At 36.5% G+C, this 50761-nt stretch overlaps 2 protein-coding genes across 3 annotated transcripts; one reads left to right on the top strand and one right to left on the bottom strand.

Moving 5' to 3' along the window:
- Positions 1 to 5161: 5161 nt before the first annotated feature.
- ptgs2b (prostaglandin-endoperoxide synthase 2b) lies at positions 5162 to 11032 on the bottom strand. Its single transcript, XM_007245417.4, has 10 exons — positions 10902 to 11032; positions 10479 to 10595; positions 10252 to 10395; positions 10001 to 10144; positions 9563 to 9744; positions 9223 to 9306; positions 8403 to 8649; positions 7453 to 7739; positions 7118 to 7265; positions 5162 to 6131 (listed from the first exon to the last, which is right to left on the bottom strand). The coding sequence occupies exons 1-10, from the start codon at positions 10960 to 10962 to the stop codon at positions 5719 to 5721; spliced, it is 1827 nt and encodes a 608-aa protein (XP_007245479.2). The 5' UTR covers positions 10963 to 11032; the 3' UTR covers positions 5162 to 5718.
- Positions 11033 to 13063: 2031 nt separating this feature from the next.
- Positions 13064 to 45963, top strand: pla2g4ab (phospholipase A2, group IVAb (cytosolic, calcium-dependent)). Of its 2 annotated transcripts, XM_007245416.4 has the most exons (19): positions 13064 to 13519; positions 14939 to 15022; positions 26962 to 27103; positions 28881 to 28962; positions 30200 to 30348; positions 30508 to 30621; positions 30774 to 30811; positions 31865 to 32009; positions 34800 to 34936; positions 35135 to 35357; positions 35599 to 35713; positions 37776 to 37913; positions 38625 to 38714; positions 39715 to 39777; positions 39918 to 40139; positions 40374 to 40558; positions 41174 to 41363; positions 42646 to 42803; positions 44423 to 45963. In XM_007245416.4, exons 3-19 carry the CDS (start codon positions 27071 to 27073, stop codon positions 44558 to 44560), a joined length of 2220 nt encoding a protein of 739 aa, XP_007245478.3. In that variant the 5' UTR covers positions 13064 to 13519; positions 14939 to 15022; positions 26962 to 27070; the 3' UTR covers positions 44561 to 45963. The 2 variants fall into 2 exon arrangements, with proteins under 2 accessions (XP_007245478.3, XP_015460303.3); XM_015604817.3 differs by lacking the exon at positions 14939 to 15022.
- Positions 45964 to 50761: the final 4798 nt, after the last annotated feature.

Below are 50761 nucleotides of genomic sequence, written 5' to 3' on the forward strand. Positions count from 1 at the left end.
GTAATGCACCATTGTCAGAATGTTTCCATAATAACATAAATAAACTTTAACTAGTTCAAAATGTTGCATCCAGGGTCTTCACTAAATTTAGACAGTATAAACATGTTCACAAGGGTCTTCGCTATTTTAATGTTGCAGGTGCAATCCTTTTGAAAATAGACTGTTTGCTCAGTGTAGGATAGCAATGAGCATCACAATGAGCCATAGAGAAACAGGAATTCTGCTCCATTTCATTTGTTGAGCATGCACCCTCCAGCATATTATATTTAAGTTTTTTGCTATAATGTAACAAATTAAAAATGGCTAACTCTAATTAATAGAGTCTCCCAAATATTTTTTTTTATTTTGTTTCAAGTAAAGAGAATAAACACAGTCTATTTACAGTAAATCTCTACTTGAATCTTCGACTTAAAATAGATTCATTGCACAAAATGTATATTATAATATAATATGTTTAATGGGCACAAAATTAGATTTTGTAATAATGTTTAAATTCTGCTCATTGTTTATTTGAAACAGCATACTGTTACTGCATAATGTACCAACACAGTGGCTTGAAAAAAATGTGAGCCCCATTTAAAGTCATTAAACAATGAGTGTTTAAAAAACTGATCACAGGGAAACAGAGTTACTGTAATATTGAGGTGAATTCTGTGGACAGTCTTACATATGAACACATTTGATCACCATGGTATGAAATTCATAATGGCATCACAGAAAGTGGAGTTTGTAGGGTGGATGGCGACACAAACAGAACCAGGTAGCATTTTATGCAAGAATGATTTCACAAGAAATTATGTTTAAATTCATACTTTACTTTACTACTCAACATAGTTTTCAGTAAGCAACAAATCTGAAAAGTAAGTAAAATCTTCATGTTTTGTGTACCAAACTACAAAGCCACATGACCACTACACAGTTTACCTGTCACCAGATGTGCAGTATGTGATGCAATTTATCATACAGAACATCTGTCTGCCTGGGATAAGCCATGGCTCTCCCACAGTTCATTCTGTGTTCTCTTTACATTACATTAGTTTCTGCAACAGGTTAGAACATATTTGCTGCTTGACTCAACCTAAAGAAATGTTTACACACAATGGCGCCATATAAGCTTATAGCTTATGGAAAAATCAATAAGTAATAACTCATTAAATGTATAAATATAAATACATGTGTGGTCTGTGTGTGGCTTAGCACTGTTTTCATTCCCATAAATAAATGTTAAATTAGTGTATATTTATTGCTATACAGTGTTTTTATGATTTGTGTTCATGCACATATATTAAAACAGATAGAAGGCAAAAATACTATACTGTATGTGTATATTAATCATACTGTCATTACAAACCTTAAAACAAGTATGTTTTTTAATTTGTTTCTCTTGCACAAAATCTCTATTTTTACTTTTTGACATGTGTGAATCTGACAAAAAAAATTGAGTGTAAATCAAAATTTCCACTTCCACTGAAAGTAAAAAGGGAATGTAGTTCTCCTGTATATTTTTGAGGATATGTTTCTATGCTTGACAGTAGTGATATGCACTATAAATTGCTTTGTTCAAAAAAAGTTTCTGGAACACACCTTTTTTAATAGTAGGCTTATATTTCTGCACCACACAAGTTGTAACAAACCTCTTTTTGTCTACATTCTCATTTTCATGTAAATTCACACAGGCAGACTCCATATTTAACTGTATGCATGGTGAAGAAGAAAAAGATGATCTTACTTCAGATTTGGCAGGAGACACTTGCTTGCAAAGGGAATAATACTGGCTAAGACAGACAGACATACAGCTGTTTGGCTTGACTCCCACTTATATAACATTCTTTGTGGATAACTGGAGGACCAAAACTATGGAGGACCAAAACTGCCAAAATAAAAAATAAATAAATAAAAGTAATATGGTGATTAAAACAATAAAAAATAATTATAATTAATATAAAAATAAATCTATACATAAAAATAAATATCTTAATAATTTGTTATTAATGGGTTTCTTTATTAACATAACAATTTTTCAATGTATTCATTTGTTTATTTATTTACATAGCTATTTATTTCTGCATTCATTTATTTACTGATTTATTTATTTCAGTTTTTCCTTGTCCTTATATGATAATGAAGGGGCGTGTTTTTCACGTACAGGCTTAGCAATCAAGCCCGGAGAGAGAGAAGCTGATATGAGTAAAACGTCCAGGAGCTGAAATGTCTGGGCGAAGTTGGGTATCGGACCTGCTCAGAGAGGCAGCTGCTCGCCTCGAAGAAATGTATGTATTATGATCTAAGTGATCTTTTTTTATTGAATAATCTTCCATGTTACCAAAGTAACGGCCAAGATCTAGGGTATCTGACATCGATCAACCAATAGTAATGCTAAGACACAGTGACATCATTACTGGACAGCCCCTTCATTATCATATAAGGACAAGAAAAAAACAGAAATAAATAAATCAGGAAATAAATAAATGCAGAAATAAATAAACCGGGAAATGAATGTAGAAATAAATAGTTATGTGAATGAATAAACAAATCAATTAAAAGAAAAATTAAAAAATGAACAAATCTATAAATAAAAATGTATTAGGAAATGTATTGTTATGTATGTGTATTTATTTTATATTAATTACAATTATCTTTTACTGATTTAATCACCATATTACTTTTATTGGGTGTTTTACATACGCTTTTATTTATTTATTTATTAATTATTTTAAAAGTTGGCAGGTTTGGTGCTCCATAAAACAGGAGATACAGTATGAGGAATAAACACCACACAGCTATAAGTCTATCTGAGAAGCAGAACAGAGTGCTAACTGTGAGAACTTTTACCTGTGAGTAGCTCATACACCAAAACAGCCCAAGTGGAAGGATGAACTGATAAATCTCTCTCTCTCTCATTCACACACACTCTGATCTTATATATGTAAGGTACAGTATAGTTAGTTCTGCATTGATATGGTAAAAGTTGTATCTGTATCTAGTGCTGGGTGTCCATTTCCTACATTTATTTCTGAGTTGATCATTTTGGTTTAAATGAGTGTAACCTGTAGAGTTTAATGGGTTTCTGAGTATATTTATATGTTTCTTAGATTGAGCTCTCTGATGTAGGTTTTAAGCAGCAGTATTACGTTTATTTTGCACTTAAAGCTGCTAGCTTGTGGACTGTTTCAGTTTTTGTGGACAGTTGAAATATTCAGTAACTGAATATTGTTTTGTATGATTTTTTTGGTGTTGAGCGTTATTACATAACACTAGGGTTGCAACGGTATGAGATTTTCACGGCATGATAACCGTCTCAGAAAATACCGCGGTATCACGGTTATCACGGTATCACAGTTTGTTACATATATTATTAAACTGACCCTTAAAGAAATTACAACAAAGGTTTTTTGTTCAATTAACTATTTATTGTAGAAACCTGGAACAATTATAAAGATAATGTCTCCTTAAAGAAAAATAAGCTGTACACCATCAGGTGAAGGAAACCGGGTTTTTCCACTACTCTTAAGGGCATTAAGAGTGTATGTAAAAAAAAAAAAAAAAAAAAAAAAAAAAAAAAATATATATATATATATATATATATATATATATATATATATATATACACACACATACACACACACACACACACACACACACATTACACACATTACATGTCCTCTAAGAAGTAAATATCTGTATTTAAAATATTCAGTACAATTATTTAAGTTTAAATTATTTAAATATTATTTAAACTATTTAATAAACTGAGCCTGGGTCAGTGTCTGATCAACAACTGTTGTAAACGTCCGTTTTACTGCCAAGTTGGTATATAACCAGATACTGCAGAAAGAGGGGATTTATTTCTGACATGATCCTCACAATAGAGATTTCTATTTTAATGCTTTCACACCGAGTCTGGTTTTAACATATGAAAAACAGGCACGTCAGAATTTAAAAATGAACGCATGTAAATGAATGGCGTCTTTCACATCCAGTCCGGCGAGCACCTTTACACGGACACGTGAATCCATCGTAGCACGCACTTCACGCCTGTACCTGCGTGCTCAAATTTCTCAGCGCTCTCAGCGCTTTTGCGGGCGCTTACCGCATGGGTTGTGCTCGACTACAAAGAGGTTTTATTTAGGTTCAGATTAAAATTATAAACTAAACACATACTTTGCGCTGCACGGCGGGGTGGTGTTCTCGGAGATGGGAGAACAGGTTTGACGTATGTCCACCTTTAGCTGTGACTTTACAGCCACATTGATTACAAATCGGATAACCATCCTCGGGTGCGTTCGGCGGGTCTCTGAAATAGTCCCACACTGCTGATTTTAGTTTAGCCTTTTTTTAGGCGGACGGAGATTTGTTTAGTCTGATGCACTTTCTGCTGTTCTCGCCGCTGTGTGCTGAGCAGCTGAAGCGGAGCAGAGTTGCGCATGCGCGGGTGAGTTTCTCCGCTGGCTTGCGTTTTACCGGTAATAAGCAAACACACACGGTATGATAACCGTGCATTTTGATACCATGGTATACCGTGAAACCGGTTACCGCTGCAACCCTACATAACACTTTTCTGAATCCTGCATCTCACAAATAAGTATGAAAAAAACTAAAACTGATACTTGAATTAATAAAAACTAGCAAACCCACTCTAAAAACTAATTAAAGCTAACTGAATTGGAGGAGAAAAGGTGAAAATAAAAGAAAATTAAACTATAATTTTTTTTAACAATTATAACCTTGCTCCACACCAGTGTTTATAAGTAAAGGAAGTTGAAGTTGGCAGCTACTGGACATAAACAGGTTTGGGTAAATCTAGACAATCTTACTCAAAGTTCTCACTGTAAATATGCCATATATTTCCTTAGCCTGTGCCTTTTTAGAGTCAGCATTCTGCCCATTATATAAGACAGATGAGCTGTTTTCCTGCCATATTTATGATAATTTGTTTAGTGTGTCTTCAAAATAGAGCTATGATTGGTCAGTTGGATTTTAACAAATCCGTACAGCACACAAAATCAAACAGGGTCCAATAATGTAATTTCATAGTCTGTCCATTTTTAACTCCAAGTGAGGAAAGCATAAATCGAACTTTCTGTGGCAAATCCTTAGGGCAGTAGTTATTTACAGTTATTAACTAATGTACACTGAAACAAATACACTTGAAAACCTGATATTTGATAGAAATGGTTGTTTATTATAACGTTGCATAGTTACTATTCACTTTTCTTTACCTGACTTAACGTAAAAAAAATACAGTACAGTTACTCATCAAACAAGTTAAATGAATAGAAAGTGGCATTGTGACAGATCTAATTGCATTATACAACGAGTCTGAGATGCTGCAGCTATAAAATATAAATAAGATTGTGAAGGAAAGACAGGTAAACATAGACTGAACAGGCAGATAGAAGCTATTTAATAATAACTTATATACTTAATAGAATCTGACATTTAACACATTGTAAACTCAATCTGTTCAATTCAAGTATGATTTTGAAAAACACCACAAAACACAGTAAAAAGCTTAATTACAGTGCTAAAATCTGAGGTCAAAAATACAAAACTTAATGCACTAAAAATAAATACAGAAACATAGAAATATTTCTACCTTTTATATACAACATTTGTACAAAAATGCTCTTTTAGTTAAAATATAATAAATATAATAAATATAGCAATAATAAATAAATAAATAAATAATAGTATTAGTTCCATCACAGTGGTGGGTAATCAGAGCTCAGAAGTCCTTTCTTTAAGTATTACTGTTGGGTTGACCTCTTTTTGACTTGAATGGGCTGTACTTGCGTTGATGGTGGTTGGTACTGAATCTTTTACATTGGGCACGTAAAAAGATGCAATGGGACACGGCCCCTTGACATTATTGCAGACCAGCTTCTGCAGTGAGGCAGTGTTTATAATATCAAATCCAACTTTGCCACCGAATGTGCTGGGCTTCCAGTACTCAGGGGAGCAAATGGGGTTTCCCATAAGGCCTTTCAGAGAGTATGGGGCACCCATCTCCACCATGGTTTCCCCGAAGATGGCGTTCTGTCTAGGTTTCTCCACTAGCAGACCGGTGTATAGCTCCACGGCGTCCACGTCTCCGTACAGCTCCTCCAGCTCTGCCGCCATCTCCTTCTCACCTGCAGCACAAAACAAGCTTTGTCAGTTCATTCATTCCACAGATACTGATAATCATCTTAAAATAGCCTTAGGGTAATTCCAAAACAGATGAACACTGTAGATACAGTGGAAATCACCTTATTGACACTGTCAAAGGGCCTGTTTAAACATTTATATCATTATTAGCAACATTATTAGCATTAGCAGGTAAATATTTCTTATAATTTCCCATGTCCTAACTCGAATGTGTGTCAGCAAATGCCAATGTACATTTGTCAACCTGGGGTGGAAATAAGTCTGAGGTAATTGCATCAATATGGAGCTTGACTCATCTCCTTTAAATCCACACATTTGAAGATGTAAGCTTTTCAATCTTTGTATAAAGTGTAGCTCAACATGTTAATACCCTGCTATGATAGAAAAGCCCTGTCTTCCTGTAGGCTGCAGGCTTGTCTGTGCGAGACTGTGCAGGACTGGAGGATTTGGGAAGCCTCCACTGTTTATACCGTGTTTGCCAGGCTGCTGTTAGAAACAGCCGCCTACAGAGTTTCAGTACACTGTGAGGCTGGGAGGCCCTGTCCACAATGTGGACCAATCCTTCTAATAGGTTTTAGTTATCTCTCGAGGCAAGGTAAATATTTTCTCTTGTATTTATACACATCTTAAGATGTGTGCAGTGTAATATGACCTAAATGAACATTTACCCTCGATTACTTTTAATGAAGGATAGACTGTTTTTTTCTTTGGCTGCTTAAGTTAATAATTAGGCTTTGTTTTTGATCTCTCCTTCATGTTGCTTTCTTTACTGCAGACTGAATGGAGCAGAGTCATGTGATTGTAGTTTTTAAAGGGGGCAGTACATAAACACACACTGTGAGGAAAATATTAACAGAATTAAAAAATATATATATTATGAAATTAAACTAAAAGCTTGAAAAATCAACAACCTAACCTCTGAAAACAAATGTCAGTTTCAAACTTCAAACAAAGTGAATTTACTTGTTACCTGTCATATCCTCAAAGGAGACATAGGGTTTCAAGTTGAAGCGCTTCCTGTAAGCGTTCAGTGACTGATATCGCATCTGTCTGCTGTTCTCTATAGACTTCATTGCCACCATCAACACTGCAGGAGCAACATTACGACCACCGGCCACCTACAGAACAGATATTTTAAGAATTAGGCTCACATAGGTGTAACAACAAAGCTTTAATGTTAACATTTGCATGTGCACTTGCATAAAACATTACTTTAACTGATCAGTGTAAAATGTTGTAAAATATTAGGGGAAAAATCCATGATAGATTCTAAACAATAACACTACAGATGAAAACAGGGCTCACCCTTCCTGCTATCTGCTTGGTAAACGATTCCACCAGGTTATTGACCCCATAGTTTGTCAAAATGGAGGTGTTGAAGATGAACTGCTTGAAGCTGAAAACCTCGTCCTGGATGTGAAAGTCATCAGGCATGAGTGGGTGCCAGTGGTAGAGAGTGTTAAACTCAGAGGAGATCCGGTTCTGGTACTGAAAACGCTCTTTGAAGAGGAGCTCTGGATCAAATTTGAGCTTGAAGTGGTAGCCGCTCAAGTGCTGCACATAATCTTCAATCACAATCTTAATGGTCTCACCTGCAGGAAGGAAACACAAGATAGCTGAAGGAATGGTTACGTGGAATTGTTTCCTGGTGAAACCTGAGAGAATTGGTTCCATGTACAGGTATGCATGTGTGTGAGTGTGTGTGTGTGTGAATGTTTTCAGCATTAAAATGTGGGAAAAGATGAAAATACGATGATAACAAGCAATGTTTGCAGAAAGGTAAATAAAAGTAAAAAAAAAAAAAAGAACAGTCTGGAGCCGAGTTTAAGTTTAACTTCATGAGTTGAGTTATCCTCCATGAATACTTGCATTAAAACAAGTTCAAACATTACTAAACAGACAATCTTAATAAAAGGCTCATGTCAAGGGCACTTGGCTAATCTTATATACATGTCATAATTATTTACTCTTTTTTATTATTATTATTATTATTAAAATAGCCACAATCTCTGTTCTGGTTGACAATAAATCTATAACACCTTATTTACAAAGTAGCCCAGACCGAAACACTACTTTTGCTCTCAACATGAAGGTCAAAACTTTCACCAGACATGTACCTTTATAATGTTATCTTTTAATAGGAATTACTGGCATTGTTTAAATGTTATGAGAATTTAAAATATGACTTTACTATATGTAAGTGAACATGTATGACATTGAGCCTTTAATGCACAAGTAGGTCTTGTTTCTCTTACCTATGAGGATCAGCCTTGAAGTCTGGAAGAGTCGCTCATCATCCCAGTCCGGATGCTCCTGTTTAAGAATGTCGCAGACGCGGTTGTGTTCCCGAAGCCAAATTGTCGCATACATCATGAGGCCTGGGACCAAGCCGAAGGCTTCATGGCCCACAGCAAAGCGGTGAGACTCAGGCACGTGAGGAGGATAGTGCATGTCCACCTGAACATCACTGACAGTAGGTGGGTATACCTCACCATCCAGAATCTAAAATAGTACAGGAATACTTTTCAATTTCAAATAATAAAATGATAATACCAAAGCTTCAGTACCTTTTTTACATAACTACATGACTGGATAGTTATTCTATCTACTCTAGGTTGGATTGATCAAAACATATATATTAAGGGACCCAAAGTTGAGCATAGTAATATTCAGTCTTTTCTGAAATATCTTGCTCAGGTACAGCTTGACTGTCTCTCTTTTGGCTGGCTTTTGAAATGCATGTAATCCGATTGTTATAGTGTTGTACTCATAACCCATAAAAATCTAAACCTAAATCAATCTAGCTACCCAGGAAGTATACATATGTGATTAAAAATAGAAGGTTATTACTACACTTAAATTGGTTACAGTAATGAAAAAGAGATCATGCTACTGGTTTCCAAATGACTTTTAGTATTAGTCAGAGTTTACTCTGGGCTGCAGTATCTTGCTATAAAAGGAAGAATGATGAACTTAAGATACAGCAGTTGAATCTAACAAAAAAAGGAAGTTCAATTATTCAGTTAGAACATGTATCACATGGTCTTTGAGAGACAATGACTTTAAGTAACCTACCTGAAATTTTAGCTTCCCATCTTTAAAGAGTCGGAGCTTGTGCTGGCGTTCCAGTTCTTCTCCATAAATGTGACTCAGATCAACCTGGTGAAAGCAAAGAAAGACTATTTAAATCCCGTGAAGGAAATGCTTGATCATGCTTTTCATTGTGAAAGTTGAGAGCTTAAGGAAAAGCACTGTTTGTCTCATCAAATACCACTCAGTCAAATCACACAAATTAGCCATCAGATCCTGTTATCCAAATTGACTAGAAATGTATGCAAACACACATCAAGGAACCTACAAGATATTTGATGAGAGGCCCAGAAATTTAAACATCTCTAGAAGCTTTCACACTCACTCCATGGCCCTTTGCTCTGGTGAAGGCTGGACCTTTCTTCATGTCGGTTTTGAAGAACTGGTGTGAAAAGTGCTGGGCGAAAAAGGCAAACATGAGGCTTGTTCGCTGCGGGTCAGGGATGAACTTTCTTCTCAGCAGAAGCTTTTCTGCAACTATCTTTACATCTGGTAGCTCTTTTTTACCTGTGAAATAAAGTGTAAATACAATGAGCTAAATAAACAATCTGGAATCCAAAGCACGCTACTGGCAAGCTTATTTTCCACTATGAAGCACTAAACTTCTTCTGACATGCTCAGGTATGTGGGCTGGCTGGTTGGACATGCAGGATCGTGCTGTACGCAGCCCTGAAGGCTGGTGATGTAATGTACGTGTGACCTTTTTGGTAAGGTCGTAGAAATGCTAAAGAACAGGTTTGTAGAGGAAGTGAACGGGACTCACCTGCGACACCCATCGGCGTTGGACAATCCTGAGGAACAGGGGGTAAGGTCCGTGTGAAGTAGGACAGGTTGGAATAGGCCTCCCAGCTCTTGTAGCCATAGTCGGAATTGAATGTTGGAGGGCTGTCAATCAGATGGGAACGTGCTGATTCAGGAAAGAAGACAAAAGGTTGAGTTAGGTGCTAAGCAGTTTAGACTAACCTTCAGAGTGTAGTTTTTTTAGAAGACATGTTAAATGCTTGCTGTACTTACATGTCAGAACATAACGCATGATGGCATCCCGCATAAATGAAATATTGTTAATGATGTTCCATAGGCCTTTGAAGTGTGTGAGGATGTAGTGCACTGTGTTCGGCAATGGTTTTAGGGACACTTTGATCCAGGTGAGGAGCTCAGCTGTAGGATGAAACACATGTAAAGGACTGCCCTGAGAATATACTAATTTGGTTGATCATTAATATAAAGTAGGTTGCACTTACGTGTTGTGCAGTTTTGCCCATAGTATCCAGTGCGTGTGCAGTCACATTCATAAGCATCAGTGCCAAGTTCTGTACACACACCTCGATTCTGGCATGGCTGGGAGCAACAGGGGTTGGCTGAATTAAAAATGGAAATACAGGTTATTTAGGGTTTCGTGGTAGTTTTTTTCTTTACAATGAATTCAAAATAGGAATACAGGTTTCAGTGTGCCATGTGGGATGTGTTGAGAAACGTTCTACATTAGAATATTAGAACAAAATTGAATACATAGAAAATAAACTCTCATATAACATTTCCCAGCCATCCAGAGCAGCATAGTTAGACAGAGATTCAGTACATCAGTGTAAAGCTACACTGTGAAACATTCAGAAGGACCTCTACTGTCTATATGAAGCTGATAAAGACTGTGTGAAATTACTCACCTCCTTCGCAAGCCAAGCACCCCAGATAGAGACACAGCAGGAGCGACGCGGTTCTGTGCATTCCAGCGTCTCAAGGTGCGCCTTTTCCCGTCGGCTGTAGGGAGTGAATGAACCGGGCACGAACGAGGAGCGCTTTTATACTCTCTCTCTCACTCTCTCTCTCTCTCTCTCTAAGAGTGACGCAGACGCAGTCCTATGAAAGGATTCCCTGATTCTCAGAGCCGCCTGTTCCTCTACACTCTAATACCTGAGCTTCCGAAAAAAAAAAACAGCAGGTAGAGAGTGAGCCGAGATATTCCTCAGGTCCTGAAGCGCCTGTGGAGCTACACTGTCTATTAGTAAAGGGAAATTATGCTAATTAGACAAAACAGCTCATGCCTTAGTCTGAAATACAGTGTGAGAAAAACCGAAACAGCGGAGTAAAATTAGCCCTTTAAAAGGGGAATTAGAGACCGATGTGTACTTAAATGCACTTCCCGTCGAAGCAAACTTGGTATACAGTCCTAAAATAAAGTGTTTTTGTTCAGTTAACATGGTGAGAACTACATTTTTAACGCTAAAAGTGCTTATTTCACAGTGACAAAAATGCTGTATTTTATCTCAAGATTTACCATTTATCACGTTTTAATTTAATCTGATTTTTAAATACCGTTGTTCTTTTTACACGGTTCACAGTTCATGACGAATTGACCAGTGGAAAGGGTCCAAATTTAACCACATTAGAAATAATCTATTTAAAGTGCGTATGAAAGTAAACTAAATGGGCATTTTAATTTAAATTAAATTTTAATGAAACAATATTTTTACATTTACAGAAATACGTGTTATTATATATTTTTTTTATATGGGAACTTTAGAATATTATCACATTACCTTCGATTAAAATGTAGGAGCTTTTTATTTAAATAAAATTAGATTATTGGAGGTATGTATCTTGTTTTTTTCAGACAGGCTTTATATTCTCCAGCGTCTTATTCGTTCCGACAGCAACGAAGTTACGGTTTGATCCAGAGCTAAATAAATAATTTCATATTTGCTCTTCCACACACAATCTTTTACTGGTTCCCTCAAATAAGGCTCCACACAATTCTGAACAAGGGACGGAACTATTTAATAATGATATTATAGTGGCTATTCATTTTTAATTTACCATCCATTCAGTAAAAGTTAAGAATAAGACTTTTAGTACATTATTACACTATATTATACAATGTGTGGTCTACTTCATATCACACTGAAAAATTAAACTCACAGCCGTATACTGTGTTTCTGAGGTCCAGTACTAGGAAACTGATCGACATATGTCTAGAGTAAATGGACTGACAGCCAAAAACCATTATATTTGAGTGCTTTACCTCCTTCTGCGGAACCTACAGCGAGCCGGTAATAACCGCTGTAGTTATTATCGTACATTTACAGAGCATAACTCTTTCAGTGGCAGGGTCCTTGTCCCCTTATTCAGTGATTTGTTGGCTGTTTGTAAAGATTGGGCCTATAGGGCGAAACGTTTACCCAGTAAGATTAATTTGCTGTGGACTTTTCGGTGGCCACACGACAATAAGCTCGGCAAATGTAAATTAAATAAACTGACGAAATAAAACAATACAATATTTAATAAATAATCAGATTTATTTTATTTTGCTTTGAGATTACTGTGATTAATGCTGTCGCGGTAGCAGATTTACACCAGAGGAAAAAAATATTTTGCATCGCAAAAAAGGGGTATTTATTGTTTCCACAAATGTGAATGATGTACAGCAAATGAAAGAAAAAAGAAAAATAATAATTTAAAGAAATGTTTCTGTGGGATGAAAGTTTATTCTAAAGCCCAAAGCCTATGATGCATAGTTTATTGTATATTTATTTTGAGACAATGACATCGTTAAATATAGTGTTTTAATAGCCTGGCTGGCATTTTTGTAAAAAAATAAAAACACAAATGCAGGACGCACCGGACGTGGTGACGCTGTGGGACTGGTGTTTTTCCCAGCCCGTTTTCAGACGCGCGTGTGGCCCGGTAGCCAATCCCGACCTCGGAGGGCGGGGCTTTCCGGAAAACAGGTGTGGAGTTAAGTAACGGGCCGCTGTGTGGAGTTCAGGACGGCGCGTGAGCGCCCCCTAGTGGAAGAAATTATACAGGACCAGTGCTCTTCTCTGCCCGTTCCACTCTCCACATCCTACCCTACTCTCATTCTCTCAGCGCAACTCGTGAGTGAGACTTGGGGCTCTGGCACTCATAAGCGACATTTGCTATAACTTTTTGTAAAAGTTTATATTTTGCATTGTGGAGGAAGGCGAGGCATCGCCAGGTTGTTTTGTTGGACCATTAACTTCTGCTACCCTCCCAGACTGCTTAGACCACGGTTCACACACACACACACACACACACACACACACAAACGCACGCACGCGCGAGTCTGTCACTTCTGGAAAGAAGAAAATCGTTTTTTCCAGACGTCGTCCTCTGGGTTTTTGATTAAGATCAGGGGCGTGTTGTTAACACTAAGGTCCTGCTACCACCTCCTCCCCTTCCTCAAATAATGGTGACTTTAAACCAAGCAGAAATGCGATGTTTCTTGACTTCCCAGACCTGAGTTCGCCTGCAGCCCCATCTCCGGGTGAGTAACCAGACTACTAGTTTCTAGTTGGGGGGAAGCTAGCTGTAACTCTGGTGCTCCGTGGAGGTCTGTAGATCTGTACAAGTCGTTCACGTCGTTTAAAAAGCAGACAGAGCTTCGCTGTTTCTGCTCTTTCTGTTCATTTGGGAGAGGGCACATGGCTGTAACACATGGAAATTAGCTCCATCATCTCACTCTCCCTGCAAAGTTCGTTTTTTGTTGTTGTAAAATGACTATCCTTCGCCTTCCTGAAAGCAGGGCATGATCTGACACATCTGTAACTGAATTGGTGGACTTTTCAAAAGTATTTAAATTATTTATCGCTGTAGTAGAAATTAGTCTTAAAGCATAGCTATACTACAGTAGGCCTGTGAGAAAAATAGCGATTCAGTGTAAGCTGAATGTCCATCCATCCATCTTTTCTTAGCTTATGAAACAGGTGGAGCCTGGAACCAGACGCTGTGCTGTTTTCCCCCACCTGTTTTCGCAGTAGTTCTTGCTGTAATTCAGTGTTTCTCAATTCTGGTCCTGGAGCTTCACTTCCCTGCACACTTTAGTGACTTCCCTGCTTTAACACGCCCACTTTAACTCAGTGTTGGGCTGATAATACATGAGCTGGTTAACTGGACCAGGTGTGTTGGGAGTAGGGAAACACTATAAACAGGCTCTAGCTATGAAGATAACAGGGCAGGAGAGACTGCAGATACTGCCAGCCAATCCCCGCTCAGGGGGCAGGGCTTACCGCAATACGGGTACGTAAAAAATAGCCTCAGTAAAGTTTGGCTCAGTCTCTCCGGCGTTACGTGACCTGAAGCACCGTGCACAGCCTGCTCATGTTCTCGTACAGGAAAAAGCTGGCTTGTTTGAACAGAACCGCTGTGACCGCTCTGAGGTCAGCACAACAAAGTGGTTTACCGGACTCTGAAGTACTTGAATCATTTTTTAAACTGATGGCAAAGTGAAACCACCACAATAAAGAAAGTATTCATTCAGCGGTGATAAGTTCATTCAGCCCTGCAGGTGCTCTTTCAGTAGACAGTGTTCCTACCACCATTATTAGTAGTCGAGTAGTCAGTGTACAACTTGATTAGCAGAATAAATGTACTGTTTTCTGAAAATAACGTAAAAATAACACACTGCCATTAATGTCTAAATAGCTCACAGCACAAGTGAGTACACCTCACAGTGAACTCGTCCAAACACCTCCAAGGAGATGAAATTAAAGGCAATGCATTGGCAGTGTATGGGGCATCCTCAAGCAGAAGGTGGAGGAGTGAAAAGAGATTTAATAGTGATGTGTCTGTCGCAAATAATCCGGCTGTAAGACACGGTGTATTGAAGTTAATGATGGGAGCTGGCTCCTGATTGTAAACTGACATTTTCTTCTTCCCCTCTTTAAACCGCATGTGATTGCTCAAGATGTGTGGTGTCTTTTGTGAGCCTTCACTGAGTGGGAGAAGAGGAGTTACAAACACACACAGCATAGCGAGCTTACAACAAGAGGTAGGGGAGACATACAAAATAACTAAAAGTTTACTTTTTTGTCTAATTTAGAGAGGTCATTGTTTTTGTATTTTATAATTTATTTTTGTGGCACTCCATGTTACGTATATAAGCCATATAAGAAACATTTGATATAATGTATCTTTGTACATTAGTAATTTATTTTACACATAATTTGATCATTAATTAATTTAAACAGCAATAATATCTGAAAAAAAAACCGCTCTTTTTAGTGTCTAGTGTCTAACATCCACCAGCTCTGTGATATAATCATGGAGGAGTGGAAGAGGGTACCAGGAGCATCCTGTGCATCTCCGGCGGTGATAGGGAGTTTCATAACCCAAAATAATTAATGTAGTGCTTGGTAATAATAGTGGTCACACAAAATGTATGTGTTCATTCAATACTGTAGGTGTTTATTCAGCACTGTATGTGTCCATTCAGCAGTGTAGGTGTTTATTTAACAGTATATGTGTACATTCAGCATTTTATGTGTTCATTCAGCACTGTATGCGTTTATTTAGCAGTGTATGTGTACATTCAGCACTATGGGTGTTTATTTAGCAGCGTATGTGTACATTCAGCACTATGGGTGTTTATTTAGCATTTTATGTGTACATTCAGCACTATGGGTGTTTATTTAGCAGCGTATGTGTACATTCAGCACTTTATGTTGTTATTCAACACTGTAGGTATTTATTTAGCAGTATATGTGTGCATTCAGCATTTTATGTTGTTATTCAGCACTGTAGGTGTTCATTCAGCCCAATATGTGTACACTCAGCACTTTATGTTGTCATTCAGCACTGTAGGTATTTATTTAGCAGTATATGTGTGCATTCAGCATTTTATGTTGTTATTCAGCACTGTAGGTGTTCATTCAGCCCAATATGTGTACACTCAGCACTTTATGTTGTCATTTAGCAGTGTATGCGTTTATTTAGCAGTGTATGTGTACATTTAGCACTATAGGTGTTTATTTAGCAGTGTATGCGTTTATTTAGCAGTGTATGTGTACATTCAGCACTATGGGTGTTTATTTAGCAGTGTATGTGTACATTCAGCACTTTAAGTTGTCATTCAGCACTGTAGGTGTTTATTCAGCAGTGTATGTATATATTCAGCACTTTATGTGTTCATTCAGCAGTGCAGGTGTTTATTTAGAAGTGTATGTGTACATTCAGCACTTTATGTGTTCATTCAGCATTTTATGTGTTCATTCAGCAGAGTAGGTGTTCATTCCGCACTTTATGTGTTTATTGAGCAGTGTATGTGTACATTCAGCACGTTATGTGTTCATTCAGCACTGTATGCGTTTATTTAGCAGTGTATGTATATATTCAGCACTTTCTGTGTTCATTCAGCAGTGTAGGTGTTTATTTAGGAGTGTATGTGTACATTCAGCATTTTATGTTGTCATTCAGCACTGTAGGTATTTATTTAGCAGTATATGTGTGCATTCAGCATTTTATGTTGTTATTCAACACTGTAGGTGTTCATTCAGCCCAATATGTGTACACTCAGCACTTTATGTTGTCATTCAGCACTGTAGGTGTTTATTTAGCAGTATATGTGTGCATTCAGCATTTTATGTTGTTATTCAGCACTGTAGGTGTTCATTCAGCCCAATATGTGTACACTCAGCACTTTATGTTGTCATTCAGCACTGTATGCGTTTATTTAGTAGTGTATGTGTACATTCAGCACTATGGGTGTTTATTTAGCAGTGTATGTGTACATTCAGCACTATGGGTGTTTATTTAGCAGTGTATGTGTACATTCAGCACTTTAAGTTGTCATTCAGCACTGTATGTGTTTATTTAGCAGTGTATGTATATATTCAGCACTTTATGTGTTCATTCAGCAGTGCAGGTGTTTATTTAGCATTGTATGTGTACATTCAGCACTTTATGTGTTCATTCAGCAGTGCAGGTGTTTATTTAGAAGTGTATGTGTACATTCAGCACTTTATGTGTTCATTCAGCATTTTATGTGTTCATTCAGCAGAGTAGGTGTTCATTCCGCACTTTATGTGTTTATTCAGCAGTGTAGGTGTTTATTTAGCAGTGTATGTGTACATTCAGCACGTTATGTGTTCATTCAGCACTGTATGCGTTTATTTAGCAGTGTATGTATATATTCAGCACTTTCTGTGTTCATTCAGCAGTGTAGGTGTTTATTTAGGAGTGTATGTGTACATTCAGCATTTTATGTGTTCATTCAGCACTGTAGGTGTTTATTTAGCAGTGTATGTGTACATTCAGCATTTTATGCGTTCATTCAGCACTGTAGGTGTTCATTCAGCAGTGTATGTGCACATTCAGCACTTTATGTGTTCATTCAGCACTGTATGCGTTTATTTAGCAGTGTATGTGTACATTCAGCACTATGGGTGTTTATTTAGCAGCGTATGTGTACATCAGCACTTTATGTTGTCATTCAGCACTGTAGGTATTTATTTAGCAGTATATGTGTGCATTCAGCATTTTATGTTGTTATTCAGCACTGTAGGTGTTCATTCAGCCCAATATGTGTACACTCAGCACTTTATGTTGTCATTCAGCACTGTATGCGTTTATTTAGTAGTGTATGTGTACATTCAGCACTATGGGTGTTTATTTAGCAGCGTATGTGTACATCAGCACTTTATGTTGTCATTCAGCACTGTAGGTATTTATTTAGCAGTATATGTGTGCATTCAGCATTTTATGTTGTTATTCAGCACTGTAGGTGTTCATTCAGCCCAATATGTGTACACTCAGCACTTTATGTTGTCATTCAGCACTGTATGCGTTTATTTAGTAGTGTATGTGTACATTCAGCACTATGGGTGTTTATTTAGCAGTGTATGTGTACATTCAGCACTATGGGTGTTTATTTAGCAGTGTATGTGTACATTCAGCACTTTAAGTTGTCATTCAGCACTGTAGGTGTTTATTTAGCAGTGTATGTATATATTCAGCACTTTATGTGTTCATTCAGCAGTGCAGGTGTTTATTTAGCAGTGTATGTGTACATTCAGCACTTTATGTGTTCATTCAGCAGTGCAGGTGTTTATTTAGAAGTGTATGTGTACATTCAGCACTTTATGTGTTCATTCAGCATTTTATGTGTTCATTCAGCTGAGTAGGTGTTCATTCCGCACTTTATGTGTTTATTCAGCAGTGTAGGTGTTTATTTAGCAGTGTATGTGTACATTCAGCATTTTATGTGTTCATTCAGCACTGTATGCGTTTATTTAGCAGTGTATGTATATATTCAGCACTTTCTATGTTCATTCAGCAGTGTAGGTGTTTATTTAGGAGTGTATGTGTACATTAGGGCTGCCACGATTAGTCGACTAGTCACGATTATGTCGACTATTAAAATAGTCGACGACTAATTTAATAGTCGATTAGTCGTTTTTTTTTTTTTCTTTGTTTTTCTCTCCAAACTGCTGCGACTGCCTTTCTGTCCTGGACGCACATGCACAGTAGTGGAAACCGGGGTAGGTAGTGGACGACATCTCAGGACATATACAGACAGGCTCTGGTTTCATGGCTACCCCGCTACAGAACTCAAAAGTGTGGGATCACCAAGAAAATAAAAGTGAAACGCGTGCAATGCAATATCTGCAATGAAGAACTTGCCTTCCTCGGCAGCACAACCGCGATGCACGAGCACCTGAAAAGGAGGCATGTTGTGGCTGATTAAATGACGAAGAAGCTAAATTGCTATTTAGCTGCTAAAATTAGCGTAAACAGAGCGTTAACTTAGTACTTAACTTACTCATCTTGATAGCTTTAAAACAGAGGTCACTAATAGGCGGACCGCGATCCGGATCCGGACCCAGACGTTGTCACAAGTGCCGTCCCAAACCGATAAACTACAGAGAAGGATTTCATTCTGACAGTGGCTTCTGTTTTCAGTGCTTTTCGGTGCAGTAAACTCACAGATCAGTCATGTGTGGTGTAAAATCACCAAACGCTCTCCTCTGCCAATCAGATCTGTGCAGACCGCTGCCCTGTGTACGGTAATGTACACAATATCTGGACAGAGAGGCATTTTTTATTAATATACTTTTTTTTCATAATAGTTCAAACAACCTCACGGTTGAGATGTTTCATAAATGCCAGTGACTTATCCTTATTTTATACAGTTGTTTACACTTTATGCTAAACAGTAAAATAATTGTCTGTTACAACAAGCTGCATATTTCATTAAAGGTTTAATGAACTATGATTTTAATTGTTTTTATTTTTAGTTAGCATATAGCTGAAATCTAATGTTGGTATAAAAAAAATGTTGTATAATAGCAGCTGCATTCTATTGTGATAAACTGTGTATTATATTCAATTAACGTATGATCCGATTAGTCGACTAATCATAAAAAATAATCGGTGATTAGTCGACTATAAAAATAATCGTTTGTGGCAGCCCTAGTGTACATTCAGCATTTTATGTGTTCATTCAGCACTGTAGGTGTTTATTTAGCACTGTATGTGTACATTTAGCACTGTATGTGTTCATTCAGCAGTGTAGGTGTTTATTTAGTAGTGTATGTGTACATTCAGCATTTTATGTGTTCATTCAGCAGTGTAGGTGTTTATTTAGTAGTGTATGTGTTCATATAGCACTTTATGTGTTCATTCACCAGTGTATGTGTACATTCAGCACTTTATGTGTTCATTCAGCAGTGTAGGTGTTTATTTAGTAGTGTATGTGAACATTCAGCATTTTATGTGTTCATTCAGCAGAGTAGGTGTTCATTCCGCACTTTATGTGTTTATTCAGCAGTGTAGGTGTTTATTTAGCAGTGTATGTGTACATTCAGCACGTTATGTGTTCATTCAGCACTGTATGTGTTTATTTAGCAGTGTATGTATATATTCAGCACTTTCTGTGTTCATTCAGCAGTGTAGGTGTTTAATTAGGAGTGTATGTGTACATTCAGCATTTTATGTGTTCATTCAGCACTGTAGGTGTTTATTCAGCAGTGTATGTATATATTCAGCACTTTCTGTGTTCATTCAGCAGTGTAGGTGTTTATTTAGGAGTGTATGTGTACATTCAGCATTTTATGTGTTCATTCAGCACTGTAGGTGTTCATTCAGCAGTGTATGTGCACATTCAGCATTTTATGTGTTCATTCAGCACTGTTTTGTGTTTATTTAGCAGTGTATGTGTACATTCAGCATTTTATGTGTTCATTCAGCACTGTAGGTGTTCATTCAGCAGTGTATGTGCACATTCAGCACTTTATGTGTTCATTCAGCACTGTATGCGTTTATTTAGCAGTGTATGTGTACATTCAACACTATGGGTGTTTATTTAGCAGCGTATGTGTACATCAGCACTTTATGTTGTCATTCAGCACTGTAGGTATTTATTTAGCAGTATATGTGTGCATTCAGCATTTTATGTTGTTATTCAGCACTGTAGGTGTTCATTCAGCCCAATATGTGTACACTCAGCACTTTATGTTGTCATTCAGCACTCTATGCGTTTATTTAGTAGTGTATGTGTATATTCAGCATTTTATGTGTTCATTCAGCACTGTAGGTGTTTATTTAGCAGTGTATGTGCACATTCAGCACTTTATGTGTTCATTCTGCACTGTATGCGTTTATTTAGCAGTGTATGTGTACATTCAGCACTATGGGTGTTTATTTAGCAGCGTATGTGTACATCAGCACTTTATGTTGTCATTCAGCACTGTAGGTATTTATTTAGCAGTATATGTGTGCATTCAGCATTTTATGTTGTCATTCAGCACTGTAGGTGTTCATTCAGCCCAATATGTGTACACTCAGCACTTTATGTTGTCATTCAGCACTGTAGGTGTTTATTTAGCAGTATATGTGTGCATTCAGCATTTTATGTTGTCATTCAGCACTGTAGGTGTTCATTCAGCCCAATATGTGTACACTCAGCACTTTATGTTGTCATTCAGCACTGTAGGTGTTTATTTAGCAGTATATGTGTGCATTCAGCATTTTATGTTGTCATTCAGCACTGTAGGTGTTCATTCAGCCCAATATGTGTACACTCAGCACTTTATGTTGTCATTCAGCACTGTAGGTGTTTATTTAGCAGTATATGTGTGCATTCAGCATTTTATGTTGTCATTCAGCACTGTAGGTGTTCATTCAGCCCAATATGTGTACACTCAGCACTTTATGTTGTCATTCAGCACTGTATGCGTTTATTTAGCAGTGTATGTGTACATTCAGCACTTTAAGTTGTCATTCAGCACTGTATGTGTTTATTTAGCAGTGTATGTATATATTCAGCACTTTATGTGTTCATTCAGCAGTGCAGGTGTTTATTTAGCATTGTATGTGTACATTCAGCACTTTATGTGTTCATTCAGCAGTGCAGGTGTTTATTTAGAAGTGTATGTGTACATTCAGCACTTTATGTGTTCATTCAGCATTTTATGTGTTCATTCAGCAGAGTAGGTGTTCATTCCGCACTTTATGTGTTTATTCAGCAGTGTAGGTGTTTATTTAGCAGTGTATGTGTACATTCAGCACGTTATGTGTTCATTCAGCAGTGTATGCGTTTATTTAGCAGTGTATGTATATATTCAGCACTTTCTGTGTTCATTCAGCAGTGTAGGTGTTTATTTAGCAGTGTATGTGTACATTCAGCACTATGGGTGTTTATGTAGCAGTGTATGTGTACATTCAGCACTTTAAGTTGTCATTCAGCACTGTAGGTGTTTATTTAGCAGTGTATGTATATATTCAGCACTTTATGTGTTCATTCAGCAGTGCAGGTGTTTATTTAGAAGTGTATGTGTACATTCAGCACTTTATGTGTTCATTCAGCATTTTATGTGTTCATTCAGCAGAGTAGGTGTTCATTCCGCACTTTATGTGTTTATTCAGCAGTGTAGGTGTTTATTTAGCAGTGTATGTGCACATTCAGCACTTTATGTGTTCATTCTGCACTGTATGCATTTATTTAGCAGTGTATGTGTACATTCAGCACTATGGGTGTTTATTTAGCAGCGTATGTGTACATCAGCACTTTATGTTGTCATTCAGCACTGTCATTCCGCATTCAGTGTGTTTATTCAGCAGTGTAGGTGTTTATTTAGCAGTGTATGTGTACATTCAGCACGTTATGTGTTCATTCAGCACTGTATGCGTTTATTTAGCAGTGTATGTATATATTCAGCACTTTCTGTGTTCATTCAGCAGTGTAGGTGTTTAATTAGGAGTGTATGTGTACATTCAGCATTTTATGTGTTCATTCAGCACTGTAGGTGTTTATTTAGCAGTGTATGTGTACATTTAACACTGTATGTGTTCATTCAGCAGTGTAGGTGTTTATTTAGTAGTGTATGTGTACATTCAGCATTTTATGTGTTCATTCAGCAGTGTAGGTGTTTATTTAGTAGTGTATGTGTTCATATAGCACTTTATGTGTTCATTCAGCAGTGTATGTGTACATTCAGCACTTTATGTGTTCATTCAGCAGTGTAGGTGTTAATTTAGTAGTGTATGTGTACATTCAGCATTTTATGTGTTCATTCAACAGTGTATGTGTTCATTCAGCACTGTAGGTGTTCATTCAGCACTATATGTGTACATTCAGCACTTCACGTAGTCATTCAGCACTGTAGGTATTTATTTAGCAGCATATGTGTACATTCTTTATGTTGTCACTCAACACTGTAGGGGTTCATTCAGCCCAATATGTGTACACTCAGCACTTTATGTTGTCATTTAGCACTGTATGCGTTTATTTAGCAGTGTATGTGTACATTTAGCACTATAGGTGTTTATTTAGCAGTGTATGTGTACATTTAGCACTATAGGTGTTTATTTAGCACTGCATGTGTACATTCAGCACTTTATGTGTTCATTCAGCATTTTATGTGTTCATTCAGCAGTGTAGGTGTTCATTCCGCACTTTGTGTTTATTCAGCAGTGTAGGTGTTTATTTAGCAGTGTATGTGTACATTCAGCACTTTATGTGTTCATTCAGCACTGTATGCGTTTATTTAGCAGTGTATGTGTACATTCAGCACTATAGGTGTTTATTTAGCAGTGTATGTGTACATTCAGCACTTTACAGTTTTTCTCAATTGGTTTGGTACATTTTTCAGATCAGAAATTCTCAAAACAGTTCATTCAATCTCCACGTCTCCGTTTCACTTGTGCACATCACAATTGCATTTCTCATTGTTTTTAACCTTTTGAAAATGTCATTCATTTGTCATTCATGCAAATGGACATGTACAATTTTCAGCTGTTTTTTGCATTATCCATTGGTAATGTTGTGCTCAACAAAATGTGTTGTACTGAATATCTATGCAATTGTTTTACCCTCCAAAATATTTAGGCTTTAGGTCATTGCCTAGATCATTACATGCAAAAGTGCTGAACAGGTTGTCATAATCTCTCAGGCATAATTTATACATTTCTATAAAACTTTTTTTGGTAAAGTTGATAAAATCCTGGTCTTACAATGGCTGAAGCTGGTCGCTCGGTGCAGCCAAATATTGAAAGAACAACTTTGTCTTAGATCGTTCAAAAGCATTGTAAGGGAAGATATTCAGTGTAACGTGAATGAAAACGTGGCCCATCAGAGAGATTAACTAAAATTCCTTAAGTTGTTGTCTCAGGTTGTTCTGAATGCTTACTGTAAGTTTCTAATTTTGCATTTTTTTCTTTGTGTTATGTACAGAGTGCTGCCAAACAGTTGTCTGTCTTTCCTGAATTTCTGTAATTTTTTTGTCAACAAATTGCAGTGCAAACAATAAAGTAAACGAATATTACTCAGAATTTTTGTTTACAGTCAAATTTCTTGCTTTCAGTCTCCCACATACAGTCATGATTTACTATGTTTTGTGTTGTTTTTTGTGTATTTTGTGTGTGACACATACAGTTTTAATTGATTTGATTTTAATCAAAAGCTTGTTTCCATCAGAATATACTTACACTGCACACTGTTGACAACATGACTAAGTATTTTGACTGCCTTGTTCATAGGCAATGACACAGACTAAGCATTCTGCTGACACTGACAAGTGCCACTGAAGCAAAAACAAAGAATTCTGAGTGAAGTGCTTTTGCAGGTATTTCATTGAGTTTTGCTGTTTGCACTAACTGTTTTGAGAAACGCAGTTGTTGTGATGCCAATGTAAATCATGATGTGAAAAATGAACCAAATCGACTAAGAAAAACTGTATGTTGTCATTCAGCACTGTATGCGTTTATTTAGTAGTGTATGTGTACATTCAGCACTATGGGTGTTTATTTAGCAGTGTATGTGTACATTCAGCACTATGGGTGTTTATTTAGCAATGTATGTGTACATTCAGCACACTATGTTGTCATTCAGCACTGTAGGTGTTCATTCAAACCTATATGTGAACATTCAGCACTTTATGTTGTCATTCAGCACTGTATGCGTTTATTTAGTAGTGTATGTGTACATTCAGCACTATGGGTGTTTATTTAGCAATGTATGCGTACATTCAGCACACTATGTTGTCATTCAGCACTGTAGGTGTTCATTCAAACCTATATGTGAACATTCAGCACTTTATGTTGTCATTCAGCAGTGCAGGTGTTTATTTAGCAGTGTTTGTGTACATTTAGCACTGTAGGTGTTTATTTAGCAGTGTAGGTGTTCATTCAACAGTGTATGTGATCATTCAGCACTTTATGTATATTCAGCAGTATGGGTGTTTATTCAGCACTGTATGTGTTCATTCAGCACTGTATGTGTTCATTCAGCACTGTATGTGTTCATTCAGCACTGTATGTGTTTATTTAGCACTGTATGTGTTCATTCAGCACTGTATGTGTTTATTCAGCACTGTATGTGTTTATTTAGCACTGTATGTGTTTATTCAGCACTGTATGTGTTCATTCAGCACTGTATGTGCTCATTAAGCACTGTATGTGCTCATTAAGCACTGTATGTGCTCATTCAGCACTGTATGTGCTCATTCAGCACTTTATGTATATTCCACAGTGAATGTGTTCATTCAGCACTGTATGTGTTTATTCAGCACTGTATGTGTTTATTCAGCACTGTATGTGTTTATTCAGCACTGTATGTGTTTATTTAGCACTGTATGTATTCATTCAGCACTGTATGTATTCATTCAGCACTGTATGTGCTCATTCAGCACTGTATGTGTTCATTCAGCACTGTATGTGCTCATTAAGCACTGTATGTGCTCATTCAGCACTGTATGTGCTCATTCAGCACTTTATGTATATTCAGCAGTATGGGTGTTCATTCTGCACTGTATGTGCTCATTCAGCTCTGTATGTATTCATTCAGCACTGTATGTATTCATTCAGCACTGTATGTTTTCATTCAGCACTGTATGTATTCATTCAGCACTGTATGTGCTCATTCAGCACTGTATGTATTCATTCAGCACTGTATGCGCTCATTCAGCACTTTATGTATATTCAGCAGTATGGGTGTTTATTCAGCACTGTATGTGTTTATTCAGCACTGTATGTGTTTATTCAGCACTGTATGTGTTCATTCAGCACTGTATGTATTCATTCAGAACTGTATGTATTCATTCAGCACTGTATATGTTCATTCAGCACTGTATGTATTCATTCAGCACTGTATGTGTTCATTCTGCACTGTATGTGCTCATTCAGCTCTGTATGTATTCATTCAGCACTGTATGTATTCATTCAGCACTGTATGTGTTCATTCAGCACTGTATGTGCTCATTAAGCACTGTATGTGCTCATTCAGCACTGTATGTGCTCATTAAGCACTGTATGTATTCATTCAGCACTGTATGCGCTCATTCAGCACTTTATGTATATTCAGCAGTATGGGTGTTTATTCAGCACTGTATGTGTTTATTCAGCACTGTATGTGTTCATTCAGCACTGTATGTATTCATTCAGAACTGTATGTATTCATTCAGCACTGTATATGTTCATTCAGCACTGTATGTATTCATTCAGCACTGTATGTGTTCATTCTGCACTGTATGTGCTCATTCAGCTCTGTATGTGTTTATTTAGCACTGTATGTATTCATTCAGCACTGTATGTGTTCATTCAGCACTGTATGTATTCATTCAGCGCTGTATGTGTTCATTCAGCACTGTATGTGCTCATTCAGCACTTTATGTATATTCAACAGTGAATGTGTTCGTTCAGCACTGTATGTGTTTATTCAGCACTGTAACGTTATGTGTTTATTCAGCACTGTATGTGTTCATTCAGCACCGTATGTGTTTATTTAGCATTGTATGTGTTTAATCAGCACTGTATGTGTTCATTCAGCACTGTATGTGTTCATTCAGCACTGTATGTGTTTATTTAGCACTGTATGTGTTTAATCAGCACTGTATGTGTTCATTCAGCACTGTATGTGTTCATTCAGCACTGTATGTGTTTATTTAGCACTGTATGTGTTTATTTAGCACTGTATGTGTTTAATCAGCAGGGTAGTTGTTCATTCAGCACTGTATGTGTTCATTCAGCAGTGTATGTGTGTAATCAGCACTGTAGGTGTTCATTCAGCACTTTATGTATATTCAGTAGTGTGTTTGTTCATTCAGCACTGTAGTTTGAATATATATTTTTTGGTTTAGAGAATTTTTTCTTGAGGTAACTTTCCAAACACAGTGACTCTTTAGACAGTCTGCTGACTCAGTCTGAACCAGAGAAGTGAGAATGGAAATGTGTCTACTTCCATCCTGTTACCCAGTGTCCTATCTCGGTTTTCTCACTGCACACTTCCCCTTTATGTCGTTCTCTAACACGCATACACACAAACTGCTACTGTCTTGTGAAATGCATGCGTTATTCTTAATCTTAATTGATCAAAATAATGAAATAATTTTACTGCTTTGCTTTTTTCAGTGAAATCTATGTTTTAACATTAAAACAACTGGAATAACATTGATCTTAACAACTGGAATACTCTTTTTCTAATGGAATTTACACCAGGGACAGATGAGTGTTCTTGTGCCCTCAAGATTTCTCTCATGGTGAAGAGAGCCTTTGACCAGGAAGGAGGCAGTCATTCAGTCAGTCCTGATCACCTATATACACCACTATGTCTGGCCTGGACCCTTACCAGTACATTGTTGTAAGTTCAACAAAATTTTCCATTTACTGTAATAACTCAACATTTCTCACATTCACGCACTTTAGGTCTGTGGAAACATGCTTGGTAGGTGTAAAAAAGTGATTGCTTTTGCTAATAGATTCTTTCATGCGAACATGGCAACTACTTTTGTATTTCATTCATTGGAACAGATGTCAGTTGCTCAGTAACAAAAGGCACTTCTGACAACACAGATGTTTTAATGAGTACCTTTATTTACTATGGCCTCCAAATAATGGTGTAACCTTGTACAGTTATTCCTAACAGCAGCGCAAACTGGAGATAGGGGTCACATTATAAATATATGTAAAATGTATCCAAATGTACATTTTATCATGAGAATAAAAATAAATAGTATGCTATTAAAGCAACAAATAAAAAAGTAATACCATTGTTACACTTTTAATTTGATATACTATTTCATAATGTGTAATAGTTTCTGCAGTTTCATAAAGTAAGAAAACTGCATTTACCTTGCCACTGGTGAATAGATTTACATGAAAGTTACATACTGTGAACTGTAAAACACGGCATAAGCAAAATAGGACTGTAAATCAGGCCAGTTTCAAACTCCTCAAAGCATTTTTGACCTAGTCCAACACAGTGTGGTAACACACATCAGCCACTTCCTGATAATATGCTACTTTTACAAATTTGCCTTCATTTTTCAGAGACAGTCATTCTCATGATTGCACATTAGTAACACTGCTCTCCCCTAGTTTTTATGCTCAGTTTGCTACACTATACACTTGTGTGCTCCTGCTAGACAGAGAAATAACATCAGGCCAGGAAAGTGAGTGGAAATCTGTTCTAGACAAAAAGCTAACCGTAACAGTATTCAAAATGTTTACCTATTCATGCATGCCTCTGCTTTATATAGAGTGCGTCTGCTAAAACATGTGCCACTAATCCGTTTGAACATTAACCAGTAAGACCGTCGCTGATGTGTGTTCACACTTCTTACTAGTGCTGCAACCCTCCTTTCATGTACAGTGGACTGAAAAATGGCAGATTTTTCATAAATTAAATTGTAAGAAGTGTTTGCAAATACACAAATTATGGCATGCGCACACTGTATTGTTTTTTCTGTCAGTAGTTTTTTAACACGCTATTTGTTTCCAAATGAATGTCACATTTAAGTAGTTTCAATTAAAAATGTCATTTTTTTATCTTCTTGCTAAAAATGCTTTCCTTATATTATGCTATATATTACAATATCTGAGGATATAAACCATTTAGTGTGATCTGGAGGGGCAAATACTTTTCACAACACTGTAAACTGTAAAACAAAATGGCTGCTGAAAAAAAAACTCAATAAACTCAACTTAAAGTTTTGTGTTCTATTAACTAAACGTTTTAAGGTAACACACTTGCTAATTGTTCTAATCTGAAGTAATTATTTTAATCTGAACTGTGCAAAAGTACACAAATCCATTTATATCAGAAATTTGAGTGTTTTTACCTGAAAAAAGCACCACATATGATTTGAAAAAATAAATATAAATACAGTAAAACGTAACAAGGAATTCTTATTTTTAACTAAGTATGTTATATCCTGTGAGCCAAGCTGAAGAACAAAGTGTAGTTCTTGTTAGTGTAAATGCACATTATGCAAGTTATTTTAAATAAACATTTAAATGCAGTGTAAACATTTACTCATGTTACTCTGTTCAAATAATGTATTTGAAAACCATTTAAATGCTGGTCAATTCAGTTTTCATCACTTACACTGTTGTGTATGTGTGTGTGGTCTTTTAAGGTGGAGCAGCAGTACTCCCACAAGTTGAAAGTGATAGTACTACGGGCAGAAAATGTCACTAAAGGAGCTCTGGGTGATTTGCGTGAGTTATGAAACATGTTTTTGTAGCATTATACATTTTTTTGCACATCAAAAGATGTTAGCCCCAATGCTCTGGATGACTTAAGTATGGTCATGGGCAGAGATGCATTTTAGGACATGACATTTAAAGAGCAATAAAATGGAAAATATTAATTAAAAGGTACATTTTAAATGATATCAGCTGATAATAGTGCAACTACCATCAGTATTTAGTACAAAAGTTTTGCAACTATAAAGAAATCTGCAAAAAAATTTGAGAAAAATCTGATTTACACCTTTTCCCTTTCCCAAAGGATTCTCTATCAAACCAAGACGTTTGGTCCATAAAGTCTGCTTTTTAGGTTTTGCACTACAGTGATAATGGAGCAATTTAAAATAATGTTAAAGATTATCAGTAATACTTGCTGGTTTGGCACACAGAATATGATTATTTTGACAGTACTTCTCAAGATGAATGTGGAACAGAGAGGTTTCAGTACTAACAATGTAGGTGATAAACAGGTGATTTGAATCAATACTCAGTTTATGATGAGAAGAAAGACAGTTCATGATTATGGTAGTGGAGGTGTGTAGACTAGGAGTGGAAAAGTAAATCTATATATATATATATATATAAAACAATAAAGGTTTCTCAATCTTCACTGCAATAAATACGTTTAATCAGGACTAGTTATATAATCTGCATAATAAAATGTGGTTGATCAGTGTTAAAAAGTGATAACGACACAGTATGTCAATTAAGCTCAGTAAAATATCTAGTGTAATGTTATAAGTCTTTTATACATAAAAGCCCAGTAACAGTGAATATTATCACTCAAAACAAAAAGGCAAACCTTCATTTGCTTGTGATCCTTACAATTTCAGTGCAAAACTCAAGAGCTTAACTTTTAGGCTAATAGGAAAATAGTCTGAATTGCTATTTTTTGCTGAATTGTTCTTTTAATTTAGTAGATTAACTATAAAAACATGTAGTTCAGTAAAATATTTGTAGAATGCTTTAAGGTATTCTCTTTCTGTTCATTGACTACTGCTTTATATTTGTAAAAAGCAGCTGTCCTTTATTTTGTGTCAAAAAATAATAAATTTAACTTAATTTAATAAAACAACATCACACAGACTGTAATATGTTTTGCATACACAATAAAGATAAAAAAGGTTGTTTTTTTTACTTGTACCTTAACTTTTCTACTTCAAAGATTAAAGCTGTTTCCTATTATTTTATTTGCTTGTGCTTATAGTGGACACTCCAGACCCCTATGTGGAGCTTTTTATTCCCACGGCTCCTGAGAGCAGGAAGAGAACCCAGCATATAGATAACAACATTAACCCAGAGTGGAATGAAAACTTCGAATTCATACTGGATCCCAACCAGGACAATGTTTTGGAGGTAGCAATTAACAGTTTCATTAGTTAATTTTAGCTTCATTCATTTTAGTAACTTGTTCTGGTCTGACTGCTAATTGCCTGATGTAGGTAGTACATTATAACCACTAAAAATGACCAGTCTGACTAATACTGTAATACTGTTTATGTGCATTGTTTTCAGTTGACTTTAATGGACGCTAATTATGTGATGGATGAAACTTTGGGTTCAGCATCATATAACATTTCCAAACTCAGAGTGGGACAAACGGAATTAGTTTCATTTCTAATAGGAAAGGTAAGAACTTTTCTCTCTTTTTTTTTTTTTTGGTTAGTTTTTGGCTAAAGTTTCTGTGGAATACCATATTCTACGACATAAGTCATACTTTGTTTACATTTTGAATTGCAGTGATTCACATCACACTAATTGTCATTGTTTTGTTTTCACAGGCAACAAATGTGTACTTAGAGCTGAGTGTGGAGGTGTGGTATGTATCCTGGCAAATGTGACACAGTTCTCAAAGCTCTGCTGGTCTTGCCGAATTGCAAAAAATGGCTCCAGGAAGCCAATAAGTGTTTGTTTTTTTGATGTGTGTCAGGAAAGCTATTGTAGTCATTGATAAAACAAAGAGAAGGAACCCTCTCACACTCTGCATTGTTGGTGTTGGCACTGATGGTAATGCTGCGTCATTACATCTGGAATGTTTTGAATCTCAGGCTAGCAGTAGGCTCCAATCTCACAGCTGAGTGGGTGATGTCAGTGATGGATGCGACTAGTGTCTGTGTCAGAGACCACAGGATCCACCCTGATGCATTTCTCAGACCTAGCCAGTCTGACACTGTTGAGCTGTCAGGCACAGTGGCGTTGAGGACTTCACATTTACACAATTTATTTTTACCAATATGTGTTTGGTAAATAAGGTTTGCATTTTTTAGTTTCTCAATGCAGCTAAAAGACTTGAATGTCTTTTTATAGACATTATAGTTTTAACAGTGTGTCATAAGGTATTTAAGAGAAGTGTGTATGTGATATCTTGTGAGGCATGTAGATTTCACAATGCTCATTGGTGAGGTATAAGTTTCCATTGCGTGCTAGCTACATTAATCTCATAGCTCCAGCGCAAATCTAAAGAAGAAACCTCCGGACACCAAGCACGCCTTGACTGACTGTACCACATTTAGAGTACGGGGGAAAACTGTCACACAACTATGTCTTTAGCGTAATGAATAACACAAATGACGGAACATATTTAGAGCGTACCTGTGAGTGATAGTACACAGCTAGTAAGCAAACTCTCATGTGAAAGCTAACCCCCATGTGTGTGATGTTTCTTATACATCAACCTCAATGGCCTTCTAGTCTAAACCCATGTCATTTGAATAAGTAGTATTTACCCGATGCCACAACTCAAGACCAGCCAACCATAATAGGAGGCCCCTGTCTCATTCACTATGCTTGTACCTAATACATGCAGTGTACAGCATAAAACTGTTTGTTGGAAAAATCTCACCTCACTTATATGTAGCCTGTCTTTTCCCAGCTCTGCCATGGATCTGCGCTTCAGCCTGGCTCTGTGTGACAAGGAGAAACTGTACAGGCAGCGCCGCAGAGACAGAGTCATGCTGGGCATTAAGAAGCTTCTGAATATGGAGAAACCTTGCTTCCTGCCTTCCTCCCCTCGAGAAGTATGTTATTTACTTGTCACAAAATCATACATGCATTCCTGGTATTAAGAAAGTGTAACTTTGGAATGAAATGGATTGGGATCTGTTTAGGTTTGATGGCTTCAGTCCATTTAGATACTGTGAAGATCCGCCATACCATATGCATGCCTTCCCCTATACCTCATTTAAACAAACCCCTTGTAAAAACGGTTGTTAACTTAAGCTAAAGCATACTTTAGTGCTTATGATTTCTATATTTTTTAATGCCAGATTGATTTTATTGACCCAGTATTTTTGCTTACATTTACTGAATTCCTAGCAGGGCTGCACAGCATATGGTTTATGCATCATTATTGCAGTATAGGCATGCTATAAAAAGTTCATTATGATGTTTAGTTCAGGTAACTCTTAAACTGACAAAATCCTGGTAGTTCAGGAAGGCTGTTTCATAGAGTACATAGCTGATTTATAAATGATTCAACTGTCTATCATTTACCCATTCAGAACAACTTGTGCAACATATATCAGAGGTGTCCTGTGGTTAATCTATAAGGGAGAACTGGTTAAAAATGTTATCTCCTAAAAATAGGTGCTTTAAAAATGTAAAATGTAAACTTAACAAGAACTAAAAACTAATTAATTCAATTTTAATAGAATAAGTTAAGTTAAAATTTCACAATCTGTGGCAATTCTTGGTAAGCATTTAGTTCTTACACTGACCTGTAAAAGAACTGCTCTGATTTATGAATGTGAGAGCAGTCAGCTTATGTAATTGGTTGGGTATTTGAACAGAGAAGCACTGCGGATATGCTTTGCATGGTTTACACACCTGACCTTTACAAGGCAGTACAAGCCTCTGTAAGCTCAACATTTTATGATTGATGCCCTGGACTGCAATGTCCTTGAAGCCTACAGCAGCTAATTTTAAGTGAAAGTTTTAATTGAGGTTTAATTTAAACTTAAACTGCATGGGGCAGTTTCTCAGACAGGGATTAAACATAGTCTTGGACTTTTTATTGGCAGTTTAAATGGAGATTTCCATTGAAGGGAAAATTTAGTTTAGACTTAATTCCTGACTGGACCCATAACCAACCCCATAAATCAAAAGATTCTGATTTGCAGTTTTACGTAGCATAAAGAAATGAGTGCTTATTTTTAATTTAGTTACACCCATTATTGTAATTTAGGATTCATTGTGTATTTGTTCTTAATAAACAAATAAAGTAAAATTATGTTTAAGTAATAGAATCCGTTAAAGAGCTTTATGAAATATGTATTTGTAGGTTTTACTATAAGTGAAAAAAGAATGTAAGTAATTTTGAGTTGCTCATAGGCTTATTTAGATTATACGCATATGTTAATTTACAGGAATGTTATTTAAAATTGAACTCAGAGACAGTCTGAAACCTGTAATATGCATTAAGTGTTCTCTCCCAGTGCTGGGCGATATGGGAAAAATAATATATTGCGATATGGAATTTTTTATATATCACGATAACAATATATATCATGATATACCACATTTAAGTATGTTTTCAGTTATTCTTCCAAAAATATGACAAAATAATATAATTGCTTACTTTTTTCCACCTTTATTTCAAAGTGACATTAAACCAAACTTTCACAAATGAGAATGACTACCTTTTAGTGCAGCAATATTTATGTATTAAATGAAAACAGATGAGGTAGATTTTTTTTCAAAAGAACAATACGTCTCCATTGTTCAGCTATCCTGAGTTTAATAACATAAAGCAACATTATTATCACTTATATAAACCGAGTTTATGCAAATAAACGATAGAAGTTAAGTAGCACGATAGACACTTTTCTATGGTCCCTCCATAAAGATTAAATGCACCCTACCAGCCTAACCTGTTCTGTTTTCTCCTTTACAAACTCTCCGTTACTTTCAAGAACCAATGTTAAGAAAAGGGCTTCACAGATTATTGCAGATGTGGAGGATCAGATGATTCTGGAACTGTCAGAGGGATATCATAACTGTGTGCATGGCCTGTGTGAGGGCTTAGCAGAGAAAAAAGTTTGGGAACAGGTTTTTAGGCTGCACACAGTTACAAACATCTGAGCTGATGGATAAGGAGAAAATGGATCTTCTTTAATGAGACATTTCCCTTCAGCAAACTAGAAAAAATATATTTTTAACAGTTTGTTGATGTCCATAAATGATTGGTATATATACGATTTTCTACATCATTTGGACCCAACATATTTTTTAAAAGCTCTAGAATAACATGGATGAAAATCACATTATCAAATTCCATGAAAAGTTAGGCATCTAAGATGATTATCAACCCTTAACACTGTAAAAGGTTGGCTTATTTGGGCCCTGTTCCATTTTCACAGGCCAGCAGTTGGATGTTTTTTTGTATGTTCTCTTTTCTGGATTGGGCAAAGGCCTGGCAAATAATATCAGTTTTGCCTTGTGATCTAAACCATGTGGGTACCCAGTCTAGACTTAACATGTTATAATAAACACTTAACATACATATAGGCTGGCAAAATAGGTAACAAACAACAGTTGAGATCATACGAACAATCACATTCACAATTTCATATCCATTTCTTTCTCTTCTCTCAACACTAATCAGTTAATTAAGTCCTTTTAGAGTTGCAGTGAGGGCAATAAAATAGAGAAATCACTAAAATGTGCTGGGCAGGGGGGTGCCAGGACCAGGATTGAGAAATACTGAAGTAATGCAATTAGGAGGAAGTGTTGTCAGAACTCAATGGTCAGCTGAAAAACGTTTAGCTAACGTTCAGGAAGTGATGTAATGTATACTTGTGTCTGCGCAGGTTCCTGTGGTAGCTGTAGTAGGATCAGGAGGTGGCTTCAGGGCGATGGTCGGGTTCTCAGGGGTCATGAAGGCTCTGTATGAGTCTGGGGTTTTGGACTGTGCTACTTATGTTGCCGGCCTCTCTGGATCCACCTGGTATGCTTATATTTCACCCTTCTTTCACAGTGTGAAGTTCACTCATCACAACACTGACAAGTCTAAAAAATCTAAAAAGTCTAAAAAAAATCAACTCCATATGTTATCCATCGATTTATTCAGTATCAATTTATGTCGTTCATCTATTATAGTAGCTTAGTCTCTTTTCTCACAACTTTCTCATTATCTTTCCTCAAGGTATATGTCTACATTGTACTCTCACCCTGAGTTCCCCCAAAAAGGTCCAGAACAGATCAATCAGGAGCTAATGAAGAGTGTGAGCAGCAACCCTCTCCGGCTGCTCCTGCCCCAACACATCACCAACTACGTCCAGGCTCTGTGGAGCAAAAAAGCTGGTGGACAGCCCGTCACATTCACAGACATCTTTGGCATGCTGATTGGAGAGACGCTCATACCTGCTGTATGTGTGAAGATGAATACTAAATAAAGTTCACTCTATAAGGTCCAATATATCTAAAACAGTGTTATAATTATCCATCTATAATGATTGCAATCAATATAAACAATTTTAAAACAAGAAGTGGCACTTGCCACATAAACTTTAGTAAACAAGATTTTTTTTATAGTTTTGTTTAAAAAATAAGGAATGTTCTGCATGTGTCTGGATGTGTGGTGATCTGTCTCGGTTTGTCTCTGTACAGAGGATGGACATTAAGTTAAGTGAGCTACAAGAGAAGATAAATGAGGCACAGTCTCCGTTGCCCCTCTTCACCTGCTTGCATGTCAAACCGGATGTCTCTGAGCTTATGTTTGCAGGTAAGGTGAGGCACAGATAGATACAGCAGTGTAGAAATGTTAATTCAGGAGTTTCTGTGGTATGATTTAATGCAAAAATGATAAAATGTTAATAATAAGACCCAGTGTCATTGCACAAATAAAAGAACAATCAAAATAATAATAATAATAATAATAATAATAATAATAATAATAATAAATAATAATAATAAAAATAATAATATGCATGGGAATGGGAAAATTAATAGGAAAAAATATTTTCCCATTCCCTCATGAAAGGGAAAAAATGTAAAAACATGCACATATTATCACAGAAGCATGAATAATAATTTAGACAGATATGCTCTGGTACAAAACATTTGAACTGTTTTGAAAGAATAGCCATTCTATTTTAACACTTTACCCTGCTGAACTGCAAAGACTCAACCAGCAACATTCCACAGCCACTTAATCTCCAATAAATCAATCAAAGGAAACCTGAAAGCATCCATCAGTAAAGTATGCAAACCTCCTACATGTTCTCCTTTTAGGACAGGCATTGTTATTTTAAAGCCCTGAAGAAAAGCACAGCTTTGTGTGCAGATGCCTCTGTAACTGAGTACGAGCATCAGACACTCTTCTAAACAAGCAGTACGTCAGTGGAGTTCCTCTGGAATTACAAGCAGCAGTGCCCAGCCCTGGGGTTGCTATCTTTGGGATATCCCTGGAATTTCTTTACTTTACATGATGGCTTGTTTTACACTGGAAATCTGTGAAGTCTCCTCCCTCAAGAGCTTGACTGACAGACGTGTTCCGCTTATACATATTAGCATACATAAAAATTATACACTAATACAAATAAATTTATCAGAATTATAAATTTTTTTTGCTGTTTTATTTTTTTTACATAATCTATAACTGGCAAATAAATTTTACATTGTGGTAAGCTGATAAAAAATGTATCAAAAGAAATATAATACAATATTTTTACTTTAATGTCCACAAAAATTAAAGAACATGTTTGTCCTTCTCACGTAAAGTTGCCATTTTGCAAGGGGGTTGTATGACAGCAATAATATGGTCACTGGCACAACAAATCTTTGTATTGCTTAATCTCTTGAAATGAAAAGAAAGAAAAAAAATCCACTTAGTGTAAAACCATTTGAATTCATGTCAAACTGCAAAAATAGACACTGTGTTAGTTAGTTGCCTTTACTAATGCTATTTATTGAAGGTCTTACCTAGACATTTAGACACATGTACAGAGTACACTGTAAACAGATTTTGTAAACAATTCTTAAAAATGGGGATTACAGTATATAATTTTAATAAATACTAAAGGCTTACATATGTGACTTTTTAAATACAAATATTCTTAATACATATTTTTATTTTAAGGTTTTATTTATTTGTAGAGAATATAGATACATACATACAAGTTGTGGTGCTGAAGAAACTATTAATAGTTACCTTTTTTGTAATCATTAGCTGCTCAGAACTAAAAAGGTGCTAGTTGTAGTTGTTATGCTCTCTTGCTTCTAATGAATTCTTAATTAAACATGCTTTTCTAGACTTTTAATGCCTGCAGTAAAAGACATGCTAATCTGCTAATTCTTCTGATTCTTTTCTTATATCTCCCAAAAGCACTTAATTGTTATTGTTCAGCAGCATCATAGTTTATGTTTAGTGGCTCAGCATGTCACTGTTATGTAAAAACATGCATAAAGCAGAAGGTTTTAGTGACTGTCAAAAGGGATTATACAGACAGGGAAGGGTTTATTCATCAAAGTGCTTCTTGTTTTCATAGGCATTTTCACACAACACCACCTGTCTTGTTCTGATACTATATGAATACGAGTCTACAGAAAAAGCATAACATGCACTCGTTTGTCTCTCAATAGTTTGAAAGCTCTTTTCTTATTGATCACACATTTCATACAGGAATCTGCAGATACACTTTGAGCCATTGTTACATACTCATGTAATTGTGCAAGACTAGAAATGACGCATCTTCTTATAGGCAGGGCCGCCGTCTTTGTGAAAACGGAAGCATATTGTTTAGCAGTGTGCTAAAACGTAGACTTGTTTTTGTGTACTTTCACAGACTGGGTGGAGTTCAGCCCCTATGAGATTGGCATGGCTAAATATGGCACGTTCATGCCCCCTGACCTTTTTGGGAGCAAGTTCTTCATGGGAACCGTTGTCAAGAAATATGAAGAGAACCCTCTGCACTTCTTAATGGGTAACATGTCATTTCTCTACATCACTACTGTCATTCTTCTTTGACAGTGTCCTGTACAGTATGGCACTGTCCCTGTTCAAACACACTGTGGAAATGGAATTTGTACTTTGAGCCACTCCTAAAGGACATGCTTTTCACATGCTTTTTCTGAAAGCTGAGAGAACTGGCATTTAAAGTAAAAGAATCATATGGACTGGCGCAGAGGCGTAATGTTACACAAATACGCCTCAAGTTACCTAGCAATGTGAAGTTCTCACAAGATGTTTTCTGCCTGCTTCACCAGAGTAACATAGTGCAATTAGCAACATGCTAAACCCAAAGCAATGCCAGCTTTAGTCTAGTCTTTTTATGAAAGGTCAGTGGAACATCAACATTGTTTTGAAGCTGTAAAAATGTCACATAAAGATGCAATAAACTGTCTGGGACACTGTCTCCTCAGGAATGCATCTGAAGCTCCTAAAGTAGAGTTGAATTACAAATGGTAAATGTGGTATGCTTAATTTGTCATTTAGTGGACAAATAGCGATTTCACAGATCATTAGGATAAAATCTAAATTAAGATCATTTACAGATCATTTGCAGGTCATTCTTATGCTCTGTGTGCAACATTAATTATAAGCTTGTTTGGGAAGTCTAGTAAGAAATCTGGGATTCTTGTTGTTTCTTTAATACTATATTAACCAAGCCCATGTGTGTGTTTCTGTTATATAGGGGTTTGGGGAAGTGCCTTCTCCATCCTCTTCAACAGAGTGCTGGGGGTGAAAGATGTCAGTAGTGGAAGCACTATGGAGGAGGAGCTGGGTATGATACTGTTTTTTTCTCACATTACAGTGACTAAGATTTTCTCACTAATCAAACTTAGTTCTGATTCGTACTGTAATATACTGGAGGTGGGTGGATGTAATAACCACGTCTGTTTATGCAAGCTTTTCCAAGTACATGGTCCTTTTCTGTCTGCAAGATATAATGCATAATAGCTGAACAATATATGTGCTGATAACAAATACACTGAAAGTTTACTTTTGGACAGCAGTCAGACACTTCCAAATCACTGGTGTTTTCTGCAGCAGATTAAACAATCAATGACTGTGTATTAATGCTTTATATATTAAGGATTTTCTTCATGTTTATAGATAACATTATGTCTGACAGTATGAGAAACTACATAAGCCTGTTGGAGATTAATAAATAACTGCAAACAGATTTAAGGCATGTTTATGCTAATTTAAACAGGTGAGCTTCAGTATTAATTGTATCTAAATAATATTCACAGATCCAGTGAGATATAAACTATGTTTTGTCTCATTGTCTACACAGAGTGATCTTGCAATATATGATGTTTAAAGAATACTACAAGATAGAGCAGAGAGTGTGTGAGAGAGAGAGAAAGAGAGAGAGAGATAGTATAAGGGCTGCATTTCCTGTCTGATGGTTATCAGATTGCTAAGCTGATGTTTCATCATTTATTGACTTGTGTGGTTACCTATAGCATCTGCATTTGGTTCCTGTGACAAGCTAGTTCCACTTTTACAACTGCTTTTCGCCTTATCATCAGAATAATTAAACAAATTAAAAAAAGTTATTTTGCTTTCTGTAAAAAGGAACAACATGCTAATGCTCTTTGCTGAAGCAAAGGGCTTAACCTACCAAGTATGTAAAGTAAAAAAAAAAATAAAAGCTAATAAAATTGTGCTCTTCTGTGTAATTGATGCATCAACCTTTCTTTGTAACGTATTATATGTTCTGTCTTAAGGCCACTGTATTGATCATTTAACGGCTATTATTCTTGCATTTCTCTCAGAACAAATAAAGCCAGAACACATCGTGGGGGTAGACAGCCAAGATGATGAAGAGCCACGGAAAGGTGAGAAATGTTGCTTCACCTGCCACTATTTAAATCTATAATTCTAGAACTGTGGTATAAAAAACATGCAAATGTGTTCCTGTCTTGGTGTTTAATGCTAATGTTTTACTACAAACGCTGCATTTGGCTTTTGGTTCTAGCTGGTGTAGAAGATGATCATCGACATGCAGAGGCCAGCTGGATTCAGCGCATGGTCACCTCACTGTTTAGTGACTCCACCCTGTTCAACACGCGTGAGGGCAGAGCTGGGAAAGTGCACAACTTCATGCTGGGCCTGAACCTGAACGCTAGCATTCCCTTCTCACCCTTCACTGAGATACCAAGCCCGAACAGTCCAGATGAGGAAGTAGACGCTGTCACAGGTTTGCCTTAATATGTACTGGTCTGCACAAGCCTTAGTAGCTCACCCAGAATACTGATCAATGTTTTTATTTTTTACAATAATGTGGAAGACTGGATTCATAGGCTTGACAATTCCTTGTAAAATGTACTGGAATAGTAATTTGTAATTTGGAGTAAATTTTATTTCTTTACATATCTACGCTTAAGATCTTTTATATATCTTTCTCTCTCTCTGATTTATGAATGCACCTCAGACCCAGACGAGTTTGACCGCATCTATGAGCCACTAGACGTGAAGAGCAAGAAAATCCATATCGTGGACAGTGGCTTGACCTTTAACCTCCCCTATCCTTTGATCCTGAGACCTCAAAGGGGTGTTGACCTCATTATCTCCTTTGACTTTTCAGCTCGGCCTAGTGATTCTAGTCCCCCATTTAAGGTTTGTATATACACATACTTATAACAAATAGTGATGAATCTCTGTCCAGATGCAGATATTTAAGCAAAAACCCAAAGCAGCATAAATGCTGCTATTTAAGCAGACTTGCTAATAATCTGATTGTATTTTAACTATACTACTCATCACTAAAGTTACCTAGATCTGTGGTTGTGGATGAATTGATGACAAAGAATGAAACAGTAGGTTAGAATTAAAATATAACAGTGTTGTCATATGCATCTGCTCAGGTTGTTGATTTAACTTTTCTTTGCCTGGGTGTACTAACACTAGAATAGCAATGTATAACTTCACTCTCATTCAGCAACAATGATACAGTTATCACAAGAATTCTGTATAAACACTAACACTAAAATGTGTATTTAAATGTGATTTAAAATAACAATAATAAATGTGTAATACTAAAAAATTCAAATCCATGATGCCTGTACACCTTGTGTCATACACTAAGAGACAGGTGCATTCTTGAAACTCAAGTACAGAAACCAACCATTTTGATCAAAATGAAGTGACTGGCTCTGTGTGGATTTGACACTGACACAATAGTTCACATTACATTTAAAACAATTTCTATTATTTGTATTTGTTTCACTACAGGAGCTTTTGTTGGCTGAGAAATGGGCACGCATGAACAAGCTTCCATTTCCAAAAATTGACCCCAAAGTGTTTGACCGGGAAGGGATGAAGGAGTGCTACATCTTCAAGCCTAAAAAGGGTGACAAGAACTGTCCTACTGTCATTCATTTTGTCTTGGTTAACATAGACTTCAGGAAGTTCAAAGCGCCGGGTAAGTATGTTCAAATATAGGTTTGTTATAAAATAAACACAGGGTCATAAAATCTACAAACACCACTTAGATTATTAATTTGTGATGTTAGTGATCGTGTTTGATTTCACTGGTAGCTTTCAGTGCCTTCATTAAGAGGGGTAATGTGAGAATTGTTACTGCTTAGCTTCTAGCAGTAACAGAATGTTTTTTGAGTTTACCAGAACACACTATAATGAGTAGATTTAAGATCTGAGAAGGATGATAATACATTAACACAGGTCTGCAATGTCTTTTGGAGCCATTTCTAAACATTTGTTTCTAATCCAAACTTTAACTTTATCAGTTCAAACAATGTACAAGTTGTTGACCACTTTGTCAAGGTCTGGAAAAACACCCACACAGTCACCCTATGCTGAAGGGAAGCTGGTTCAGATTTTAGAAACAACCCAAGAGCCACAGTTCTGCCATAAACTTAAAGCTGCTGAAACATCAGTGTCAATGTCTACATTCAAGGCAGGCTTTCACTGCTGCCATACAAAAAAGAACACCGCTGCTTTTAATTTGACCCATTTAAACTTGATTAAAATATCTAAAAAGATTTCTGAAAGATTTTTTAAAAATGTAGTAACTTGGCCAAAATGCCCAGGAGGTTACACATTCAGTTTTGAACATACTGTAATGCTGATGAAGAATTGTCTCTTTCCTCTTTCATTTTTTTAACATAAATTAAACAGTCAGCTGTTAAAAAATTGACACAATTGGTTGTTGCAATAGGATAGTGAACCCAAACACACATCAAAATTGTCTGTTGATTAAATAAATTGTGGTAACATTAAGCTTTTGGGCAGGCCTTTCCAAAGTCATGGCCTGAAAAAAAAAATATCTTAGTTCAATGTTCAATCGGAATTCTGCCAGAAGCTTGTTGATGTATGTGTTTGTAGAGTGGTATGTAGGTTTGTAAAGGACATTAAGAGTGGTGTTGGTGGTTATTTTGCAGGAAGGCATGTGTGCAGCATATGAGCTCTAAAGTGCAAGAGAATGAGGTCACTTAACACCTTCACTCAAAGACCACCTTTGGTACACAACTGTAGGCCATAACTTGGTTACAGTTAATGTCAAAGGATTACATTTGATGTCAAATTGCTATCAAGGATTACACTGGACTGATTGTAGAAGCACAAACACTTCATACTCTTGATCATATAATGTGCCATTTTTTTCATGATCTAAGCATTTTTTTGTATAATTGTATGTTTTGTGTTTCATTACTAAACAAAGCTCTTGTTCTTTTGATCTGAAGGAGTTCCACGTGAGACTGAAAAAGAGAAAGAATTTGCTGACTTTGACATCTTTGATGATCCTGAAACTCCATACTCCACTTTCAACTTCCAGTATTCCAACCAGGCTTATACTCAGCTGCATGACCTCATGGAGTTTAACACTCTCAACAACATAGAGGTGAGGAAGCTCTTAGTCTTATACTGCCTTGTGTTCTGAGCACATCCTCTCCATGCCCCCAAGTTCCTGAACATATCATGGGACAATATTTAGCCACAGTATCCAGAACATATTATGCTAATTTACAGAAATTTTAAGTGGATTTTTATATTGAGAAAAGTTCTTGTTGGCATATATTGTAGGTATGTCTGAGAGGTCTTTTTGTGAGATTAAATTCTTATAAAGTAGTAGTACATACTTCTACATTATCATTTCATTTATAATAATTATACTATTTCACTAGATAAAATTGTTAAATTGCCTAGAACACTGTACTTACTTACATATATCCACCAATTCAAAATACCACAGTTAATTCACTGATCTTAAAGAGCACAGTAATGTAAACAACTTGTTTTATTCTCATTATTTAAGGGATAAAGAGAGTTTGAAAGATTAATGAAATACAGTTTTATTTCAACTCCACAAGAAAAGGAAATATATGAAATATAAAGTGTAACATCTAAAGAGATTCTTAATATATCCCTGAAAATAGGTAAAAATACATACACTGACTAGATTTAAGATAATTTAACTGTGTGTGCATTATAACCATATAGGATCACAGAGACTCCTCTGGCATGTAACCTGCACTGGTTGCCACATCCTGTTTGGAACAGATAAAAACAGAGATCTATTATGATGAAAATAAAGTGAACTCTAGCTACTACACTATGGGCCCTATCTTACACCAGCAAGATGTGTTGCAGCAGTGCACAAACCCGTAATGCGTGCCTGTTAGTAGCTACGCAAAGTTTTTCATCAACAATATACAGAATGAACGAGTATAAATGAGCAGATCAGATTCCTTTGCTGAGGAGCGCTGAACACATCCATGTAGCTGTGCCTCTAAAATAGAAATGTGCCAAAGTCAGAGCGCACTTAGATCCTAAAATGTCTTAAAGGATCTTTAAGATCTTAAGGATCTTAAAGCAAGTGACACACTGAGTGGTTTATTTCACATTATGCCCAAATGATTATGATTAATAAAGAGAATTAATACATGCCTTTTTTCAAAATGTCCCTGTTGTTTCGATACTAAAGACACACTGACATCCCATAAATCAAGCTGCACGGTTGGCATCTCATCTATAAAATAGTCAAAATGTCAAAATTTTAGTAAACACTGTTTCTATTATATGCGTTCATCTACTTTAAGTTGCACCTGTTGCTGACACAGATTTGCAAATGCACACACACAGATTTTCTAGTCTAATGAAAAGTATTGCAGGTGAAAAAGATTATTTTAACACTCTTGTCGCTGAATACAATTATATCTTCCCAGCAATGCTCTAAAATCTAGTAGAAAATTCCAGAACAGAACATACAGAAAAAAGCAAAAAGCAGGATAAACTATTGTATAATATTCTTACTTTTGTCCATATGTTGTAGTTTATATAGAACAAGCAGCTGTGATAATCTGTGGCTGCTAGTTAAAGACTACAATACAATATAATATAATACTGTAAATAAACTTATTTATAAGAACACTTATTTTGTAAATATTATTTGGTTTTAACTGTTTTAGTTGTTTAGCTGAGCTATTGTCTCAGGCACTGTCCTCTATATTTTTTCACCAGGTAATTAAAGAGGCCCTAAAAGACAGCATTGTCTACAGGAAGGAGAATCCATCTCGCCGCTCTGTCTCCCTCTCCCTGAATGAAATCCAGAACAAGAAGTTTCTGAAGAGGGAGACCAGAGGGCAGGCCCATAAATGAATGGACGATCCTCACAGTTGGTGTTACTGGATGAGCCATTTACAGAGTATGTGGACCTTGGGAAAAAACAGAGATATTGGTGAAGTTTTATTTAACTAAAGTTGTATTTAACTGTTAAACATGTGCTCTAATGAACATAAATTATTACATTGAGGATCTGTCCAAGAAAACTTCCTCGGCGCACTTTGTTCCACAGCACAGGTGTCCCTAGAGTTGTGTGTTTACAAAGGTCTCATTCTCACTGAGAATGCCTTGCTTTTTTCATTAATATATGTCTCCATCAAATGTGAATTTAGACTTGGGTGTGAATTGCAGCCATTAAATTGACAAGATATGAGAACTTATTTGTAGATTTTTTAAATATCTACAGAATGCCCAATAAATACATTAATGGTGTGCTTAGCTGAAAAATATAAATGTTGGCCTGGGCATGTTTTTTTTCTTTAGGTTTGCGCTCAAGCTACAAGGCCAAACTAAAAATCTTATGGAGTGATGTCTACTATTTGTTTAAAGTGTAAAGCTAAAAAAAGCAGTTTGGACACCAAATGTGTCTTGACTGAGTAAATATCTTTGAGGTTAGGAGATCAGCTAAAAATAGAAGACGTAAATTAGAGTTTTTGTTGAAACATTCCTCTAAGGAGATGGAATGTGGAAATACTGGGGTGCCTAAATACAGTCAAACTGTACATAAACCTTCATACTAACCTTCTCAAACATTCTCAGCAAAGGTATTCAATAACAGTGTGTTTATTATTATTAAAATACCTTTAGAGTTAATTAAATATTTTCTCAAAGGTAGGATAAGTGCAAAGATTTTCTGCACTTTTTAGACATGGGAGTCCACACGCATAGGGTTGAAATAAATAAAAATAAACATATTTATTTCTTATCTAACACCTTAAAGATATTGTAAAGCTATGCTTCCATGTGTACACTACTCTTTATTCAGAATATTTTTTTCTTATTAGTCATGTTTTATCCGGACAAAATAGTGCTGGTGTGAAAATGCCCTTAAACTAATGAAACTAATGACTCCTTACATGGATGGCAAAACAGGTATGCATATTGAAATCCAAAATAAGAAACAAAGACCTGTAATATACAGGTGTATCCAGCAGCATAAATCCAGCAGCACACAGTGGTGAATTCACACTACAGAGCAGGAGCACAGCCACATACATCTTAAAGCTGGACTGTGCTAGGTACTGTTCTACACTATTGTATTGTATTGAATGTACAGCCCAGGTTTTTGTTTTATTGTCTGCTTGAGGTTTTATGACATTTGCATGAGACAAAGAGTATGTAACATTTTGTTTGTTTTCTGTTAACCATAGAAAGTACATTTCATTGTAGAAATAAATAAAAAAACAACTGAATGTAAGTGCTGTTGTTATAAAGAATAAATTAATAATTTAAGCTTTGTGTGCCTATGTGTATAAGTGTTGTTAAGAATTAACAAAATTTTGGGATATGAACCACGCCTCAAGTTCCCAAGCTCCTCCCACTGGTCCTATATATATAACCTCCCAGGTGCTCCTCACGTTCGTGACTTTCGACCTCGCACCCACCTCCACCCCATCACCACCCTCATCTTCATCACTCACCTAGCTGTGGGGGGGAGGGGGGGTGGGGTGGGGGGGGGGGTACCTGGCTTGAGAACCATCTCTTTTTTTTTTAACATAAAGCCCTGTATGTGAGTAAATGTAAAAAAAAAAAAAAAGCTTGTGACTCAGCTTAACTAGACATGTGGAGAGGACCGAAATTAACTTAACTGTATTAATTAAAGATTATTAATTGTGTAGGCCCCTTAGAATTTTTACTGATGGAACATATCTGGTTCATGTCCTTTTTGTAAAAGCTCATGATACTATTTTTAGGTCACCAACCGTCATTTTGCAGAATTTGTGCACCCTTTGTTCAATTTTAAAACCATTAATTAATTAAACAATATATCGTATAAGAGAGTGCATTCCTGCCAAAAAGGACTTTAAATCTTTACTTTTTTTCTAAATATCTAGAAAAGGGTTTTTCATTTGGCTGTATCAAAAGAATGACATCCATAAACATTTCAGTGTCAACAAAGGTAGACCTATTCTGATAATCTAATTGTAGTGTGTAAGGGGTAACAGCAGGTGGTTATTTTAGATTTTTTGTAAACCTGTATTAAAATGTAAGGGATACTGAACCTCCGTTGGGCTAGTGGGATTGCTTTAAGCGGACGGCGGAAAATTTCCCTTATTTTTAAATCCAAAACTTTACAGGTATGGTTTTACTGCTCCTGTGAGCTGAGAGGTTGGTGGGCTGATTCTGGGTTTAAAAGCCATCAGGAGATTAAAATATTTAAAATATGAGAATTTTTTTATTACAGTCTTGTGCTGAGGAAATGAGAACAATGTGCAGTATACAAGTAATCATACATTTACACGCTGATTTTGCTCCATTGCTCCATATGAACCCATTGATTTTGAACTCACTCGGGAGCGCCCCCTGGTGGTCAATCAAACCCGGAGGAAATTCTGGCGATCCCAACTAGACCACACGCTAGAGGCCTTTCTGCAGCAGCGGACTTCAGCCCGTCTATACCCATTCTCTCACAAACACACTTTTAATTTAACCTTTCATTTAATCTTAAACATTTACAAAAACATTTTGTATAAGAATAATAATGTTTGTTTTAAACAGCATGTTTTTTTTTATTTCTGGTTGCCTGGTATTGGCAGTTCTATATGCAGACTTCCTAAGTCTCCCGGAAGTTGCGGGAGTCTACTGCATATTAATAACGGCTCCCTGATGCCCGCAAGTCAGATATCTTTGCTCTTTTCCTGTAAAGTTGAAATGAATGTAGGAATATATTGAAAATGTGGTCCAGAAAAACACCAGCGGACACCTGATGATCCTGCAGCTCCAGTACAGAAGAGGAGGATCCTGACCATTAACAGGATGATCATCGGGAAAGTTTTTGTCCTAAAAAGCTCAGACTGCTCTTTAAAATGTTTGTGTGTCACTGCTGCAGATGCCTTAACAGGAGATAGGTTAACTGGCTAGTCAGAAAACTGGTTGGTTAGCAGGGCAGGAAACCTCCAAGCACCTTAAGCTGTTGTTAGCCGCAGTGTCTGGCTTCAAGTGTTTTGGTCGCAGCACATTAGCCTTCACTGCTTTAGCTTGGTTGCAGCCTGTGCGTTTGGGCAGCAACCCCCTACCTGCATCCTGGCCCTGAACTGAAGCAGAAATGGTGTGCTATCCAGTGTCAACCAAAGGAGGACTGGTTCCCATTTTAAGTCTTGTTTCCCCCCAGGGCTTCTTTTCCTTAATCTGAGGGATTTCAAGAAATTGTTGACACTGACTTGTTAAAAGATGTTTGGACCTGGATCTCACAATTTTAATTATTTTGGAAATCTAAATTAAGGCCTGACTGATACATTGCCCAATATAATTTTATGTTTTTGTTCTAGCTTTTATACTTCCGTCAGTTTTAAGAAGAGTGTCTTTTTGACAAATAACATTGAATTAAACTATTTAAATAGTCTTTAAATGTGGATGTTGCACTAGAGCACCAGCATATCAGACCAAACCAAAGCTTCAAATTTAGCCATTCAGTCTTTCGTCTATTTTCCCATCATGGTATTGTAAAGTTGTGACAGTTATATAAAGAAGGAACAATTTTGCTCGTGTTTTCAGCCCATATACAGTGTTGTCTGTTCCAGGTAGGAGCACACTGGGGTCTCCCTTCTGTAGATTCTGTTTAGAATTGCAGCTAACCTCCTCCAGCTCATTTGAGGCTGGCTTTTAGCACTGTGGCTAACCTGCTCCAAACTTGCAGAAGCCCAGTTGGTATGTCTCCTGGCATTGTGGCCTTAACCTTGAGACTAGTTAGCATTAAAACTAAACTGCTTTAATCCTGCCTTCAAGTCCAGCTGTTACCCAGATGTTTGAAATATTTGAATGCACAGTGCTGTGTGAGCAGTCACTGTCTTTTCTCTTGGGGAGGGCCCGAGTTTCCACAGGGCAAAACTAACACACACTTACATTAATTACATTAATACACTGTTATGGGGTGCCTATTAGTGATTTAAAATAGTGGAAACAGAAGAAGAAGAGGATTATGAAGAAGGACACCAAGACAACACAGCAAAAAGTAGTCTAAATATACTTGAAATAATTATTTTTGAGTATAAAAGAATAGTAAGGATTTACATGATATTCATTGCTATCCAGCACTGCTATCAAGAAAAGCAACACAGACTTTTAAAATCTGCTATACCAGCAATATTTTAATTTTCTGACACAGAGTCATGGAAGCAAAGATACAGAAATAAAGACTTGTACAATCCCAAAAACCACAGGTCAAAACAAGCCGTGTGTTTAGGCACTTAATTGTGCACTATATTTAGGAGCCTTGGCGTATGTTTGTGTGTTGTGCTGCCTGTGCTGAGTCACTGTTTATGACCACATTGAGTTTCAGTTTTTTTCCTTGGTGGGGTTCATGCCATTGCATGTGGTTGTATGCATTTACTGTTACTGTGTTGAGTAACTGTGTTGTATTGAGTTTGCATACATGTATACACACCTGCTTCCGTTTCTGTGTGTTGCTTTAAAATATTCGGGTCAGGAGATGTTTCTCACTCTAGTGGGAGTTCATGTGCAATATGATTCAGTCTGGGGTTTTGGAGAGAAAACAGAAGGGAACATCTGGAGATTTTAGTCACAGCACTTCCTGTTTTTATTAGACATTGCGTGTGTGTGCGGTCATGTATTTGGGCCTTTAAAGGGATCTTATGATCCCAGAATGAGGAAAAAACAGACATCATGGAAACATCTGTCTGGGTACCCATTGGGATATATGCTTTTTTTATTTATTAAGAAATGTAACTACAGTAATAAAGCTAAATGTGTCGTGTGTGTGTGTCTATGTGTGTATGAAATTGTCACTATGCCAGTATGAATGAAGTGGTGATGACATCCTGAAACTCCTTTTTTACGCCATAGGAGGATCACATCATCATTACCTTGTAAATGCATGAGCTGTAGTTATAACAGTGTCACTGTACTACTATTTACTGACCTATTACACACAGCCACTCATCTAATCTTTCTGTGGCCCATTATTGTAGACTGATAAAATAAGTAAAGGTCACCCCTGAGTAAGTTCTCCTAATCTCGCACAGGTTTTTTCACACCACAGAAACAAAGTAAGAAACAGCAGACAGGTCAAGATAAATCAGTGCCCATTCTATGAGGTAATAACTGAACTTACTGGAATAAACTTGAGGAAATTTTACGATCCAAAAAATGTCAGTGAGTCACAGCTGGAGAAATTCTCAAAAAATACACAAATTAGTCTCTAGAAGGAAGGAAGAGGGGGAGTAAACGATCTACAATAAGACTGTGTATTGTGAGCTTAACAGATATTAGAAGGCAAATAAATTAACATTCATTCATCTTCTCATATGCTTCTTTCTGGTCAGCACTGCAGGGGGTTCAGAGGATAACCCAGCATTACTGGTTCCTTACATATTCACACCTAAGGGCAATAATAAAATAATGCCTTACATCAAAAAACAACAATAATAAAAGAAGAAAAGTGCATTTTCTGAAGAAACCATTTTTTTTTCTAGGCAGTTGCTAAATGGCTGTAATATTTTCACTGGGGGAAAAAAACCCAGGTGTTTCCTGTGTTGTAGATAAAGGTTGCTGAGAAAAAAATAGAAAAAGTAGAATAAAAAGGAATAAATAATAATATGGGCCATTATCAGAATACAGTGACTTTTGTCCTTCGAAATGTTTTAATTTTTTAACTTTTTGACTATTTATCAAATTTCTAAGACTTCGTCATATCATATAAATATCATATCATATTTTCACATTTTATTTTCACTTTTTGTTTCTGGTCACGGCAAGCTGTGTGACAAGGTGCAGACATGCCAAAAAAACACCCCCACACCAAAGGAAACTGTATAAAATATACAGAAATTACTTTAAATTGAAGGTAAATATTTCCCTACATTTGCAATAAAGTGTTTATTCACAGTAAATCTTGAAAAATGGCACATTGCTTGCATGAGATTTAAACAACAGCTGCACACCAAAAATAGGTTACAATTTTGATAATGACGCAGCTAAATAAATACATAAATAATAGCAGCAGTAATTAAAAAGATAAATAAAGATTTTAGGTAAAAGTATTAAATTGATGTAGTGACA

Source organism: Astyanax mexicanus, chromosome 1 (genome assembly GCF_023375975.1).
Source record: "Astyanax mexicanus isolate ESR-SI-001 chromosome 1, AstMex3_surface, whole genome shotgun sequence".
Taxonomy (NCBI): domain Eukaryota; kingdom Metazoa; phylum Chordata; class Actinopteri; order Characiformes; family Acestrorhamphidae; genus Astyanax; species Astyanax mexicanus.

Bases quoted from the DNA above. Each gene is read 5' to 3' on its own strand.
- ptgs2b (XM_007245417.4), bottom strand. From the start codon at position 10,962: ATGCACAGAACCGCGTCGCTCCTGCTGTGTCTCTATCTGGGGTGCTTG. The intron at 7,740-8,402 runs GTAAGAGAAACA...TCCTTCCTGCAG, and splicing joins TTCAAGGCTGATCCTCATAG to GTGAGACCATTAAGATTGTG. The intron at 6,132-7,117 runs GTAACAAGTAAA...TTTGTGCTGCAG, and splicing joins CTCCTTTGAGGATATGACAG to GTGAGAAGGAGATGGCGGCA.
- pla2g4ab (XM_007245416.4), top strand. From the start codon at position 27,071: ATGTCTGGCCTGGACCCTTACCAGTACATTGTT. The intron at 39,778-39,917 runs GTGAGAAATGTT...TTTTGGTTCTAG, and splicing joins TGATGAAGAGCCACGGAAAG to CTGGTGTAGAAGATGATCAT. The intron at 41,364-42,645 runs GTAAGTATGTTC...TTTGATCTGAAG, and splicing joins CAGGAAGTTCAAAGCGCCGG to GAGTTCCACGTGAGACTGAA.